Genomic DNA, 71,416 nt, shown 5'->3' with positions numbered 1-71,416 from the left:
CCCTCTCCTGCTGTCTTTAACCAGGGCGCTAGGAGCCTTTCTGTTGCAGTAGGTGGGAGTAAGAGACTCAGGTGACTCTCATCGGGAGAAAGGGTCCCAAAAGCCGCTGGTGTCTTTGGTGACACATATGAACATATGACACTGGACACTAAACCACGTTTAGAGGACGAGAGCCAGGGTGAGGGAGTATGGGTATCAGCAGCTGCATGGCGGGGGCGGGGCACAGGAGGCAAGGGCGGTGTAGTCCCGCCCCATCTTCAGTCAGGCACGACCGCCTCAGGACAGGAATGGCTCCAGGTTCTCCTGCAGGGTTCCAATAGCACACTCCACTCTTCCCCATATACATCCCCTGGCATCCTTCTGCTCTGGTCCCTAAAGTCTGAGTCAAGTCCAGTGCCAGGCACAACTTCTTAAGATGGCCTCTAGTGGGTCCCAAAGCTATTGGCAGAGTCCACCAGAGCCTCCAAGGCTAGGAGGAGGTGGTTGTGAAGCTAGGTAGGCACTTAGATGTTTGGGGGACCTCTGGGAACACTGGCCATTCTAGTTATCCTAACACTGGTTGTCCTAACATTTCTTGCCCACCCCCTGAAGCTGTATGAAACTGAGGGGGCCAAGAGAGAGGGGGAGGCAGAGACCCTGAGACCCTTTCAGCTCAGGAGTCAGGGACTAGGGGATGCAGACTTTCAGAAGCCCGGGGCCCCACAGGATGGTGGGTATCACATGCTTTTGGCTCCCAGGAAACGTTGGGCCCTCTGTTCTAGCTCTTCCTCGTGGCTGTCCCCTCACCCTGTAAGGTATTCAAAGGGACTGGCATCCAGCACCCAAGCTGACTGACACCCAGGCAGACTGACTACCAAGAGGACCAGTTTGTTGGCATTGGGCAAAGGAATGGGGAGTGAAGTCTGTCCTCTGGGCTTGCTTGCCTCCTCACCCCTGAACAGGGAGCCAGGAAACTCAAGGACTTTGTTCCTTATCACTATGGCCATGACCACCCACCAGATAGCTTCATTTACCTTCACCTTCACTTCCTGTGACTCAGTCCTCAGGTGCAGAACTGTCACCTCTCCTGCTGGGCTCCCAAGCTGTTCTCTTGAGCCTGCTAGATTCTTAAAGAGTTCTAGAAAAACATATGCAGTCTAAGGAGTCCAGGAGTTGGATGAATGAACTTGCCTCCTGGCCAATATGCAGGGCTATGGGCAGTGACTGAGGAACATAGGACCAGCAGCAGCTTTAATGGCTATGACACATCTTCACCTAGAGACTTCTTCGGGCCAAGCGCCTTAGCGGTACTTTCATGGGTAATTTCAGGAATATGTATCATCTCCACGGCACATCATAGGGGCACACTGTTCCCATGGCAGCATGACTGGGAAGGAGCTGCCCTTTAATGAGATCTTCCTCTAAAGATGCTATCCCCTACTGTTCCCTTTCTATCTGTGTGCAGTCCTGAGATCCCATGAAGCCCTGCACCATGCCCGGCCTGACTATAGAGCCCCTAGGATCTTGCTCTGTGCCCTCCCTGGCAACAGACCTTGCAGAGCCTTCCTTGATGCCTCTTCTCTCAGGTTTATTCTCTTGGAAAATGAAACCAACCCAGCTCACCCTCATCAGCGTGAAGCTCAAGTTGAGCATACATCCCTTGAACAAGAGGCAGCCTCAGGATCTGGCCTCACCAAAGGGCAAGTTTGCCTTATTGCTGTCTAGAGGTCTGTTTGACTTGGGCATCAGCTCCCTGTTGGGTTCCTCTCAAGAAGGGTTGTTCCGGTCCTGTCCCTACGAGGAGGGGCTTCCAGAATGCTCTTGGTCCTTTGATGAATTTTTAAACTTTAGACAGTGATCCTAACATGTCTCCACATTGAGTCAACTCAGCAGTGAGACCTGAAGGGGTGGCCAGACAGACCCAGGGGAAATGGAGCCAGATCCCAGAGACTTCCACTACTAAGAGTTAACAGATATTTATCAGGCTGTTGCTGTGGACCATTAAATATTCCATTAGGTCCTTGGGACGTTGGCAGGTGGGTTGACTTAGGGCCACCAGCAAACTTGTTCCAATATCCATTTTCTTCCTCAAGGAGAGAGCCCTCAAGCTTAGCCCTGTCCTGAATCGCAGCTTAGATTTTTAACCAACAGACTTAACTAGAATGATCCATGCTCTACCACGGATGCCACACCCACTGGCACGAGAGGCTTTCCCCAGTCCTGCCAGTGTTCTGACTGGCACGGGGAGCAAGGATTTCCCATTGCCCACCACCAGCTATTTTCTTCTAGGGATGGAAGTTACATGCTATAAATATCAAGTTACAGGATATAAATAGCCTCGCCTGTACCATGGAGATGGTTGGGGTAGGGCTGGAGAGGTAGGGTGGGTGATGTGTTCCCAGGGTCGCCTTGTGTCAGACTCTGCCCCTGCACATGTTTCCACTCTATAGACAAAAAAGGAAGGTGGTCCTCGAGAGACTAGCGAGTTGAATCTGAGAGTTCAAACTGTGTGAGGAAGAGAGGGGGTGGGGACAATAAGTGACAATGATTCCTCATACCAGGCATAACTCTGCCACCCTGTGAGGGAAGCCCACAGCGAGCCTCCAAGGTCTGAGTTCTCCCCATTCTACAGAAGAGAAAACTGAGAGACTGGAAGATCAAATAGCCTGGTGAGTGTTGAACCCGAACTGCCTGGCTCCCACGTCTCAGCAGCGGGGCCTCTCCCGCAGATGCCTGATATCTAATGAAGGAGTTCAGACAACTAGAGGGACTGTAGAAAGACCTGGCAGCCCTAGCCTTGAGCCAGCCTGGAGCACAGGCTTGAGGAAGGCAGCCCAGGTCTTGCCATCTATCAGAGAAGTTTCCTTTGGTCTCACCTGCTCTTCAGCCACTTCCAGCAGCGGAAGGATTCCAGGTGTGAGTTTAACCTCTTGACTCTGGTCTTTTCTCCTCCTCTTCGGGCTTTCTTCTATTGGCCATAATCCTTGTGGACAGCTGACCCAATCCATCTGTCTCTATCTTCTCCCTGGGCAGCGGGTGAGCTTCTCTGGAATTCTGTGTTGAACACCTGTTCTCAGCAGTGACTTGTGTTTCCGAGACCTCCCGCCTTCTTTTCTCATGGGGAGATACCAACACAGCCAGGGTGAGGCTGTCGTTGCCCAGGAGCAAGGCCCTCAAGTCATAAGCAGGACAGCTAGGAGCCATGTGTGAGTAGGAGCAGAACAGGGACATGAGGTTGGACATGGAGATGCTCAGATAAGGATGTAGCTCAAAGGCAGAGCACAGGCCTAGTGCACGCAGGGCCCTGGGCTCAGTCTCTAGTGCCAACTCAAAAGAAGAAAGAGTACAGATGCTGTCTGACTTCATGTCTACAAGACTGAGCTCCCTGGGAAAGCTAAGCTTTCTCTGCCGTTCCTTCCAAGGCTTTGTCATGTGGACACCTAGCCATTAGCCTTAGGCAGCGCCTAGGGTCCAGCCCAGGACTCACACTGACCTCTGTCTGCACTTTCCTTGAAGCTCAGCAAGGCCAGAGAGGCTTATCTTACCTTAGTAAGCCTAGTCAGTCTGGCTAAGCGGTGTGTTGACAAGAAGGGAGACAGGCCTGAAACGAGGCGTAGAAATAGATCTGGGGAGATGGTGCAGTGGGCAAAGTTCTTGACAAGCAAGAGCACTTGAGTGGAGACTCTCAGCACCCGCTTACAAAGCCTAGCACAGTAGTGGGCCTGGAATCCCGGCACTTGGAGGTAGAGATGGAAGGACCTCTGGGGCTTGCTGGCCAGGCAGTGTAGCTGGACTGCTGAGTTTCAAGTTCAGAGAGGCCCTGTCCTGTCGGGGGGGAGGGAGAAGGTGGAGAGCTATTGAGGAGGACACCTGATGTTGATCTCTGATCTTTAACATACATGTACAAGCACCTGTACACCCATATGGACACACGCACACACACATGCACACACACGGCACAGTGATGGGAGTGGGAAGAGCTCTAACCTAGGCACTGCCACTCAGTCCTTTCTCAGAAAGACACTCAAGCCAAGTGACCAGCCCATGTGCCTTCTTTGGAGACTGATGGGATTAGTTTGACCTCTGATGGGCCATCTGGGCTACACCTTGCTTCTTCATTGACTCTCCCGGACTACAGTCCCTGTGGGTAGAGCAGGAAGTACATAGAGAGCTAGCAAGACCATTAGTCCTCAAGATCACAGCTCTCTTGCCCCAGTGGCTGAGGGCTGCCTCAATGACCCTGGCATGGCTTTACTGTACAGGCCTCACGGGGAGTTGGATTTCCTGCCTGCAAGGACCCTTGCCAGCTTCTGCTGACTTTACTGATGGAGGAGAAACCCAAGCTCTTGACAATCACTTTGTCCAGACTTGCAAAATTAAAGTTTAAAATTAAAGTTTAAATTAAAAAGGAAAAGCTCTAACTGTGGAGGGAAGGTGCCGTAGGCCCTGGGGGCAGCAGGCATGTGTCTTTGAAGTCTTGGAGCGGGGCTTCTTGGCACTACGCAGGTGGCAGATGGATTTTCATTCACAGAAAATCAAACCTGGGGCCTGGTGTGGGAAAAAGATGAGCAGGGCTGAGGGGAGTCTGTCTCGCAATCGGAAACATCTTCCCTGGTTGGGGACGGTCAGCATTGAGTCTAGGCTGTGGTGCAAGGCAGCCCCAGAGGTGGGGCTCCTGTACTCCAGAATGAGGTTCATTAATTTATTCCTGCACCAGAAATCTCTGCCTAGAAGCTTCCCTTATTGGTGCTTAGTTTCTCCACTCTGATGGGCAAATTGATCTGTCCGTTCTTGGTCTCCTCACGGTCACCTAAGTCAGGGGACCTAATGGCAGTGCATGGATAAGGTACCCCAGCGGCAGGTGCTTGGCCTTGCTTCTCTCACGTTTTTTGGATTTCTTGCTATGGGTGGGCATTTGCAGCAGCCACTGCGGTGTTGTCCTTGGAAAGCCTGGCATGAAGGGCACTTGCCCCTCCCTCACAAGTCAACATTCTTCTAGCTTTGTCTCAGAACCTTAAGGCCACATCTACCCCAGAGCCTAGGGAGCCTCTGGCCTTTCAAAAGCCTGCTTTTGTTCCTGACTTCAGTACTGGTAGCCCCATGGCCCTGGGGTCCTGGAAGCCTCGAGACAGGATTCCCCAGGTATGTGCAGATCAGTTCGTCTGTAAATTCGCTGTCTAGACCTCTGCCAGCACTGGTCCAGAGAGGCCCTTGGGACCACCCTCTCCTCCTTCTCTCTCTTGCTCATATAGCTGTTCTACAACTTTGCTGAAGTGTCTCCCTGACTTACCCTGGCTGACTCAGTCGCTCCGCGATGGAAGCGTTTTCTGCCTGCTGTCTCTGTTGCACTTAGCACAGTATTTTAAAAACAAGTTACTTTTTAATTTTGTGTGAGCACATGCAGTGCCCTTGGAAGCCAGAAGCTAAGGTCGTTTCTCCTGGGGCTGGAGTCACAGACAGCTGTCAGTTGTCCGAACTCATGTCCTCTGGAAAAGCAGTTGATGCTCTTAATTCACCAGTATGAATTTAAGCAACTGTTGGCAGGCTGGTTGGCTCTGACTCTACCCATGACCATCAGGACCTCAGCTGCTATCAGATAGCTCTCCTTCCTTCACGAGATCATTGACAACCTACCCCTTTTACCTTTCTACAGACATTCAGTTAGCTTGAAGGGTCACTCCATAGCCAGACACTGGCAATACTCCCAAGGATGCTAGTGGAATAAAGCCCCAGGAGCCCAGGCTGCCATGGTCTGCCATGGTGGAAGCTGCTCTTGAAGAGAGCCAGAGGTTTCCCCTCCCTGGTAGCTCTGGTGGCTCAGGCCTGTAATTTTCCAGCATTTTTGTAGGTATGAGAGGTTGGAGTTGTGAGTTCAAGACCAGCTTGAATCATTTAGTGAAACCCAGTCTCAAAAAGTTTTTTTTTCAAATGAATTGGTAGCTGGGCGATGGTGGCACATGCCTTTAATCCCAGCACTCGGGAGGCAGAGGCAGGCGGATCTCTGTGAGTTCGAGACCAGTCTGGTCTACAGAGCTAGTTCCAGGACAGGCTCCAAAGCCATAGAGAAACCCTGTCTCGAAAAACCAAAAATATAAAAAATAAAAAAAAATAAGTAAATAAAAAAATCAAATGAATTGGTATTAGCTCAGTGGTAGAGAGCTTGCCTGGCATGTATGAGGGACTAGGGTCAAGCCCAAGTAACTAACACATGCACACACACATACACACACACACACGCATACACACATACACACACGCACCCCAGATCTGTCCCTGTTCTGTCAGTTAGCTGTATAGCATTACAATCACCTACCTCTTCAGGACTAATGACCAGCTGCTGCTCCCCTGGTATGGCACATCAGGCTCTGGGCCTGCAGGGAAGTAGGGGGCCATCGTGGTGGCCTCCAGGTGAGGACAGAAGTGGCTGGTTATGGGGTCTGCTTGGGTTTGCTGCTGACCGAGTGAAGAATATGTGGCGTCCTCTTCCTTTTCTCTGCTGGGTTCTGGATGCTCTCTGAGTAGGCAGAGGAGCCCTGGCAATGGGAGTGTTGCTCAGGAACAGACTATGGGATGCAGGGATGAACAGTGTCCCCCAAATGTATCCTTCTCACAACCTCAGGGCATGGCCTTATTTAGAACTGGACATTTGGCTAGGTTGGGATGAGGTCATCACGGAGTGGGCGTGGTCTAAGGACAATGGCTTTTGTCCTTAATAAGGCCAAGAATAAGATTTCCTGACAAGTATGGGGACACAGAAGTCATGTCTAAGCTGAAAGGAGCCAAGTAGAGCAGGATAAATGGGGCCAGAGAAGGGCAGGGAAATAGTGGTCTGCAAGACTGGCTGACACATGACTCATGGAGAGCCGTGGCTGTTCAAGATTTAACAGGCTCCTGCCCTGGACCTGCAAGGGCGTGCATTTCTGTGCTAGCTGCCATTCATGGGACTTTATTACAGAGACCCATGGGGCCAGGTACTCTAAAGCTGCCTTTTCTCAGCTACAATGTCACCTTCACCTTTCAGGGTGCCTTTCTTTCCTGTCTGCCCCAAGGAAAGGGAGAAGCAAAGGCCTTGAAGTATAAAGCAAAGGAACTGCCTCCCTATAACTTTCTCCCTTTGAGAATTGTCTTCCTGAGCCAGCAGCAGAGCCTTGCACACACACACATAGCCACAGGGAACGTGAGCAGGGCTTAGAAGGTAGATGTTTGTCACACTCATAGGTACTAGAGACATGTGACACGGGACCACAGAAAAAGCAGCAAGTGATGTGCTGGACCAGGGAGAAGGCAGTGTGGGGTAGGCTCAGGCCTCAGCTCCTAAGGTGAATCGCATGGACAGGAAAGCAGGCCAAGGTGGGCAGTTTAGAACTGACTTCTGTGAGTAATCTCAGTAGCTCTTACTCAAAAGTAACTACTAGGGACTGCGATGTGACCCTGGGATACAAAAATGATGCCTCCTCTGACCATGGGCCTGGGCTCTTTGTTGGCCACCTGACCAGCAGAGATCTGTGCTTACTTGGCTTGTGCTTCCTCAAAGAACTGAGCAGAACAGCCTATCCCCACCAGAAATGGTTTTGGGGTGTATACGTGTGTGTTGGGTATGTGTAAGAGTGCACACATGTGTAGATGCCAACGTCAACTCTTCCTCAATGACTTCCAGTCTTATTTTGTTTTTGAGACATGGTCTGTTACTGAACCTGGAGCTCACCAACTCAGAAGATTGGGTACCCAGCAATTTCCAGGAATCCTCCTGCCTCTACCTTCCCAGTACCAGGTTATAGGTATATGCCACCGCTCCTGGGTTTTACCTGTGCGCTGAGGATACAAACTAAGGTCCTTATGTTGGTGCAATAAGCACTTTGCGAATGGGGCCTTCTCCCCAGCCTCACATTATGGCATTGTTTGAAAAAAGAAAAAAAAAACCTAGTATACACCTTTCATCTTACTACGAAGGAGGCAGTAGCAGGGGGAATCTCTGTGAATTTGAGGATAGCCTGGTTTGCTTAGCAAGTTCCAGTCCAGCTAGGGCTACTTGGTGAGATTGTGTCTCATGCACACCTTTCTGAGACTAGGGCTGGGGCTGGGGAACCAGCTCAGTTGATAAAATGCTTGCTGTGTAAGCTTGAGGACCCAAAATTATATACCCAGGATCCATGTAAAAACTATACCTGAGGGTGTGCATTTGTAACCTAGCCCTGAGGAGACAGAGACAGGCAGATAGATCCCTAAGGCTCGCTGGCCAGCCTGTTTAGCTGAAGTGGAGAGTTCTAGGTGCCCAGAAAGACCATGTATCAAAAAAAGAAGATAGCGAGAGATCGAAACACTTGATGTCCACTTCTGACCTCCACATACATATGTATACACACATGTACATTTATTCCCACATACATGTATACACATGAACACATACACTTAAAGAGGTTATAACCTGGGAACATGATTATAATTCCAGCACTCGAAATGCTAAGACAGGAAAATTCCAAGTATGAGACTAGCCTGAGCTAAGTAGTGAGATCCTGTCTTGATAATAATAGTGATCAATAATAATAATAAATTCTAATAGGGCCAGGATGTGGTTTATTGCCTGGCATGCACAAGGCCTTGAGTCAGTTCCTGACACCAAAACAAAAAGAAAAGGAAAAACCAGCCTCGTGAAAAGGAAAACAAAAGGTAGGTACAGCGTTACTGCTCCTCTAAGTTGGTGCTACCAGTCTTGCCTCCCAGTGGCAAGAGCACAGACCCCAGCCCTTCCTAGGGAAGGTGGGGTGCAGGTTGAGCCGGTGGGCTTGATTTGCAGTTCTCTACTCACTGCTGAGCCTGCTTCAAGGAGTACTCGGCAGCGCCCCCTGGTGCAGACACCACAGGGGTCCTCACGCACTGCCTGGTACTGGAGGATGTGACATTGCTCACCATCTGCCCATGGCATGCTGCAAAGGAGGTGTTTGCTCAGAACAGGAAAGATCTAAAGCCTGTGACCTTGAGCAAAGGAATATGGCTTAGAGCGATGTCAGAATTCCTTGCCAGCAGCAGTCTGGCTGATCTAACCACACAGCTGGCTGGGACATGGGGATGGTAAGGGTTTGCTGTCCCTGCTGTGATCATGTGGTGGCCTTGAGTGGACAGAGCAAGACCCAGGCCTGCTTTGCCACCTGGGCTTCAGGACAGAGGCTGAGGTAGGGGATGGAAGGAAGAGGTGGTTGCAGGGAAGGGACCCACTCTGATCCTTGCTCCTCCCAGGCCCTCCCTTCCCTTCTCATCTTCTCATTGTTCCTTCTTTCCCTTCTCAGGGCAAAGACTGTTTACAGGAGACCATTGGCCAAGTGGGACAGTTTTTTTTTGTGTGTATTTCAGGCCTTATAAAAGTGACTGAAGCTGTCTTTCAAAGCAAGCCAGAGCATATGACTCTCCAGTTTGACTATCTCAAGAAGGCGAGGATCATTGGGCTGGGTACTGTCTCTTTCCAGGCAGGAGGGTTGCGGCAAATGCATGAGGGCCAGTCCATTTCTTGGTCTGTGTTGAGCCCAGTGCTCAGGCAAAGGTTCTAGGAAGCCCAGGGCCAACCTGTGCAGCTGGTATAGCAGGGCCTTCCCTGTATGCTTTTCCTTCTGTGTAGCTCAGAGTCTGGGCTTTGGGAGCACGGAGCAAGAGTCTTGCTTTACCAAACAGAAGGAGAGCAGCCCAGAAGACAAGGCAGTGTGTTTGCTTTGCAATCTGTAATCCAGTGGCAACACCATGAAGGATGTGGGTCAGCCCCTAAGGAATGTCGCAGTAGATCACTCTTTGTCCCGTTCATTCCTTTTGGAGACGCTCATCCCACCTGCTCAGACAGCTAGTGCAGGGCTTCTGTGTGCGCCTTTCTTTACTTTTAAGTTATTCTTCGTGGCCTGTTGGGGAATAGTATTTTCAGGAGTGTGACTCTTGTTTATACTGCATTTGATTAACTGTGAATCTGTGATTCTTTGTTTAAAACACTTGATGGTCCTAATAAAGAGCTGAATGGCCAATAGTGAGGCAGAAGCAAGGATAGGCAGGGCTGGCAGGCAGAGAGGATAAAAGAAGAAAGGAGGAAGAAGAGGAGCAGTAAGAGAACAAGCAGAGGAGGACATTGGGGCCAGCCACCTTGCTACACACAGCAAGTCACAGAGAAAGAAGGAAAGAAAGGCATACAGAAATAGAGAAAGATAAAAGCCCAGAAGCAAAAGGTAGTCGGGATAATTAGTTAAGAAAATCTGGCAAGAAACAAGCCAAGCTAAGGCCAGGTTTTCATAACTAAGAATATGCCTCTGTGTGTGATTTATTTGGGAACTGGGTGGCAGACCCCCCAAAAAGTCAAAAGAGTAAAACATCACACAACAATGTCCAGGATAGGGAAGCGTGCTTATGCTCCAGATGACCAGCCAGTCACTATGACTTAAATCCTGTGTGGGCAGGGACTCTGTTTACACCATCCACGTACCCCATGGTGCTTGTCTCCAAGTACAGCAACACCCTTTGTCTGACATCAACACCCACAATTTCAAATGTTAGGAACTTGGTTGGAGACATTATCATTCATTCAGCAAGAGCTCACCGAGCACTTAGCATGAGTGAGACCAGACAGTGACGAGCAAGACAGGTGGGGTCCCGGGGCTCAGGCAGACCCCAGAAGACAGACAAGAGAACGCTCTTCATGTTAACACAGGTCGCCCTAGGCTGAGCATGAAATATCAGTCTGGAAGTGGTGCCAGGCAGAGCATGAAGGACAGGGACAGAGGAACCTGCAGAGGTAGCAAAGTCAGTGTAATTGTATGGGCCACAGAGCTTCTCTGTCCCCATGGCCATTTGTGTGGTGACAACCTGGAGAGGCCTTTGCTCTCCCTGGTCCCTGGATGCCTCCTGGCTGAAGGGCCATGATCTGCCCCCTGGAGAGCTGTTTCCGGAGAATGTTTCTGGTTTCCTGAACAAAATTTAAACAAAGAATAATAAGGAGCAGTAGTGACAGCGTCATGGAGAGAAGGGGAAGAGGAGAAAAGGAAGACTGGAGAGGAATGATGAGGATGAAGCGGGAAGGCAGGAGGAGATGAAGAGCAGAGGAAAATGGAAGGAGGTGGGGAGGAAGGGAAGAGAAGGAAGAAGAGGAGGAGGGAGGAGGAGCAGGGAGGAGCTGTGCCGCTGGCCCAGAGTGGACTACATGCCAGGGATACCAGCAGACTTCCATCTCCATCAGGAACCTTGGGAAAGCTGTGGGGGCCACAACACACCAGGATTCTTCCAGACATATTCTTGAGCAATGCCAAGCTTCCCAGACAAGAATCCTCAACACCAGAGCCTGAACCCAGGACCACACCCACTATATAAGGGCTCTACCACTAAGTCACAACCCCTCTTTCCCTTTTAGTTTGTGTTTTGTATAAGGTCTTACTACATGGCCCAGGCTGACCTTGAACTCTGTGTGTGGGAGTGCGGTGGGGCTGTTTCCCAGCTTTCTTTCCCATCAGGAGGCAGAGAAGTAGAGCCTGCATCTAGATATCTTTTGAGCATCTCTGAGTCAGAGTGCCTGTGCTCTAAGAAGACAGTGTTGGTAACAGCATCCCACCGTGACAGGTCTGTGTCTGGAATAAAGCTTCACGTGTAACATTACATGGAATTGTGTCTGAGGCTTATGGCCTTAATGTTCTCATGGAGAAGGTTGGATCATTTTTTGCATGTTGCTTTTAAATTGTTAAAGACATTAGAGTGAGGGAGGCCTGAAACATCCGATGGCTCCCACCTGAGGAGTGGCAGAGACAAATTAAATGATAATGCTGGACCCGATCTGATCGGTGACTCAGACCCTCTAACTAGAAGACAATGGATGTTTTCCTTTGTATGGGGCTAGATTTTTTTGCACTGCTGTTGGGGAGAAAGAGTAGTAACACCCCTATACACACATACACACACTCATACACACACATATACTCGTGGCATATATAAACATGCAGACACATGTAGATATGTGCACATGCACACAATACACATTGTATACACATGTTGACAATACATATACATGTACATGCAGACATATTTAAGACATACACAGACATATGCACATATGTGGACATAGCATGCAAAATATAGACATACACATACAACCAGACACAATATATGCACATGTCCATGCAGACATGCATGTGTACATATAGATCCACATGCAGACTCAGGAACACATATAATGCACACACACATGCAGTCATGCATACACAGACATACATGCACAAATATACAGTGCATACTCATATGCATATACATATTCAGGCACACACTCAGACATGTATACACATATGCACATACAGATTACACACAGAGAACACAGATGCATGCACAGACATGCACAGCACTTCTGCCCACAACTCTGCATGAGTACAACCATTATGCAAGCAGTCTCCCTGCTCTCTGGGACCTTGAAGGAGCTCTTTTGTCCGAGTGTGGTCTCCCTCAAGATATTCTTTTTGGAAGTGGGTAGATTGTGGTGGTAGCTGGCCCCACCTATGCTTTTTTTTTTAAAAAAAAAATTATTTATTTATTTATTGTGTATACAATATTCTATCTGTGTGTATGCCTGACGGCCAGAAGAGGGCACCAGACCTCATTACAGATGGTTGTGAGCCATCATGTGGTTGCTGGGAATTGAACTCAGGACCTTTGGAAGAGCAGGCAATGCTCTTAACCTCTGAGACATTTCTCCAGCCTCATTTTTTTTTTTAAGATTTAATTTATTAAGTATCCAGTGTTCTACCAGAAGAGTCACCAGATCCCATTATAGACAGCTGTGAACCACCATGTGGTTTCTGGGAATTGAACTCAGGACCTCTGGAAGAGCAGTCAGTGTTCTTAACCTCTGAGCCATCTCTCCAGCCCGCCCCCACCTATGCTTTATGCATGAACCTGAACCATATAGAGTGGCAGCCATAGCCCTTTGGGACCTCAGGTCAACTTTCCCAGGAGGTCAGATTGTGTTTGTTTCATTGGACCTCATGACAGCTTTGGGGCATTTCCTCTGCCCTTTGGGATGCTGGGGAGGTAGCAGTGACTCTTGTGGAAGTGGGTGGAGTTAGGAGTGAGTAGCCTCTGCCCCATCCTAGCTGTGTAGCTTGGTCATTTTCTGATTTCGTTCAGCCTCGTTTTCTTTCCCTGGAGCTATCATAAAGACGAAGCCGCAGTGGAGGGTCAGAGCCGACCTCGGCCTTGGTATTGCGACAGCCCATGACTGTGGTTCCTTGTTACTGTTCCTCGCTAATGCGGAGGAAGTGAGGCGCTCACCTCTGGCACCATGCAAGGGGCAAGGGGCCTGCAGAGGGATGCTTTTCCACTGTGAGCTGCTGCTGGGGCCTCCTGCCTGAATCTCATACACAGGACAGAGCATAGGACTGAAGATACATGTACCTGAGTGTTCCCACGTCACTGCCACTCGTGTCCTGGGCCAGGGCTGATGAGTGGGTATCTCCACAGGGAGCCCAAGAGGTTATGGAAGAATGGATGCCAAACACAATGCTATACTGGATCGTTGGAGAGGAGCACTCCCTACCAGGGCATCTTTGCCTCATCCCAGCAGTAGGAGCTGGTCCAAGACCAGAAAGTGCCGCAGGGGCTCTTTTTTCCCCACCCTGGTAAGGGAATCTTGTTCTAGAGTGGAGGAGAGGAGACCTGGCTGTCTTGGAACTCACTCTGTAGACAGGCTGGCCTAGAATTCATAGAGATCTGCCTGCCTCTGCCTCCTGAGTGCTGGTATTAAAGGGGTTGGTCACTACCACCTGGCTTTTGCAGCCAACGCTCTTAACAGCTGAGCTATCTCTCCAGCCCCTCTGAACTCATCTTAAAAGAATGGATGCACCAAAACTTGGTGTGTGTGACAGGGATAGAGATAGCTCAGTTGTTAAGAGGACTTCCTGCTCTTAGAGAGGACCCAGGCTTAGTTCCTTGCACCCATATGGTGGCTCGCATATGTAGCTCCAGTTCCAGGGGGTCTGATGCCCTCTTCTGGCCTCACAGGGCACAACACTCACATGGTGCTTCTACATGCATTCAGGCAAACACTTACTTAGTTTGTGTGGACTGACTAGTGGGTGACTGTCTGTGTGCTGGTGACTGTCCTCATACCGCTGGGGACTTCCCACAGCACCTGTGCACTCCATCTACTAAGCCTAAGTGAGTGTCCTGGTTATGACATTCAAAATAGTTTTGGAATTGAGTAAGCAGCAGAGAGCTCAGGAGCATGCTCAGTGAGTAGAATTCGGAAAGCAGGGGAACCCCTTGTGGGAAAAGGGGCGAAGTCACTGGCCACACCGGTACATGGGGCAGGGAAGGTACTGGAGTTGGAAGATACCTTTGACACATGGCAGAATCTATGTATCTCATACAGCTTAGCGCTGATCTCTATTTGACCACAAACCAGCTGGCACAGGGCCTGGCTGGGCTGTTCACATGGCCACACCTCCTGGGCGTGGCAGGGCTGTTTACGAGGGTATGCTTGCTAGATGCCACTTGGCATCTCCATCTGGTGCTATATCGTTCCAATACTCAGTTACACCTGTGCACCTGAGACGGCCTTAGTGGCTGTGGACTGTAGACTGCATTTGGGAGGACGCATTCCTTTTTGTTAAGTGCTCCCCTGCCCAGCACTTTCCATGGGTGTCACCTTCCACTGATCTGTCCTCTGGGACCAGGAGTAAAGGGTAGCCACGGAACAGTGTGTGACAGGAGCGAGGCTTCTGTTCCCTCCCACACCTCGAGGGGCGTCTCTGCTGTTCTCATGCAGGAAGATGCTCTGGTCTCTACGTGAGAGCTCCTCTTCTTGCTCGATCTTCTGGCTGCTACCCACAGATGACGGGAGAGAGCACGTTTTCCTTCATGACACTGCCTACCTCTGAAGTGACTCATTTACAAATTCATCCTGCCAGCAGCCGGAGCATCTGTTGCAATTTTTACCTGGGCCCTGGGGGCAAAACTTCCTACCTGGCTGGCTTCAAATGATCACGAAGAAGTACTTTCTCTCTTCCCTGATCCCAGTAACAGGCATGGCTAGAGAAAGAGCGGATGCCCTGTGCTGTACTGAGCCAGGTAGATAGCTGGGCAGCTGGAGTCTCTGAATGCACGTATATACCTGTCCGGATCCAAGCATGGGAGCGGTGGGAGGTGTTGGCTCCCACAGACACGCCCCCTTTCTACATCTGTTCTACCTTACCCCACAATGCCCTGCACTCTTGACTCTCCAGCTATGTATGCCTCCTGACTGTGGGTAAAAGCAAGATCATATTTATTTAAGGAGCGGGGGCGGTGGAGGTGGGGGTGGGGTGGGGGGTGGCTGCCTGACCAGGTGGGATGCCTCATTGATGTGACTGGCTCCCCTGCACTGCCAGGAACAGCTGGCTGCCCAAGGGTGTGAGCTGGTGGCCGGTGACAGCAATATGACAGACAGCTTGTGAGAGGGCTGAGACAGGTCTGGTACATCACATAGCTGTTTCTGCTGCATTTTAAATCTGACCTTCTGTTGCTTTGCGGTTTTGACCACATATGTGTTGGCTCCTCCCAACGCTTCATTTCCAGCAAGCTGGAACACAACCGCATAACCTCCAGAGAATGCACTGCATAAGACCGAGTTGGCTTCTCAGTATCAGAGAGAACGGATTAGAGATAACATTCTTGCCGAGAGATTTGCCTTTTAAAAACTGCTCTGGCTCCCATTTCTCCCGATTGAGGCATTGTCGAGCTTGGGGAAGGAGAAACAAGGGTGCTACCGTGACCACTAGGGGGCGCTGATGCTGTGTTCTGAAAACTACACTGTCTTGGAACATTTTTCAGTTAGCCGCAATGGAGACGACCAGGAATCTGCGGCTATGTGTATACAAATGTACGAAGAACAAGTGGGTCCAAGTCTCACCTCTCTCCTCGTCAAAGATCGCTTTTGTACCAAGTGTAGTCAGCGACTGCCCCCTGTGCCATCCCGGTATGGTGGAGAGCCCAGGGATAGGTGGAGAGATTCTCGGACCAGATGCCCTCTCTTTAACCGAGTACAGACTGCTACAGGGATACTGCCCAAACCCCAAACTGGAAAACTGTTTTATATGATACTGTATTGGAGGAACTTTTTAATAATCCAAATAGAGCTGAAGAGATGGTTCAGTAGTTAAGAGCATACAGTATTCTTGCAGGGGACCTGAGTTCAGTTGCCAGCACCATGTCAGGTAGCTTCCAAGCGTCTGTAATCCCAGCTCCATGGAGCGGATGCCCTGGCCTCCATAGACACCTACCTGTACTCACCTCATGTCCCCACACTCTCGTCTATACACAGACTACTTAAACATAATAAATCTTGAAAATCTTTAAGGAATAAAACATTGACAATATACCTTCCCTTTTATTTTTTTAAAATTTATTATTATTGCATATGCATTGGTGTTTTGCCGGCATGTATCCCTGGCTGTCCTGGAACTCATTTTGTAGACCAAGCTGGCCTCAAACTCACAGAGAAGAGCCAATTTCTTAAGCATGTCTGATACTCCCAGGAGCCTCACTAGCAAGCCAGGTGACAGCTTTGTCCCCATCACAGTCATCACTAACCAGCTGCCATGGTCATCAGACCCACCCTTTGGGAAGTCCACACATGACCACCCACCCACCTATGTCATCCCTTCCTCTGCAGGAGTGAGGTGGGAGCACGCCCTGGCAATCTCGTGTCTTAACTCACTTGGAGCCGCTTTGGTGGACAGCCTTTCTCCTCAGAGCAGTGTGAGGAGCAGCGCACAGCAGATTGCAACTCCAAGGCCAAGGTGTGAGTAGGGCTGGTTCCTCCTGAGGTCTCTTGCCTTAGTTCCTAGGTGCTCTTTTCTGTTTGACTCACAGGGTCATCCCCATTGTGCACGCCTGTGTCCTAATCTTTCCATATGGAAACGCCAGTGGCATTGGTTAGGACTCATTACTTAATCACCTCCTTAGAGACCCTGTCACGAGACACAACTCTGTGAGAGCAGGGATCAGGAGTCATCAGAAGCATTTTATCCTGCAGCACGGTGGTAAGTGCATCCCATGTCCCTCGTCTAAGAAGAAAGCTGTGAGCCTGAACACTGTTCAAAACCTTCTGTGTGGAGCCTCACCACACACCTCTGCCTGGTGTACAACCAAGAAGTCGTCCCTCTGTTTTGGGATCCTATTTTCTTGGGGTCTCTTGCTAGAGGCTACTCCCAGCCTGATGGAAATACCAGGTACCAAGGAACATTAACAAGAGAGTTGACACTTCATTACTATTAGTCTGTGTGCACTGGGAAAGGCCGGTGACAATGCAATGGCTATGCTGCCCTGCCTGGAAACCATGTCTGTATCCAGTGGGCCCTGGAAATAAATTGAGCTGGCAGGAGAACCCAAGACAAAACAAGGGCAGGGATTTCCTGGTTTGCCCAGAGATATGATTGGCATGCAAACTTTTCTCTTTCTAGTATTTTCTATTATTTAAAAAACGATGATGCAGGGCTGGAGAGATGGCTCAGAGGTTAAGAGCACTGCCTGCTCTTCCAGAGGTCCTGAGTTCAATTCCCAGCAACCACATGGTGGCTCACAGCCATCTAGAATGAGATCTGGTGCCCTCTTCTGGCATGCAAGTATACATGGAAGGAATGTTGTATACATAATAAATAAATAAATCTAAAAAAAAAAACTTAAAAAAAACGATGATGCATAAAAATATATACAATAGGGATTGGGGAGATGAATCCATGGGTAACAGCATTTGCCATATGAATATGAGGACCTGAGTTCAAATCCTCAGCACCTATGGAAAAGCCAGGCCTGTAACCCAAGTACTGGGGCATAGAGGCAAGCAGATTTCAGGAGCTTGCTGACTGTGTCTGTGTGTTGTGTGTGGCTATGTGACATGTGTGTGTATGAGACGATGTGACATGTATGACGTGTGCATGTCTGTTAACCAGTGTCTCTTTTTCTCCAGTCCTTCAAAGTTACTGTCCACTAAGGGGACAACGAAAGTCTATAAGAACTTGGTGCTTCAGCAGGTCATCTATAGTGTTCTTACTGCTTGGGAGATGACTTCAGACTCAATGCCCTGAGTGGCCCCTGTGCTAAGCATTGCACATTTTTTTGGTTCTTTTGGTTTTACTCTCTGAGGCATTGCATGGTGGCTCTAACATGAGAACTGGAGGTTAGACTCAAAGCCTGACTGGAGTTGTGTGTAGTAAGAGGCCACTTGTTCATTTCCCAGCCGCCCAGACTCCCAAATCACTCAGAAGCTATATAATTTAAACGCTGCTTGGCTAATAGCTTAAGCGTGTTGCTAGCGAGTTCTTACATCTAGAATTAACCCATTTCCATTATTTTATATTTTACCACAAGGCTCGGGGCCTCCCGACAAGGCTCCAGCTGGCAGCTCACGTCTTTCCCCTCTGGTGGCTACATGGCATCCTGTGACTCCGCCTTCTTTCTCCCAGCATTCAGTTGTTTTCCCACCTAGCTCTATTCTGCTAAGCCGCTGGCCAAAACATTTATTTATTAACCAACAAAATAACACATAGACAGAAGGACTTCTCACACCATTTCCCCTTTTCTGTTTAAATAAAAAGGAAGGTTTTAACTTTAACATAATAAAATCACATATTACAAGACAAGTATCAAGCAGGAATTACAGTTACAATATTTATATCTACTTTATCTTTTATCATAATTAAGAAAAACTGTAACATCTATTCTTCAACTCCATCAAAGACTCCAGAAGGATATAATATTAAATAACTAAACAGGAAGTACATTGTAAGCAACTTCCAAAACTCTAGAATTGACAGAGACATCTCATGGCCTAAACAGTCACCCAAAGTTCTTCTGTACTGTTGGGGCATCCAGTCTTTAGCCTACAGGCCCATAGTATCCAGCAGACTTTTCCATGAAGCAGGAAATTTGAAAGACAGTTCTGCCTATATTGGCAGTTTGTCAATTGACTTTTTTCTGTGTCCTGCAGAATGTCTTACAGACTCTTTCATTAAGCAGGAACCCTGAAGGATCATCTCACCTCTAGGCAAGTTCAGCAGTCATTTCTCTGCAGGTCCTGCATGTCCAGTTCATACAGCATAACATCAGGCAGTCCAGGCAAGAGCAGTTTCTTGCCCAAATGGCTAGCAAACTCCATAAGGAGCCTCTTTGGTGCCCATCTTCCTCTTGAAGGTGATTGGTGCCACCAGGAGCAGATGAGTCTCACTATCATGAAAAATCCTCAGTTTTTAAAACATTTTAAATGCCATATTCCATAGGTCTTTAAAAGGTTTAAAGATTATTAGCTATCTGAAATATATCTCTCTACATCTAAAAAAAAACCTAGTGGGTTAATGTAAGTTATAAGAGTTAATAAGAAGTCTGAGCCAATAGGCCAACCAGTTTATAATTAAGCCTCTGTGTGTTTCTTTGGGACTGAACGGCTGCAGGACTGGGTGGGACAGAAACCTCTGCCAACAGCTGTGTCCTGACTTTCTGAGAGCCTAAACTAGTTTCTGCCGTGCTCTAGTGCTTGGGCTGGAACAGGCTAGTAGCTGGAGGGGTGGCATTTGCTATGGGTGTTAGTACCTGTGGCTGCTGCAAGAAGTCCCCGTGAGCTCGGGGGTGTGTGACCTCAGCAATATTTCTCACATAGGCTGGAGGCAGGACGTCTACAGTGCTGGTCGGTCACTGCCTGCAAACTCACGGGAGTAGCCCCTTGCCTCTCTCAGCATTGAGTGCCTACTAACATTGCTTGACTTCTGGCCGCATCTCTCCAGCCTTCAGGCAGGGCCAGGGTCTTCTCTCACATCACCTTCTCTGCTGTATGTGTCAGTGCCATGTCTGCCCACGTCAGGCTGCATTTGGGAACCTCGGAGTCCAGACCCCACATCTGGACAGCCCTAACATAAGCACCTCTGCAAATGCCTTGCTTTGATGTATAAGGTGATATTCAGTGCTCACTGAGCTCCTGAGGTGCAGTCCTAGAGATTAGGATGCGGGGCTCTTGAGAGCGGGGGTGGAGATTCCACTCATGGAGAATCTACTCTTGGAAGTAAATCATAATTTGACAATAACAGCATTAGCTCTTAGTATGTCTTGATGGTTGGCTATGTTGAGGGGGATCCCAGCTTCCTTTCTGTTGTTATAATAACACATACTCACCAAGAACAACTTGGGGGAGTAAAATGTCTGTTTGGCTTATACTTGCTAGTCTCAGTCACACTGAGTGACACCAAGACAGGACCTGCATGCAGGAACCACAGAGGACATTGCTTATAAGCTCATCCTCCATTTCTTGCTTAACTAGCTATATATATATATATATATATATATATATATATATATATATATATATATATATAATCCAGGACTATCTCTAGGGATGGTGCTGCCCACAGTAGCCTGGGCCCTCCTGTGTGCATTAACAATCAAGACAATCCCTAAGGACATACCCATAGATCAGCATCGTCTGAGCAGTTTCTCAGTTCAGGTTTTTGTCTCAGAAGACTCTAAGCTGTATCAAGTTGACAATTAAGGCTAATCAGGAAGGAGTGTATTAGAGTCCTTTAATGATGGAGGTGGGTCTTGTATTAATCTGTTACTTTCATTGGTTAATTAATAAAGAAAACTGTTTGGCCCTGATAGGACAGAAAATTAGGTAGGCGGAGTAGACAACAGAATGCTGGGAGAAAGAAGCCGAGTCAGGAGTCGCCATGATTCTCCCACTCCAGACAGACGCAGGTTAAGATCTTTCCTGGTAAGCCAGCTCATGGTGCTACACAGAATATTAGAAATGGGTTAGATCAATATGTAAGAGCTAGCCAATAAGAGGCTGGAACTAATGGGCTAGGCAGTGTTCAAAAGAATACAGTTTCCGTGTAATTATTTTGGGGCATAAGCCATGCGGGCGGCCGGGTGCTAGAAACTTAGCCCGCTGCTCTTATTTCAACACTTTAACATAAACCAGCTAGGAATACTGAAGAGAGACTGTGGCTTCGGTTACCCATAGGACACTGGGGAGACATGGAGAGTCCTGTGCCCTGACAGTGTGCTCTTTAGGTATGGTGTTCAGGAACTGACCCTTCCTCAGGACCTCATGGGGTCCCCTGGCTGACGGCCATGCTCCTGGTAAGGTGCTAGATACTCGGGGAGTCCTGTGTGTGTCAGTGAAGGGACATCACACATCAGGGCACAGCCTACACGTGCTCACCACTCCAGTTCAGTCTGGACAGTCTTGGGGTGGCCTCAGCTCATGGCCTCATAAAAGCCACCCTGGTTGTCAGCGATGGTATTAGTGAGACATTAACCCTCAGACCTTCAACATGATGGTCTTTTAGACTCGTGGACAAACCCCAGCATGTCTCTGGCAGTGATGGAGGGGGCCCTGACCCCTGCTCAGAGGCCTCTATCTTCTTAGTGCTCTTCTCAGCTTCCCCCAAGCCTGTTGGTTTATTACCGAACACAGCTGAGATCACGGTCATGATGCACAGCCCAGCAGCCCAGCACACGATTCTTCAGAAGCCACAGGAACAGAGTGAGGGCACCAGAAGGGAGACGAGACAGGGCTTGGTTTGTCCAGTTTCAAGTTCTGGGTTCAGACCCAGTTTCTCTCGGCTACGCTTCCATCGTCCCCCCTACAATGGAACCTCTAGTCCAGCAGACATGCTCTCGTGGCTTTCCTCAGCCATTTGATCGCTGGTTGTATAGTGTGAGGTCCTATGCTGCACTGATAATGTGGGAAGAGTTGTCCTGGTGGTTTCTAAATTTAAGCAGAGTCTCCTCTGAAGGGAATTGAATTGTTCCCTTCCAGAGACAGAGTCTGACGTGTCTTAGACAGTACAGCTGACACTATCTTCATTACACTTGGCCTTGCAAATTAAGGCAAGCTTGAGGCCACAGAGGAAGAGAGGCACACATAAGAGGGACGTGACATTAGATGGCGGTTATTGCTCCAGCCCAGACACTCTCAGGAGAGAGGAAGAGGAAGCATACACTAGACCTGTCACCATATGTCAGAGACAAAGTGCGCATGGCCCTGAGAAGGCAGATGGGCTGTAAAATGGAGATATCTTCTTTGTTGGAAAATGGGCAAAGGGGTTGATGAGGAATTCATAAGAGAAACACACACAGCCAGTAAGCAGGCGGCAATGCTCTGAACAGCAATAGGATGAAAACCGGAACCCGTATTCACTTTGTTGGCAGTCACTTTAAGGGGGAAGTGGGGCTGGGGAGAAGGCTCAATGGATAAGAGGGCTTGCTGTGAAGACAGCTGAACCACCAGAGTGATGCTAAAAAATGGTGAGCTCCATCACCGAGAGACCCTGTCTCAGGGAACAAGACAGATGGATAGAGCGAGGCACATGCTATTTTCCTCTAGTCTCAACGTGCATGTGTGTGTGCATGCTCACCCCCTGCGTACTCATGTTCACACATACACCACCATGTGCATGCTCACCCCCCCACATACTCATGTTCACACATACACCACCATATGCATGCTCACCCCCTACCTACCTATGTACACACACACACTGCCATGTGCATGTGCATGCTCACCCTCTAGGTACTCATGTTCACACACACATACACTGCCATGTGCATGTGCATGCTCATCCCCTACATACCCATGTACACACATACACCACCATGTGCATGCTCACCCCCTACATACTCATGTTCATACATACACTGCCATCTGCATGCTCACTCACTAGGCACTCATGTACACACGCATACACTGCCATGTGCACATACAAACGGGGCAACTTGTGCTGCCAAGGAACCAGGTTTCCACAGTCCTAGGAGGCAAACAGGTGCAGCATACTTGGGGGAATTTCAACCTGTTCGGAGGTGAGATGGGTAGATATGTCCCATCTAGAACATGTCACTCTGCTGCCACAGATTCAGATGGTCAGGTGTTCAGTCTGCCGACACGTATGTTGACTTTGACATTGCTCATTCAGGTGAGCAACCAGGGTTTTTCTCATGCTCTCAAGGAGGATTCTGCTCAATAAAACAACACATCCCTTGCTGGGCGGTGGTGGCGCACGCCTTTAATCCCAGCACTCGGGAGGCAGAGGCAGGCGGATCTCTGGGAGTTCAAGGCCAGCCTGGTCTACAAGAGCTAGTTCCAGAACAGGAACCAAAAAGCTACGGAGAAACCCTGTCTCAAAAAATCCAAAAAAAAAAAAAAAAAAAAAAAAAAAACAAAACAAAACCACATCCCATCCCAGGATGAAGGAGGTGATCTTTCGTACCTCCTGAAGCCCAGCCTCTCTTGACCCTCAGATGCCTTTGGAAACCCTAGAGATTGATTTCCATTCCCGAGAAGTACCCAGCCCAGGGCTGGTTAGCACATGCCTGGGTTGCTTCCTCCCATCTTTGCTGGGATCACAGGAATCAAATTCTGCAGTGGCCACCAAATGTCAAGCCTGATGACGACCCCATGGAGCCAGCTGCACTGGATGGAGCAGGCAGAGCTACTCTCAGTGGCTCAGTCCTGGGCGGGATTGTCTATCAAGCTGCCTGCAAACACCAGGAGGTGGAGTGCCTGAGCTGCCCCCGTGGCTTGTCTGCCAAGCAGCCATCAGATCAGAGATGCCTTAGTCTGGGAGGCTGCCCTAACCCTAGCCCCACTGCTGGGACTGAGGGTGGATCCTTGAGAGAAAGCCTCAGCATGTGAGCCTCACCTTGGACCATCTTCCAGGGAGCATGGACAAAGCTATCTCCTCAAGAGGCTTTCTTTCACCAGCCTGACTTGAAATCCCAGTCTGCCTTCCTGCTCTCCTCTCACGCTCTCCCCGGTCGCTGTTTTTCTTACGCTCATTTCCCAATCTAGTTTCTCTTTCCTCTAAGGGACTTACAGAAGGCAGAACCTCTAGCTTGCTCACCACCTCCAGGGCAGGTCCTGGAACTTGGAGGCACCCGATGCGCCTCCTCATGAATGAACGAAGTCTCCAGGGCCCAGCATGAACAGGGTGCTCACGGTGAACATCACCCAGGGGCTGCACTGAAAGTTGAATACCATGGAGATGTATATACGCCCTGAAGCATTATCGTCAGAATGCCCCACAACCATTCCAAAATTCACACAGAATCTCAAGGGAGCCCAAGTAGCCAAAATGATCACAAAAGGGAAGAAACAAAGACGAAGAACTCACACATCGTGATTTTAAGGCACACTAGCAAGGTGCAGTCAGTGATCAGGGTAGTGAAAGGGGCAAAACCAGACAAAACAAAAATAACAAAGGGCCCAGAAGCAGACCCTGGCACAAATGGTTTGTGACAAAGGCTCCATGACCACTGAATGGGGGACAAGAAGGCTCAACAAATGGTCCCAGAAAAATGGAATGGTCATAGGCGAAAGAGTGAGTGTGTCCCCCAACCTTACATCATCGGCTAAAATTATGGAGACAGACATGACTCCAAACTAAAAAACTCTTAGAAGAGCATGCAGAGCTTGACTTTGGGCTTGGCAGTTATTTCTGGGGCATGACACCAGAGCATAGACAAGAAGAACAAGACTTAATGAATGGATTGCATCAAACGAAGATACAAGCAGGACACCAAAGTGCAGAATCGACAGGATGGAAAGGCGTGTGGGTTGGGTGTCTCGTTGCTGTGGCCAGACGCCTGACAGAGACGCCTGAGGAAGGAAGGATTCACCCTGACTCACAGACTACGGCAGTTAAGTCCACCGTGGTTGAAAGGCACGACTGTGGAAACATGGTCCAGCAACTCACACTGCAGCCATAGTCGGGGAGCAGAGAGAGACAAGTGTCAGTGCTCAGCTCACTTCCTCCACCCACATTTTAAAGTCCAGTCCAGGACTGATGGAGGTGGGTTTTGTATTTATCTGTTGCTTTTATTGGTTAATTAATAAAGAAAACTGCTTGGCCCTGGTAGGACAGAAAATTAGGTAGGCGGAGTAGACAGAACAGAATGCTGGGAGAAAGAAGCCGAGTCAGAGAGTCGCCATGATTCTCCCACTCCAGACAGACGCAGGTTAAGATCTTTCCTGGTAAGCCAGCTCGTGGTGCTACACAGAATATTAGAAATGGGTTAGATCGATATGTAAGAGCTAGCCAATAAGAGGCTAAAACTAATGGGCCAAGCAGTGTTTATAAGAATACAGTTTCCGTGTAATTATTTCGGGTGTAAAGCTAGTCGGGTGGCGGGACGCAGCCCGCCACTCTTACAGCACAGGACCACAGTCCTGGGTGCATTCCTCCACAGTGAAGCCTCTCTGGAAGCACCTGGTAGATCCATTCAGTGGTGTGTCTCCTAGGGCACCCCAAGCTCATTCGTTTGGCAAAGAAGATTAACCACTGAAGGGCAACCTGGAATGGGAAAGAGAAATCAAAAACCTAACATCTGGTGAGGAATTACTATCCTGGGTATACATTTAAAAATACACAAAAAAAACTTCTCACAATTCAGCTAGAAGACTGAATAACTAAATAGAACAATGAACCAAAGGCTTGAATTAGCACACCTCCAAAGATGACATATGGATGGTCAGTAAGCACATAGAAACTCAGCCGCAAACACAAACCTCAGTCAGATACTGTCTCACAGCACTGCGAGAGCACTGTCAAAGAAAGAAAGAAAGCGGACGTGCTGATAGGGCATGAGGAAGCCAGGATTCTGTGTCTGCCATAGAGTGTATGTTGTAAGCAGGGCATTGTTGAGGACAAGGACAGCGAAGTCCACAGCTCATGTGAACACAGGCTTTCTTTCCATGTGGGCTGTTCTTGCAGCCTGGGCTCTGATGCAGCGCCCTCCTTGCTGTTACCTTCCTAACCTGGTCCAGATGTTTCTTCTGACCCTCAAGTCTTGCAGATACTGAGCTCCCTGCACAGAGTCCTGTGGATATTTTAAAATACTATCTGTGCATGTGGTGTATGTGTATGGAGGCTAGGTGTGAACATGCATGAGTGCATTGTGTGGAGGCTCGGTGTGAACATTGTGTGCATTCGGCGGCTAGGTGTGAACATGTATGTGCACCTATAGAGGCTAGGTGTAAAGATGTGTGAGTTCATTGTGGAGGCTAGGTGTGAACATTACGTGCATGGGGTGGCTAGGTATGAATGCGTGTGAGCACATATAGAGGCTAGGTGTGAACATGCGTGAGTGCATGTGTATGGAGACTAGGTGTGAACATGCGTGAGTGTGTGTGTGTGTGTGTGGAGGCTCGGTGTGAATATGTGTGTGTATGTGTGTGGAGGCTAGGTGTGAACATGTGTGTGTACATGTGGAGGCTAGAGACCGACCTCCAAGGTACTTCTCTTTTACTCTCCCCTCATTTTTTGAGACAAAACCTCTCATTGAACCCAGAGCTCAGATTGGCTAGGCTGGCTGGCCAATGATGGAGATCCTTCTGTCTCAGCATCCCAGAGTCACCTGGGGCTTTTTAAAAAGGTGACAGGGAAATGTGTCATAGTGGCCTATGGCAAAGAAGAAGTAAGGAGTAGCCCTAGTTCCTGAGGAACATGACCCTGCTTGTGGCAGCAGCTTCCTTCCACCTGTCCCTTGTCTCCTGTGAGCTCAGAACAACGCATGCGCTCACTCCTCGGGCTTTCTCTGTGGAGCCATTTGCCTGTTGGTAAGGAATGAGAGAATAACACAGGGTCCGGTGCGAACGAGTGGCACAGGGCAAGGAGCCTGTGCTGCCACAGTAGAAAAGTGTATCCCTGCTCTTAGGGAAGCTGCTCTCAGCACACCCTGCTCTCCTAAACCAAAAACGGGGCTTCCAAACACATCTATCATTGCCATGGATCAGTTATTTTAATTATGTGTGTGTGCATGTGTGTGTGCACGCACACATGTGTAAACAAAAACCCAGAAGACTACACACTGTATTAGTAATGCTATTTGCTCCTGGCAAGTGGTATGAGATAATTCCTTTCAGCTTATCTATTTTGGTGTTGTTTGATATTTTCAGAAAGCAAGGATATTTCTATTGTAGCTTAAAAATGGTAAAAAAAAAACCAAACAAACAATGCTCAATATTTGAACAGTTTAGGCAGGTGACTAGGGAGACAGATGGCGGTGGTGGTCAAAGACAAATGCACTGCTTCTCTCTTTTAAGAAGGACTGCTGCTTTCATTTCTTGGCCAACCTAAGTTGTGCTTGTGCTTTGACTGGTGACCCAGGAAGGAAAAGTGGGGTCCTGAAATGGAGCTGTGGAACTCCACCGGTGGCTCCCCAGTGGAGGATCAAGAAGCACTGCAAACAAAGCACAGTGAGTGGGATGGTACTGATGGTTGTAGTGATGCTGGTGAAGATGGTAATGGTGGTGGTGATGGTGAAGATGGTAATGATGGTGGTGATGACGGTGGGATGAGCACAGTGATGATGATGGTGAAGATGGTAATGATGGTAGTGGTGATAATGGCTTGATGAGGACAGTGATGATGGTGAAGATGGTAATGATGGTGGTGGTGAGGGTGAAGATGGTAATGATGGTTGTTGTGAGGGTGGGATGAGCACAGTGAGATGATGGTGATGATGGTGAATATGTCATGATGGTGGTGGTGATAGTGGTTAATATGGTGATGCTGACGGTGGTGTTGAGGATGGTGATGATGATGATGGATGAATGTGATGACTGTGGTAATGGTAATGATGAAGATGATTTGCTGTGGTGGTGATGGTGATGATGATGACAATAATGGCGATGGTAATGATGGTGGTGATAGTAGTAATAATGATGATGGTGATAGGGGTATGGAATGGCGGATGAACATGATGACCGTGGTGGTAATGATGGTGGTGACACTCGCTAAGATTTACTGAGCTCACACTGTTATCATGCAATCACAGCCTCATGAGGTGTGTCCTGTTATCATCCTCATTTTGCAGATAATTGGAGTGGGATGCTGAGGACTCACCGCTGGAGTTCACATGAACATGGGTGGAACCCCAGCCTCAGTTCTGGCCTTAGGAAGGATATCTGTGACTTCCCTTGCCTGGGATCCTTCATAGAATCTATCTGGAGTTTTCAGAAGCCCTGGGGTCGCAGCTTCATCTGTAGAGAGGGAAGAAAGCATTCAGGAAGAGCTAGACAGCGTGTAACATGTGAATACCTTCATAAGAGGAAGCTGGATTTCTGAGCCTGTGTCCAGAGGCTGCCTAGACCACAAAGCACCAGAGATGTTCTCAGTGCCAGGCTGGCAGTGGGAAGAGTCTGGCCTTTAGATAGTTACCAAGCTTATCGTTAGGAGGGTAGGAAGGGGACATATTCTCTCCAGGTGAGCAAGGGACTCTTGGGACCACAGCATTAGAAGTAAAACATTCCCGAGGCTGTCCCATACCACTGCTAGAACTCCCTGGGTGGGGTGGAATTCAAAGCATTTCTGGTTGGGCCCCGCCCACTGTGGTCTGCTGGCTGTACTACCAGTTAAACAACCTGCTCCTCTCCCTCCATCCTCTTCTTCCTCCCTTACTCCTTCCATCCGCTTTGAGGCCCCTCCAGACAAATGCGCTATGCACTCCTGGCTGCCTTCACTGCCCTCCAGCCTAGCAGGCATTATCACCACATTTCTGTTTGAGGGTTGAACGGCCTTGGTGCCTCCCACTCACACACCCACCATCTGGTGAAGGTCACCTTCAAGCTACGTTGCTCTTGGGAGCTTCACACACCAGCTGGCTCTCCAGAGACCAGAAGTTGAAGGCCGGAGTGTGAGCAGGCCTGACTACCTTGCCAAGTGAGGAAGGGTGTGTTCTATGCCTCTCCAGCTCAGACAGTCTCTGTCCTCCTATAGCTTCTGAGTGCATGGCTCAGCATGTCCTCACAGGTATTCGAACATTGGTCTAAGGCATTTTAAACGAAAATGGCCCCCATAGTTCCAGAGGGAAAGGCACTATTAGGAGGTAGGGTCTTGTTGGAGGAAGTGGGTCACTGAGGTGGGCTTTGAGGTTTCAGAAGCCAACCAGGCCCAATGTCTCTCTCCCAGCTGCCTGTCAATCCAGATGTAGAATTCTCTGCTCATTCTCCAGCACCATGTCTGCCTGCATGCTGCCATGCTTCCCACCATGATGACAATGGACTAAAACCTCTGAACCTATAAGCCAGCCTCAATGAAATGTTTTCCTTTATAAGAGTTGCTGTGGGGGCTGGAGAGATGGCTCAGAGGTTAAGAGCATTGCCTGCTCTTCCAAAGGTCCTGAGTTCAATTCCTAGCAACCACATGGTGGCTCACAACCATCTGTAATGGGGTCTGGTGCCCTCTTCTGGCCTGCAGGTATACACACAGACAGAATATTGTATACATAATAAATAAATATATTTAAAAAAAAAAAAGAGTTGCTGTGGTCATGGTGTCTCTTAGCGACCATAAAAACCCCAAGACAGGTCTCCATATCACCTCCTCTCGGGGACCATTTGCTCCAGTTTCCTTCTTTATAAAGACATCTGTTATTTGGGATTAAGGCCCATTAGTCCAGGTTCTCCAGGCGAACAAAATTGATAGAATGGATGTGAGGCATAAAAGGACTTTATTGGAAACAAGTCGAGCTATTGGGGGTTGGGACTTGAACTTCTTTTTCAGGTGTGGGGTACAATTTAACCCATGGTGCAAGGTGGGGCACAATAAGATCTGCTGAGAGACTTGTTGCAGACTCCTGCCCTTAGATGCAAAGTAGAGGCCAGTCATCCTAGGATAGGGATGCTTTCCAAGACCTGGCTACCTTCCTTCTTTAGAGACAAGCCAGGGCTTGGGGATTTCTGATGTTTCTAACTGGCAGCCAAGAACTGAGACTAGTGGCTAGCCTAAAGACCACCTCCTCCTCCTTACACCCCACACCTGAGCATTTTTTTTTTTTTTTTTTTTTTTTTTTTTTTGGTTTTTCAAGACAGGGTTTCTCTGTGGTTTTGGAGCCTGTCCTGGAACTAGCTCTTGTAGACCAGGCTGGTCTCGAACTCACAGAGATCCGCCTGCCTCTGCCTCCCGAGTGCTGGGATTAAAGGCGTGCGCCACCACCACCCGGCCACCTGAGCATTTGAACTCAGCTTCTCCCCCCCTCCCCCCTTCTGCATTCATAGCTTTTCTTTAAATACCTGTGCTGGGAAGGACCAGGGTCCCTGAACCTCTACAGCCATGGGAGTCTCACATCTCCAGATGTGCACACTGGGTCTCCGTGAGCCTGATGGGCTTTTCCCAGCTCTTGTCCAAGAAGGACTTCCAGACACAGCACATCTGGCACACAGTGTTCATTAATGTTTTCCTATCTTTTTATTTATTTCAAGACAGGGTCTCTCTGTGTAGCTCTGGCTGTTCTGGAACTCACTCTGTAGACCAGGCTGGCCTCGAACACAGAGATCTGCCTACCTCTGCCTCCCAAGTGCTGGGACTAAAGGTGCACCTGACTCATTTTCCTAAGTTCGTTCTTTCTTTCTTCTTTCTTTCTTTCTTTCTTTCTTTCTTTCTTTCTTTCTTTCTTTCTTTCTTTCTTTCTTTCTTTCTTTCTTTCTTTCTTTCAAGATTTATTTATTTATCATGTATACAACATTATGCCTACGTGCCAGAAGAGGGCGCCAGATCTCATTACAGAAGGTTGTGAGTCACCATGTGGTTGCTGGGAATTGAACTCACAACCTCTGGAAGAGCAGCCAGTGCTCTTAACCACTGAGCCATCTCTCCAGCCCCAGCCGGTGTTTCTTATGGTGTCTGTGGGCAGATCTACCGGGAGTGTGGGTGGCACCATCCCTGTGGGCTGGGATGCCGGGGCTGGAAAGGGGAAAGGGGAGGGCAAGCTATGAACCTAAATTCCCTGTTCTCTGCTTTTGTTTCTGAGCTGTGACAGCGTCTCCAGGCACCGAGCTTCCTAAGAGGCCTGGAGGTGCTTTCTAACCTTGTGCGGCCGTGCTCTCCTTACAGAACCTGTGTTGCCCACTCTTCAGATGACTCCCACAGCCTGTTCCCGGAGGGCAGAATAACGATGTCTAGTACCAGCAGTCTCCCGTGAGAATACTGGCCCAGCGTTGACTTGCATGTGTCTCCTGCTGGGCACAGCCCAGTGAGGGAGAAACTCATCTGCTGTAGCAAGGCCGAGTGAGAGTTCTGTATTACTTGGAATCAGGGACAAGGGGACACCCACTGTTCTGCAGGCCCACGGGGATAGAGAAAAATCAGAACAAGTTTTTTTTTTTTAGATTTATTTATTTATTATGTACACAGTGTTCAGCCTCCATGTATGCCTGCAGGCCAGAAGAGGGCACCAGATCTTATTACAGATGGTTGTGAGCCACCATGTGGTTGCTGGGAATTGAACTCAGGACCTCTGGAAGAGCAGTTCATGCTCTTAACCTCTGAGCCATCTCTCCAGCCCCAAATCAGAACAAGTTTAAAAGCCATTGGGAGATAACATGGCATTACAGGGCTTCTCTCAAAGGTGGAAATCAGAAGGCTAGACATACTTCTGAGAGGGTGGCAGGCAAGTAGTTCTAAGGACAGCCACTGTGTTAGCACCAAATACTGTCCAGGGAGCTCCCACTCCCCAGTCCCAAAATTCCAGGTCTAATAGCAACTGGCAAACACTTGACCATGGAGTACCCAAAACAAAGTTATTCCCCTCCTGGGTAAGATAACTCTTGCTGTTGGTCACTAGCATGGAAATTCTAGGGCCACCCCTAGCGGGCAGGAAGCAACCCTGCCCCTGGCACCTGTATGCATTCACCCTGGAGGACCCTCTACACCCTTCTCAGCTTTCCTGCAGTCAGGCTGACTCAACAACCTTTACTCCACAAATCAGAGACTGGAAGACTGTTGACAGGAAGAGGACAGTGGACTGCCTTGGCTTGACAGGAGCTCGGGGTATATACTGCACATTGACACAGTGAATACATTTTTTTTTTTTTTTTTTTTTTTTTTTTTTGCTTAGTTCTTCCAACCAGCATGCGTCAGGATAAGTACGTGTCAGCTCTCTTTACATGGGGCTGCTGGGGACATCAGTCAGACCGTCACTGTTGTGGAACAGTGCTGAGGTGGGTGTGATGCTGAGAGCAAGAAAATGGCGCTCAGGTAAGTTTCCTGTTGCTGTGAGAGAATAGCTGACAACAGCAACTTGGGGAAGGAAGGGCTTCCCCGACTCAGGTGCAGCCTTCAGGTGTCGGGGAAGGGCGGCGACGGAAGTGAGGTGCAGCCTTCACTGTCAGGGGAAGGTAAGGTGAAGGAAGGGAGGAGCAGCCTTCACTGTCAGGGGAAGGTAAGGTGATGAAGGGAGGAGCAGCCTTCATGGAGGGGGAAGGCACAGCAATGGAAGAGGCTGTGAGCTTATCTCCTCATAGAGGAAAAAGAATGCTAGCACTCAGCTGGCTTCCTGTTTCCCCCTTTTATTCAGTCTGAGTCCCTAGCCTATTGATGGAGCAACCAGAGTGAAGATGAATCTTCCTCAGTTAAGCCTTTCTGGAATAGGTGGTTCTTCTCAAAGACTGGAGAACTGACCTCACCCAGGCACTGCCAAATACTTCAATAAATGCTAAAATTCAGGTATGTCTTAGAAGTACCTAAGGGGAAATCCAGAGTATTCTTTGGGTATCAGACTCAGATCTATTTCTGGACCCTTGTCTGTCAATATAATCTCTGCAGTCTGCTGCCTGCTGGAGACTCCCCCAACCCCAAGAGTAAGCAAGAAGTCAGATGGGTTGGGAGCAGACATGTGTAGAGTTGAGTCTCTGTTGCAATCTTGTGGTGACCTATGGCTGCTATCTATTGTGTAGTTCATTATCACAAAGAGAACCTGAAGCTGCAGTAAGAAAGCAGCTGTAGCTATAGGTTGTCCAAGTCTAGGAGGGTGGGAAGAAAAGCAGGCAGATGTGGGCCAGCCTTTTTACACTTTACCAACATGCTGGTCATTTAAATGTCAGGGAAATCCCCATGTGAGGACCCAGGGATCTGAAGAACTTGGTAAATGAAATCAATGAAGTCAATAATGAGCCCCTATGGACTCAGTCCTCTCAAACGGCTTGAGAGAAGTTGGTGGAAGTATTTTGTGAATCTCCTACCTTGCCGTTCATGAATTAAACGGTAGTTCATGCAACGACCAGTAAAATCGGGGAGTTTTAGCCTCCAAAACACAAGTTTAAAGTGAGCTTCCCTGTTGGAGTCAACATACACTGGTTCCTTTGCATAAAGGCTGGGTGTCCAGGTAGAGAAGTGTACAGCACCACCCTGACCACTGCGGCTGCTCAGTGTCAACCTTGTCTCGGATGCAGTGGGAACCTATGGGTATGTGTCTGTGTTACCATGCACTGGGCCACCTTCAGTAAAGCATCAAGGTCCCCAGTGCTGAAAGCTGCCAACTGGAAGGCAATCAAGGCTGTGGTAAGCATGATGGGACTACCCTGGAAGTAATACGCATTCTTTCAGCACAGGGAGGAAAGATGGCTTTTTGCACACAGTCAATCACTCCACCCTAAACCCTGTCACCAATAGCTTGCAAGAGAGCAGGTGATGGCCTTCTGATGACCCAGCTTCATTCTACCTACCAGTAGGGATGGGGGCAGTGGCAGGTTCCTTTTGGCTCCATTTAGCTCCTACTACATAGGAAACACCTTCAAAGGGCACTTCCTAAAAACTATGTCAAAACTCCATCAAACTGAAAAACCCTTTTCTCGTGAATCCTAACACCCTACACCAAGGTGTCATTCTCCTCCTCAGAAAGAAAAACTCAGAAATGCAACAGCTGGTTTTGAACCTTTAATAAAAGTAAAAAAAAAAAAATGCAAAAAGAACACAATGCTGCAAACTTAGCATGGACGTAAACCTCGCTGGGTGTTCAGATCGGGGACAGTGGATGTGGTTGGTACTAATTACCAGTTTTATAAATTCAATCACTTTGGTTCAGTGTACCTGCTATAAACTATTGGCAAAAACATCCTTCGGATACACATTTTTTGGCTACATTATTTCTAATAGATTTATTTCCAGTTGAAGAGAAAAAGAATCATGTATGATCAAGTACATCACCAAGTTCACTCGCTTTCCTTCTAGTAGCTTCTGGTTTTCCTAAGACACTGAAGTATTTGCTGAGGAACGCCTTGGAAGGACCATTTGTTTTTATTTCCAGGAAATTTTAAGGATTGCTTCAAAGTCCAGAACAACCCATTTTCTCTTAACCAAAGTAGTTTCAGAAAATCAGTTTACTCCCGACATTTTCCTCAAAACAAACTAAGCAAAACCCCAATGAGCATCAGCACGTGAGGGAACCCAAACCTGGAAGTCCACACAGGCACCAAGTGTCCTGCCTGGGGACCAACTTCTGCGTCATCAAGTCAGTTCCACGGAATTTAAAACAAACCAAAAACATTTACATTGTAGAATACAAAAAAAGGTAAATTTGTAAGTAAAAATGACTAAACTCACAAAACTGGAGTATGTCTGAGGACTGGGGCGCAGTGGAGGGTGTGACTGAGGGAGCGTCACGCTGACACGAGTATTGCTGAGCTCGCCTCCACGCACCTCTGAAATGACCCGAGAACCCTTCTCTGGAACAGCTCACGCGGTAAAAAAAAAAAAATAAATATTTAAGAGAATACAAGGCTCAGATTGGTTTTCATACACATTGCACTTGAAGTCGAAGACCCAATACTTGCAAATTAGGTCCCACATGGTCTATGCCATTCAACGCATACAGGACACCGCGTGTTTAATGCAGTGACGTGCACACTCAACCTTTTACAAGGCAATCACAGATTGCAAGGTCCATAGGGCTGTGGAAAGTCCTCTCCACTTTGGAGTGACAGAAACAATTTCGGCTCGTTACGACTGAAACAGCACAGACAGCTACTCACTCTTAGATGGTCCCAACTGTGGACAAAACTTCATTTAAATTGAGGAGAAAAGTCCAGCATTGCGGTGCAGAATCATGACTTTGCGCTGCCCTTGGCTCTCAGGAAGATTGTCTACAAACCCCTGGCAGTGAAAAGCATAGTTCCCACACTGCTGAGACCCACATGTGAGCGCCTGCCTGAGCGTGACCTGGAGATGTGGCGGCACTGGCACCTCCTGGGAGCATGACCTTCCTCCAACTCACTGCTGCTCTTCTCCCTGCTCCCTTTTACACAACCCTATTTTAACTCTGGATAAATACTCTTACTACACATACTTCATGTCTGTTAAGCACCATCAGCCTCTCTCCTTTGGGCACTGACACAAAACTGCAGGTTGGTAGTTCATTTTGATTCAAGGCTTTGAAATATGGCAACTTGCTTTGAATGATGAATGAAATCTAATACTCAGGAAACTGGCCCCCCACCCCACTCTCACATACAGCCTGGGATGGAATGTTCCAGTGCAGACAGCTGTGAGGGTGGGTGAGCAAGGTAAGACTTAGGTGAGTGGTCCTTGCCTCCATTTGCTAGTCTAGACCATGTGAACACTTCTTCAGGAGTCATTTATCATCATCAGCCCAGTCTAAATGGGACATTGAGGAAAAAGAGTCTTCATCACACCCAGGACCAGTGTCTCCGCATCCTGCTTCCACTCTGAACCATGCCCTGAAGCTCAGTCACTGTGAGGCTTTTCCGGAACACCCTATGTGGAAAAGAAGAAGAAAAGTCAGTGGTGGAATGTTTAAATGGTTGGGACTTATACAATCTCCTTGTCTGGGGATGAGGCAGCTCAGGTTGAGTGCCATGACCGCCTTTCAGGCTGCTAAGGCTGCAGACTTAGCTTTTCACCTATGAAGTTCCGACAATCCAAACCTCAGAAAGTGGTGCTGCTCACCCGTTATGCAGAGTCAGACAATGACAAGTTAAGTGACTAAGCCACCAGCCACAGGAAACACTATCAAAGCACCACCACCCACGCCAAGGTAGGACAGGTGCACCTCAGAGCTGACTCGGTGCAATTAGGGCCCTACTTTAAATCGGATTTAATGTGTAAAAGGTAGGTGGCTTCTGCTGGAGCCTTGATCAGACCCAAGGCCTCTGCTACACCTGCCCTGGCAGCAGCTCAAGCCTGGGAATCATTGTCATTGCCAGGCCTGCAGGACTGACTACGTGTAGGACGGTGTCTCATCGGCAGAGCTGATTGGACAGAGGAAACACAAGCTGCCAATGCAGGAGAGACAAACCTCAATTCACACACCCATCCTCTGGAAGCCCAGAGACCTCCTACTCTGTTCAGTGTTCCCACATTCAACAGCCATACGTAATAAGATCCTGGGATCAACGAGTGATAGCAGAAATGGGGATCAGAGTGAAGCCACCCCAGAGTATGGCATGCCTTCTGCCGGGCGGTGGCGGCACAGGCCTTTAATCTCAGTACTCAGGAGGCAGAGGTGGGTGAATCTCTATGAGTTCAAGGCTTGCCTGGTCTACAAGGTGCATTCCAGGACAGCCAGGAATGTCACACAGAGAAACCCTCTCTTGAAAAATCTAAATAAATAAATGAATAAGGCTGTAAGCAAACTTGCTTTATTTTTGCTGTTGTTTTCTTTCTCCATTTTTGAGTGTAGCTTAGGCTGGTCTGGAACTCACAGTGACCCACGTTTCTGCCTCTCAATGGCTGGAATTAAAAGTATGCACCACACCTGGTCCAGGTCAGATTCTTAATAGACAGTTGGAAAAAAAGTTAAACCACCAAATTATACTACCTATTTACTGATTCTAGGAACTAAAGACAATTTTAGAATGTACAGTCCTCAGGAGACTAAGCCTGCATTAACGTAAAAGACGAAAGACTCAAGAAGCTACCAATGGGCTGAGACTCCCTGGCACCTGGCTGCTCACTAAGGCTAGCTACGCAGTGCATCCTAAATGGAAGACTGCATCTGGGACCCTGGCTTGTTTACATCAGCTTTACATCCATTTGCTACATGTTAAAGGGCCATATAGTTCATCAGTGAGTAGCATGGCTCAAATTGCATATACTTGTGCAAACAACAAGTTCCATATTTACAACACATTAATCATAGCTTCTACTTCACAGCTTGAGGGTTCCACTAAGTAACGAGACATGACCAGTAGTCAGTGACTCAACTGTGTCAGGAGACAGCAGGAAAGACTAACTGAATCCAACAGCAGGGCAGTAAGCTCCACAGTTAGTGTCCCTGTGGGAGAGGGGACAAGGAGCCGGCATACACTGAACTGCTGTCTGCAATCTGAAACTTGACTTTCTGGGGAAAGGCTTTATAAACGCAAACAGCAACGGATGCAGATTCTGTAAATGATGGCAAGAATTTTCTCTAAACATGCAGGCTAATGACAAGCTTGCTGTATTTTCAGACACCCAAGACAAAGGGCACATACGAAGAACAACAAAAGCTCCACACAAAGAAACTGCTCTAAGTCTATAAGCTGACTTTCTGTGCATGGCTCTCCTTGTGAGTGCCCAGGATTTCATGTTCAAGGGAACTACAGGCAACAAAGAGGACTAATGAATAGCAGGAGGGCAGCAGAGGTTCCTAGGACAGTTCCTCTAGTGTCAGCCATTTCTAGGTGTCTAGACTGTGGCATGCTCCTTCCCAGGCATGCTGATTCCCGAAGAGGATGGGAGAGCCTTGGCCTCTATACATATTACCCTCTCAGAGGTCACAACTCCAAACACCTTTCAGACTGACACTAGTCAACCTGCTTGAGGTCAGCTCAGCTCAAAAGCCCAGGTATTCTCTGCCAGACTGAGGACAAATCTCAAAACACGAGCTACTAGGAAGCCTTTCTCCCTCTGGTAACTACCTGGGCACACTGCGGGGAGCGAGCATGAGAGAAGGGTCGTCATGTTTTCATGTGATATGGATCTCGTTTTTTGGGGGTTAGTTTGTTTTAAGACAAGGTCTCTGTAAGTAACCCACACTAGGCTCAACTCAAGACCCACCGGCCTCAGCCTCCTGGTGTTGGGGATATGTGCGTCCTACCACGCCTGGCTTCTGACAAGGTTACTAACGCTGAGGAGAGCTTTCTACCTCTCCACCACAGACAAGAGACAGTTTGTTTCTGACTGGCTGTGATCTGGAGAAGATTAGAGGGACAGAAGAGAAAGACACCTCTAGTCCAAGCCCTCAGAAATGACTGGAATTTTTGTGAGATATCCAAGTGGCCTTCAACTTCAGCTTCTCCTGAGCGGGTGTCAGGTGGGTTTAAAAATAGCACAAAACACTGAGATAAGCACTCAGAGAAAGCCCTGGAGCTCAACCCTGTGTGCGATGGCTCTCTCTAGTCACCCTCCTGTAAAGTTCACTACACTTAAGCCCATGTGTCAAAGTCCTCTTGAACTAAAATGTTCACATTATTTTTAAAATTAAAGTGTTCAAGTGGTAATTGTTGCCTGGTGAAGAGATCTGCTACAAGACTGTGCACTCAGCTCTTCAGTTGCCTCAGAAGTGACCCTGGATGTAAAGAGGTGACACTGTTTTCTCTCCCAGGGAGAAGAGAGTTAGTACCCCAACAAGACGGCCCCTTTACACGGTGGTCAAGCCATACTCTAGAGCTCTCTGGACCATTCTTTCCCAGTGCCTGGGCTCAGGTACCTTTTGGTAGGGAGTGCATGCTGGTTTGTCTACAGACAAGGAACTCCAGCATCGCCTGCACCCACTGACTTTGCCAAGAGATGCTAGAGCGCAGTTGACAGTGCTGCCTAGGGGTGTATGCACTTAGAGAACCATAGGCCGCAGCTGCAGGACACAGGGCCACCTTGAAGCTCTGGTTGCTTTCCAGCATGAACAAGTACAAAAAATCTGGACATCCTAACTTAGGGAAGACCCAGCTAGGTATCATTTTCTATTTACCATAGACTATCCTCATCAACTGTTGCTAAGGAATCTGAATGAGACAAATATCAACACCAAATATACCTGCCACGCTAACAAGCCTCAAGTGTCCTGAGAACACTGAGCACTGTACTCACCATAGCTAACTGCCGTCCTATGTTTCCCACTGTGACGCCACCTGAGAAAAATATACACGGGAGCCAGGAGCGAATATAGAGGAAATCTGGGGATGTGTACCTGGGGAGAAAACAAAACAGTCTTAGCTACCCAGGCAGCCTGGGGTCCAGGACTCCCGTGATGTGGGTGTAGGAGACATTTGTGAGCTACAGTTAACATCAAATGCCAGTGTCTGAAAGACATGTTTTACGGCCACCAGACTTTCTTCTCACCAAGTTATGAATAATAAGTTTTTTGTTTTTCCGAGACAGGGTTTCTCTGTGTAATCGTTTTGGCTGTCCTGGAACTCACTTTGTAGACCAGGAAAGCCTCAAACTCACAGAGATCCATCTGCCTCTGCTAGGATTACCAAGTGATAGGATTAAAGGCATGTGTCACCCCCACCTGGCTTGGATAGTTTTTAATATGTGCCAAGAAAAACCATTTTGAGATTTTCAAGTTATTTTGCAAAAAAAGCTAAATAACATACAAAACATCTACACTTAACAGATAGGTGTTGTTACCAAAGCAAAGCAACATTTTAACACACTTACTGGTAGACACCATTATACACAAGAAGCTGAGTGATCAGCGTAGCTAGGAAGGCGATGGTGATCCCGAGCCCAAGGCCACTTCGGGAGCGGTCAAATGTCCACCACAGGCCCAAAGACAGGGCTGCTAACGTCAAGGACAGCTGGACATTATTGGCAAAATCCAATTTCTAGAGATCCAAAAATTAAGGAAAAGTTTCCTAATTTATCATAAGAAAACACTAAACCCCAGAATAACTCACAGGCCACATTGTACAGTAACGTGCTGCTGGTAATGATGGCGTATAAACAAAGCTGAACCCCCACCTCCAGGATGACATAAACAAACCTAAGACACCCACCCCCAGGGAGTACCGCATCCAGAGCACTGGCTTTTCATAATAACTTCTGAGAGTCACAAGCAATGAAGCTCTGCTAAGATATCGTCTCTATCTCCTCACCCCTTCTTTTCAGTGAGTGGAGACAAGCAGGCACTACCCCATGTTGTCTCTGGACCAGCCCAAGTTGAAGGGCAGGGGCAAGTCAGTCAGTTTATTCAGCGCCTGCCAATCAGCACTATCAGAGTTAGGAAATCATCTGAGTAAGGAAAGAGCCCCTGACGGCTGTGCACAACGTAGTATCTTTTACTCCAAGTTACTCTAAAAACATAGTATTTGAAGCATTTACCATCAAATCAATCATTTTCACAGAAAATGTATAATGCACAAAAACACAGCACACTGCATGAAGGAAGTGTGTCAGCTTTGAGCACTAGAAGCCCAGGGGCTACCTGAGCTGCCCTGGACTTCTATAACAGAGAACAGGAGCAAGGCTCTCACTAATTCTCTATTGCAGGAACAAGCATGTCAGTGGGGCAAAAGCTAAGAGGGAGGATGGATCAAGTCCACTGCGAGCTACAGTGACTGAGGGGCAAAGTACATCCACTTCTGGTGCTAGCCCCCGTGTCCTAAGATGAGTAAAAGGCCCTAGAAACTGAAGTCCAGAATTCCTCTAAAGTTCAGGGATGAGGGAATGAACATCAACACCCGGTCACAGTAACTGAGGATACGGCACTGGCGTGGTTGATGCCAACGAACACCGCTATACAGCGCATGACGCTGGCCCACTCTCTCTTGAACTTGTGAGGTTCTCCAAGGTGACTGTCAATACAGGGGTACAGTAGGCCGACAACAGCTATGTGAAGAAAAACAAAAACAGGATTAGAATACACTGGCTAAAATTAGCACTTATGTGGTCATTATTAACAGGATCCAAACCACTTCTTTTCTTAGGCCATTTGTCACCTGTAGCACAAAGTTCTTACTATTTTGAAAATACCCTGTAAAAAAAGGCTGTGGCACGGCCACTTCACACTGCTTCCTCTTGCCTAGGCCTGGCCCCAGTGGGACAAGTGGCATACCGTGGGGAGGGCAGGGCCCTAGGAAGAGAGAGCTCTGTTGCCAGTCCCAGGCTGCCCTAGGATGGCTGGCCTGCTCATGTTTGTCTCCTCATGTGTGAAATGAGGGTTATGTAAGTGAAGCGGAGGGCAGAGAAGGAAGAAGTTTTGTGGTTCTGAGTTAGTAATTGTCACAAACACAGACTCAGACTCCTAAACACTCGGACAGTGGCAAACTGGATATTCCAAAAGAGACCAGGAGAGTAAAAAACAGGAAAGGGGTGTCTGCAGTACAAGTGGGAGAGCCCCCATGGGACACAAGGTACGTGTGAGTTGCAGCTAAGTTCAAGATCTCAGGCTGCAGTCATTCGGCTTTGACAGCAGTGAGAAAGATGCAGGTTCAGCCACGTATTCAGAGGAGGAGAGAAACCATCTCAAGTATTCCTCAAAGCTTTCATTACAAACTTTATGTTCCATACACACCAAGAAGAGAATTTCAAATCTACATCTTATGCCCCAAAGAACTTTTAAGTGCTGGGGTAACAGTTCAGTGGCAAATGATTTGGCTAACATGTATGAGGCCACACCCAGTCCCAAATAAACAAGACGTTCAACTATTACAGCCATAAACCTAGAGTGCGTTGAAAACAAAGATGCCAACTTTGTCCCAAAGGCTACACCAACCTCCCTGGCACAAGCACGCAGCTGTCACAAGGCTGACCCCATAATGCTGCAGGTGAGCCTCAGAGCAACCTTGGGAATCAAGTACCCTGCACATTACATCCAACCCATGACTCAGCTACAGCCCAGCAGCGAAGCCCAGCACATAAAGCTTAGGCAGGCAGTCCATAAAAGCTGGCTTCAAAGCACACAGGAGCTGCTCCTGCTGTCCTGCGGTCACAGGCGCAGGTGTGTCTCTCCAGTCCAGAAGAAAGGAGTTTTATACTGCCCACCCACACAGGCCAAAGACAAGCAAGGCGGGACACAGACACCTGACAGATGTCTTTGGAATAAATGCTGTGCATTGAGGGATATGCAGGGATCTGTTGGGCTGTGACCAGTCAACTTTTTTTGTTTTTGTAAAACCAGCAAAATGATCAAAGAAAGAAAGAGAGAGAGAGACAGACAGACAGACGGGCAGTCTCACGGTAACAAGTTTCGTTGGGCCTGAGAGGTGACACCATAGGTGTGCTTAGGCCCAAAGGTTCCTCCTTTATTACTGTCCCAAGTCTACTGGAGTTCCAGAGGGCTTGGCTGCCAGCCACAAGGCACTCACTATCAGCAGAAGGAAGTATGGAGAAGTCTGTCCCCTGGCAACAGCCTCTTGAGCGCACGTGATGGTTTGTTTTCAGTTATTCAGCGGGGTAGCACGTTTGCTCAGGCAGCCAATGGCTGCGTGGTGCTGCCCTCACCAGTTCTCCAGGCGGCCAATCCTGGCTTCTGACTCCGCGAGGCAGCTGCGACTCCTCCACTTAAACTGCCAATTATCTCCTGACCTCATCTCCATCACTAGTCCCTCCAACTTCCGCCTGTCTCTCGCCCGCGTCTGGGGCTCCCAACCCTCTCGTCTCCCTTTTCTTGCACTCAGGGTGACAACAGCTGACGTGTCGTCGTCCCCCCACCCCCCGACTCCAAGAACAAGGAAGGGCACTCACCGGCTGCCGTGCCACAGCACGGGGGCACCCACCAGGCAGAGGAGAAGATGGTGGAGATCACCTCGTCGGGGAAGAGCGTGACATTCCGCTGGATCTGCAGCAGGTTGAGCACCAGGGCCAGGACCACACCGAACGAGAAAAGCACGAGGCTCCGTTGCACCAGGTCGTGGTGCCAGCTGCCGGGCCGCGCGCCGCATCCTGCCGTTCCCGCTCGCTGGACCCGGGGCGAGGGCTCTGTGGCTCCGGGGCCCTGCGGACAGCGAGCTGCCGCAATCATGCCTCGCGGGAGGCTGTACGGCCTCGCAGCGCCGGCGCTTGGGCAGCTCCAGACGTGGTCGTGCAGCCTGGGCATCGGCGGCCAGGCGCACCGTGGGAGGAGCACGCCACGACACCACGCGTAGCGCGCCCGGACGGCCCAGGAGCGGCAGCGGCCCCGCGCGGGTTCCGCTTATAAGGCGGGCCGCCGGTGGTGTCACGTGACCACGCTCAGCCTATCGACCACCCGCGCGCCCCGCTGGGGGGCGTGTCTTCCAGCGGCTCCGCCCTGCCCGCGCGCCTGTCCGCTCGGGGTCTGGTGAGGCGGCGGGAGCCAATAGGAGGAGGGCGGCCCATATGACGTGCGCACACGCCACTGGGGGGTGTGGCTGGTGCCCGGCACGCGCGCTTCAAGGGAGTGCGCGCTGCACGGGCCGGCACCAGGGCGGACAGGACGCGGGTCATATGGTCCAGCGCTGCCCTGCCCTTCCCTGCCCTGCAGTGCGCTGCCCGACCTCGTTTGCTGAAAGAATGCGGACTCCGCGGGTCCTCGCCTTCCCCATGTTCCGTGCGCAAACCCCTCTTAGTGCTCTAAAGACCCGGGATCCCTAGGGCCGAGCACCTCGTTGGCCAGGTGACAGGTGGTCTGTAGGTGCACAACCCAGTCCGGAGCGCCCCCTAGCCCAGACCCCACCGGCTAAAGCCACAGGGCTTGTGACCAGGCCTGAAAGGGCACCGTGTGACCTTAGGTAGGACGTGTGGTGGCAAGAGAGTAAAACAAAGCCAACCTCCCTAGCAGGCTGTTTCTCAAAGTTCCTGCGGGAGGTCAGTTTCCCAGCGTGACGCAGCACCGGTGTGGGTGGCTTGGCCGCCTTCCTCGCTCACAACCCGTCCATTCCCGTCTAAGCCATATTGGCCGTTCTATGTCTTGTTCAGAAGAACTCGAAGCAGTTTTGACTAAGGAATGTTGCAATTTGGGTCTTGGCTTTTTTGCCCTCTGGCCAGTGCAAGCTTGTGAAGGTTGCACGGGCACGCGCGTACATACACACAGTGGGGGTGGGAGGCATCAGTACTGTTCGGGAGCCCTCTCAACAGCAAAAAGCCGGAGGGGCTGCCTAGCTTCAGTGGATAGAAGTTGTTAGTGACTGTGAGTCTCTACCGTGGGATGTGGCAGGTGCCGCCTCTACCAGCCATTATCGGCTGTAGTCCTTAGATGTTGAGAAAGCTGCACCTGTGTAAATACGTACACCTTTGCCCCTAAGGAACAGACACATCACTCACAGAAAACTTGGCCCTAAGAAACAGTCACGTCAGTCACTTGCAGGAAGCTGGCATGATGAGACAGGGTGCAGCTCAGACCCTTCACCCACACCCCAGTAATCTGTCTTGTGGGTCCTGAGTTGTATTCCAGTCCCCTTTTCTCAGTCCATTTTGCTTGTCCTTACGGATTTCTCCAAGGGTTCTTTCCCCGCCTCCCTCCAAGGATTCTTTCTGTTGTTATAGTCCCTATGGGCAAGCCTGGAACATTTCTGGGTTGCTTGCCTCTGGAGTGAAGACTTCAAACAGTTGTCTTCAAACAGTTGCTCTGTTACCAGCTATTAGCTTGGTTGCCTCGCCTGCTTACCCAAGTCAGTACTCACCCAGCCTAACCTGCTGCTTGGCATCTCATCTGCACTGGGACAAAACAAGCTGTGGTCCTAAACCATGATGTCTGTTGTGGCACACAGACCAAAGTGCCCTGTGGACCATGAAGGATGCCCACCCTGTGCTCTGGTTCCTTGGGTCCCATGGAGACTGCCACAGGCTCTATGGGCTAATGAGCAATTTGCCCTCACAGTCAGTGAATGACGCTTCCATAAGGTGATGGTAGAGGAGAGTTTGAACTAAGGCTCTTGGAGATGCAACCTGATTGCCAAAAGTGATAGCCAGTTATTCTAAGGCCTGCTAGTTTCTCTGTGCATACTGGAAATGGATGATCAGGGGCCCCCTCTCTGGTCTTGAGGGTGAGTGGAGTTGCTAGGGAGATGCTTTTGAAACAGAGATCCTGGGTGCGCCACTGTACCATGTTACCATATTAACATGTACTTCATGTTAATCATTACAGACGTACTGATTGCAGAGCTCCTAGCTACTGGGGACTCGCCTAGAGACCACGCAGGCATGGTGAGCCGGCCACTCCCTTTGTATCCCTGCATTCTTTCTGGGATAATAGCAGTAATCACTCCGACTTGTATTCTTAAAATGGAGTAGATAAGGAGATATATCGGCTACTTTAACGCAAGCTTATCCCATGTTCCATGTTGGCTATTCAGAAAATATAATCATGTCTGGAGCTGAGGTAACAACCCAGTCAGTAAAGCGCTTGCTTTACAAGAATATGAACCAGACTATGACCCCCCCCCCAAACCCACATAAAGGGCCACACGTGCAGGAGCACATGTGGGTAATCTCAGTGCTAGAGACATAGAGGACCCTTGGACCTTGGTGTCTCAGTGGTGTAGCCAAAAAGTGAGCTCTGAGTTCAGAGAGAAACCATGTCTTAAAAAAGGTGGTGAACAACTGAGGATGACTTCCGAATCCATCTGTGGTCTTCACGCACATCAACTTTCAGCCCACCACCGAGCAAAAACTGCTGTTAGGATTTCATACTAGGCCTGGTGGGGGTGGCGCACACCTTTAATCCCAGCACTTGGGAGGCAGAGGTAGGCGGAACTCTGTGAGTTCGAGGCCAGCCTGGTCTACAAGAACTAGTTCCAGGACAGCCAGGACTGTTACACAGAGAAACCCTGTCTCAAACAAACAAGCAAAAAAGATTTCAGACCATGTATTTCCACATATTTTTTTCCTATGCAGAAGTATTTCCACATATTTTTTTCCTATGCAGAAGTATATGTGGCTTTTTCGGTTTTTATTTTTCAAAGATTTATTGTTTTTAATGTGTGCATGTGAATGTATGTATGTATGTGTTCCACATGCATGCAGGTGCTCACAGAGACCTGAAGAGAGTTTAGAATCGCCTGGAACTAGGATTATAGATGGTTGTGAGCCACCATGTGGATGCTGGGAACCAAACCTGGATCCTCCAGGAGAACAGCAAGTGTTCCTAACCACCAAGTCATCTCTCCAGCCCCCTTTTTCATTCCTAAACGTTTATTGTATGTGGGTGTGTGTGTGTGGGGGGGGTGCCTGGAGGTCAGAGGACAACCTGTGGGAGTTGCCTTTCTCCTTTTGTGTGGGTCCCAGAAATTAGAGTGCAGGCCTTTACCCCCTGAGCCATTTTGCCAGTCCCTGTACCACCTTCTGAGTCCTATGGAGTCATTCACACACAGCAGAACCTGTGATCAAGTGACCGTGAGCTTCTTCAAAGCATGACTTTGGTACCGTGGTTGAAACTTCACTGACATAATGCACAGCTTCCTCACTCCAGGCCCTCACTGATTTCCTGTACTCAGAAGATGCATAGGCTGCCCCAGGTTCACTGCTACCTCTTCAGCCTTCCCTAGCCTCAGATCTCCACAAAGCTGCTGTCTGCCTCTATGGGCTTCCTGTTCCAATCACTCTTGTGAACATGATATTCACTGTGTGGTCTTTGGTGGTTCTCTTTCAGCATAATGTTTTCAAGATTGATCTGTATCATAGCACAGTACTGCGCTGTCTCTTTATGGCTGGCTAATATTCCATTGTGCAGTTACACTTCACTTTGACCTTTCCCTGGTTGGCTACTTTTGGCGGTTATGAATGATACTGCAGTAAAGACACGTGCATAGCTCTGTGTGTGTACTTTCAGTTCTCTTGGTGAAATTACAGGGTCTTACAGGAAACTCTGTTTTCCAAGGCAGCCACACCACTCTGCAGTCTCATCAGAACATCTTGAGGGGCCAGCCTGGGTGAGAATCCCAGGGGAGCTGTAAGGGAAGGTGACAGTGATCTCACAAGTATGTACCTCTCTCGAAGGGTTTGATTGTGAAGAGGTGGGGGTAGGAAATGGAGCTGGAGGGAAGAGAGAGCAAGTCCAGTAACTGTGAGACGTAAGCTGGTTGACTCTAGTCACTGAGTCCACTGGGGACAGACAATGGATGGGGGCAAGTCTTCCCTCAAGGGAGTCAATGATTTTTAAAGGGGAAGGGGCTCTTGTGTAGCTATGCCCTCAAATGGGAAACTCTGCCTTGTGTGTGTTGATGGGGGACAGGATCAGAAAGCTCAAGAGGCTTAGGAATTCATGAGAGCCCTCATGGAGGTTATCTGAGCTATAAACAATCGCTGGGGAGAGGAGACAGGGACACCTGCAAAGCTTGTAGGCAGGGAGCTCCAGAGAGCTCCAAATATGCAGATTCTGTGAGAGCACAATCATGCTGGAGTAGGCTGTAAAAGACAGCAATAACAACAAAAGGCTGTGTATTTGTGTGTGTGTGTGTGTGTGTGTGTGTGTGCACATGCATTCCACAGTGTACGTGTGGAAGTCGGGACAACTTTTGGGAGTGGGTTCACTACTTCTACAATGTGGGTCCCATGGACTAGACTCAAATTTTCAGTCTTGGGGTCAGGCAAGCACCTTTACCCACTGAGCCATCTTTCCAGCCTGCAGTGAGCCCTTTGGTGATGGCTTTGTGTCGCCCACACGCCTATAATTAACCCCATGGACTCATCGATTCTCTAACCTAGACTCGGTGGAATAGCACCTTTGGTCTCTAGCGACTGCCCTACCTGGAGTGATGGACAGTATTCATACACTACACAGGGAGGAAGGGCGATGGTGGGGAAGAGCAGATTGGGATTGGGGGTTGGGAAGGTGGGTGTGGGGAGCTGCTCTCTTAGGGTTGAAGAATTGGTGAGATCTGTGATAGCAGTGCCACTGACTTGCAAGGTGTGGTGACTCTGTGTGTGACTCCCTAGATCAGCATAAGGGCTTCTGGGGTTTTTGCTGGCAGAGAAAAGGCAGAAAAATGGGACCAGGGAGGCAGGATTGGGGCCTGGTGATTGATGGGGTCATGCCCCCAAGTTCTGGAAGGTGGAGGGAGAAGCAGAAGGCAGTTCAGAAGAAGCCCCCAAACTGGGAGGACAGGTGCTCAGAGAGGAGAGTAACCCACATGGAACTAAATACAAGCCCCAGGCATGCAGGGATCTCTGTCCACTTCCTTGGTCTTACTTGCCTCTGCCTTTGATTCTGGAACTGGCACCACTTGATCCCGTAGAGTAGAAACGCTGGGATAGCACAGCTGGGGCAGAGGAGGCCGGCTTTACAGACAGCCAGGCTGAAACCAGCAAAAATGACATGGGGTTGCTTAACACCTCACTGCCTCCTTCCGGCTTTCTGCAAGGATTAGCTGGTATAAGGCTTAAGGCAGGGGACTTATGGAAGGGTCTGTTTGGGGAACTTGGCTGTGGCCTCCTGATTTCTTGGAAGTTGGATAACAGCTTAGTTTCGGTTTGGTGACATGGGACTTTAGCACAGGCGGGTGAGGTTGTTTTGCTCTGCCCTCTGGCAGCTGGGCCTGTACAGCAGCCCTTGGAAAACCAGGAAGCTAAAAGACACCTCTGGTCCTGAGTAGGCAGCTGGTGAATGGCCCAGCCAGGTGGGGGTAGAAGCTGAGGATGAGGGCATCGTGGGGAGATGCTGGAGATATGGGCAAAGTCCAGAATGGCTTGATGACCAGGTGCTGACCTGCTGGACAGCACGTCAAGGCCTGGATGACTAAGGCTTCTGTAGACCAACGTGGCTGACAAAGGCTCACAACAGGTTTGGAAAATGGAGGTGGCCAGTGTAACAAGGATAAAGATAGGGACTGGGGGTGGTAGGTGGGGTGCTGGGTAGGTAGTGTGTCCTCTAACCTATGTCTTCTCTGGACCCTCAGAATATGCCATTGTTTGGAAATAAGAGTCACTGCAGATGCAAAAAGTTAAAAGATGAGGTCACTGGGAGCAGGACAGACCCTGATCAATGTAAGGCCTCCCTTATTAGAGGAGAAGAGGAGCCAGGCCAATATAGACACCAGCAGCAGCCTCCCCCAGCTTTAGAGGGGTCATGGACTCCATACTCTCCAAATTCTAGCCAGGGCTGAGTTTCTGTTGGGGTAGGGCTGGGACAGCAAGGAAGTATGGAGAAAGGCTTGGGGTTGCAGCCCATGCTATAGACACACTGGTGCTTTCTGTTGGTCCCCAGACCCCCAAGGAAAGGCTGAATTGTCTGTCCTAATCTCAGGCTCCCAGAGGAGCCCAGATGGGAAGAGAGCAGATCATCTCTGTAGAGCGATGAATGCAGTGCTCTCCCAGTGGGGTTGGCCTTGGCTGACCCCTGCCCTTCCTTACCCCATAGCACCTTCCTCCCTCAACACCTCCTGGTCCTCCGCCCTCCCCATCTCCTCTTTCTCGTCTTCCCCCTCCCCAGCTCTCCCCCCCCCACTCCCTACTTCTCCCTCCCACCTCTCCTCCTCTTTCCTTTCTCCATCCCCACTCCACTTCCTCTTCCCTGTCTCTCTCACACTCCTTTCCTTCCATGCCCATTGCTCAGTTAGGGACACAGAGGTAGCCAGATGTCAGGAGCTCGCACACTCCAGGTGTGAATCCCCTGTGGCTGCCGTGATAAGTGAGCTGGAGCACATTAACTCATAGCAATATGAGTTTATCGTCCCAGAGGTCTGGAGTGTGAAAGGGGATGCATCCCCTCTGGTAGGATCTGTTTCTGCCCTTCCTGACTCCTGGAGACCACCTGCTTCCCTTGGCTCAAGGCCTCCTCCTCTCCCGCTGACTATTGATTGTGTCTCTGACTTTCCTCCTGCCACCCTCACGTCCTAGGACATTTCATTTACATCAAAACTATCTAGAGAAGCCAGCCATGTGTGTGTATGTTCTTTAAGTCCCATTTTCAACATGAGGCATCAGGAGGTGGAACCTTTGGGAGGTGATGAGGTGAATCAGAAGACACCATCATCACCTCATCTCAAGGACTTTGACATAGCCACATCTAGAGTCCCTTTTCCACCAGGCCATGCTTCACAGGCTGAGTGTCAGGACCCAACTCCAGGGCTGTATGTCCGCCAGATCCCACCTGAAGACAGATTCCAGCACATTGGCTCCCGTTGAAGCCCAAGCCAAGAGCTCTGGAAATTCAAGCCAGGCCTGTCATCCCCCTTCCAAGACTGGAGAAATACCAAGTTTTTGGCTATCCTGGGCAACACAGTCTTAAGGGGAAAAAAGAGATGGAATATAGTGAATGGTAGCAGAGCCCCAGCTTGGCATGCACAAGGCTCTGAGTTTAACCCTAACCACTTAAAAAAGGGAGAGAGGGAAAGGAATGGGTCCTTCAGATACTTAGATAGGAGGCTCCAGCCCGCATGTGAACAGAGGAGCCAGGGAAGCCAAGCTAGGCAGAAGGTGTCTTCTAGTGTATGAGACTCCAAGGACTCCTGAACAAAGAGATGGAGCTGGAAAACAAGCTGGTATGGAGCCTGGCTGTTATGCAGGGAGTATGGCAGTATTATTGGGGATGGTGTCCCCAAATCATCCTCATCCACCCACTTCTACTGATGGTGGTTTAGCTAGTGCCCTTCCTTGCTGTGGTCAGATGATGTCCAGGCCTGTGTCTGGACCACAGGGAATAAACTGGCATGTGTGCAGTTACAAGCATACCAAGCAACCATCTGTACCCCGGGCAACCCATCCCCCCCTTCTTTCTCTCTGAGGCGATTACACTCTCCTCCTCAGGCTCTGTCCGTCTCTGTCTCTTTGAATAAACTAGGATGCACCCTAATCAATACCATGGGCTCAAGGTCATGTTTAAGCTCCACATTGCTTAAGTACTTAGCCCTGAGATTAACAGCAAACTTCCTATTCTACAGTCACTTCCCATGCCCTTGGGGAGCCACGAAGGCTTTGTGATGATGTGGACTATAAGTGAGAACCACAAAAGTGGCAGGTGATATTTTAAGTAAGCCATAAGGTTTCTGCTGTTCATGGCAGTACCAGTTCAGGCTTGGGCTGTGGTTCTTCTCCCTGCATGGCCTGAGGTCATCACAGTCCCTGATTGTGAGGCATTGTCTGGTTGAGGAGAGGGACCCAGGTTGCATATTTGCTGACTATTAGCACGTATGGGTCTCTTCTGGAAGCATGTTGAACCCTGAGCGTGGCTGCTATTAGGAGGGGCAGTGCAAACTGAGAACCTTTCTTCCTCGCTGAAGCCTGGGAGACTCTTCAGCATGGAGTCAACCTGGTTGGGGATAGAGAGGTATATGTGGGCAGCATGAAGGAGCTTGTCTGGTAGCATGAGGTGGTCTTGCTCTGGAGCTGTGTGGAATATGGGAGTGGTTTCATACCTCCCACCATTCCCCAAGGCTAAGGTCATGGCAAGCTGTTATACCCCACAGGGACGAGATACCAGACCTGGAGAGTCTGATCGCCAGTAGGCTCTCCAGGTACATGGCCATAGGGGTAAACACAGGTGCTTGTTTCCACTTGGTTGAGAGACAGGGTGTGGCGAGAACACACCATTCTCAGAACCAGACCTTCAGAGTGTACTCAGGGCTTCACAGAGAACAATGACTATAAGAACTCTGAAGGACTCTGGAGAGTGTGGCTCCATCTAGTCTGTCAGTTTCCTAGTAGGGCAGAGGAGTCTTACAATAACACAGACAGTCATTGTGCATGGCAGTCCCGTGTCTTGGAAGGAGAGCAGAAAGACCACATCCTGTTCTTCAGCCAGGCTCACAGTGGGACAGAGGGTCAGGAGATGGAACCCTGAGGGGCGGGGGCAGTGATGAATGCTAGTCTGGAGATGGAGCCCTAAGGGGCAGGGGCAACGATGAATGTTAGCCATACAGAATGCAGTGCAAGATAGAAGATGGGTCACTGTGGAACTGAGGTCTGAGCCTTCTAAAGGAGGCAGAAAGAATGGAGGTAGCCTGCCCTAGTATGGGTGGGCAGTGATGCTCTCAAGGTCAGAGTCAATCTGGCAAGAGAGGGCAAGGCTGGGAACAGAAGGGCTGAGGAAGGGTGTGGGGAGTGTGCTGCTATATGGGCATCTTTGAGGCTGTGGGCCACTAGGGTAATGGTGGGAAGGTGGGCAGACACCTGTGTATTCATTGTGCATGCCTCCACACCACACAGCACCAGAGAACAGTGCCTGAAATTCTCAACTCAGATCCCAGTATGTTGTGACTTGCAGTGTTCTCTCTGTACATACAAAACTCTTTGCTCTTCTAGAACTATAACAACACTTAAGATTTTCTTACAATCATCCCTCAGTGTGTATCAAAGTGATGCATATTTGGGTCGAATTGTTTGATGTAGTGGCATTTCATTTGTATTTTAATAAATAAGACTTGCCCGAGGATCAGAAAAGTAAAACAGCCATACTGGGCAACCTTACAGACCAGGCAGCAGTGGCCACACTAGCTTGCCATAGAAACCAGGAGGTAGTTGTGCACGCCCTTAATCCCAGAACTAGAAAGGATTATAAAACGGGAGGAGGCAGTTCTTAGGCACAGTCTCATTCTCAGGTTTCCTGGAAACAGGATCACCATTTTCAGACTAAAGTCGTGGTAAGAGCCAGTGGCTGGTGGCTTCCCTTTTCTGATCTTCAGTTTGAACCCCAATATCTGTCATTGAGCTTTTATTAATCATGCAACAGTTTAATTTTTAAAACTACTTTGTAAATTGATTGGGGATTTATAAATAATTGTTCAGTGAATACCAGAGTGAAGTTAGGGCAGAATTTCTAACAATTTCTGAAATGACCCTAGACATTTTTGAACTATATATTTATAAGGAGAGTTCTTAGTACTGAATTTTAGAAAATAAAAACATTGATCATTGGGGAGATGGCTCAGTGGGTAAAGTGCTTGTTGTGTAAAAGTAAGGACCTAAGTTTGAAACCTCAATGCTCCCTAAGAGCCAGACAGGTCTCATGGTGGACTTATAACTTTAATGCTAGGAGGCAGAGACAAGGGATCCCCGGAGCAAGCTATGTTAGTGGAATTGTTCTGCTCAGGGTTTAAGTGGGAGACCCTGTTTCACTATGTAAGATGGAAAGTGGCTGAGGAAGAAGCCTGACATTAATGTCTGACCTCCAGATACATTTGTGGATAGGTGAATCACATGCACCCATACATATGTATGTGTGCACACACATACACACTACACACAAACACACACAAGCCTCACTCACCTCTGAAAACCACCAGAGATAGTCTCCATCCTGTGCTCCAAATATTTGGCCATGAGGCAATTCCTTATGTAAACATAGACAAGCATATCCATCTCATTAGTATGCAAATTTGCTTCTGTCTTTAAGAGATAATAAATTAGATGTATACCAAGGAATTGTTTGAAAAGAAATGCCTCTGTGATCAATAAATGTTTGATTGCTATACCTGTTTTATAGAATATTTGCCTTGGCATCTTACTTTTCTATTATGAAGACATCATGACAAAGATAACTTACAGAAAAAAATAGTTTATCAGAGGCTTACAGTTTCAGAGGTCATGAGCCCATGGACCATCAGAACATAGCAGTATGGAGGCAGACACGGTGTTGGTGTAGTAGCTGAGAGCTCACATCTGATCCACAAGCGAAAAACAGAGAGAAAGAGAGAGAGAGAGAGAGAGAGAGAGAAAGAGAGAGAGAGAGAGAAAGAGAGAGAGAGAGAGAACTGGAAATGGTGTGGACTTTTGAAACCTCAAAACCCATCCCAGTGACACACCTCCTCTAACAAGGCCACACCCCCTAAACCTTCCCAAACAATTCCAGTAATTGGGGACCAAGTACTCAAATATGAGCATATGGGGACCATTCTTGTTCAAGTCACCAGACTGAACTGGGGTAAAGTTTTTCAGGTGAAAAGGATATGAGTAGAACTCTTTTTTTTTAATTTATTATGTATACAGTATTGTGTCTGCCTGCAGGCCAGAAGAGGGTGCCAGATCTCATTACAGATGGTTGTGAGCCACCATGTGGTTGCTGGGAACTGAACTCAGGACCTTTGGAAGAGTAGGCAGTGCTCTTATCCACTGAGCCATCTCTCCAGCCCCCATGAGTAGAACTCTTAAGCAACCCTCAGCAGAACACCATGGCTAAGGAATGGAGGGTGGCCTTCATTGGGACCCTGTTCTTTTAAAGCTTCCTTTCTGGTATCCACTGGCCTTACCCCAGCACCCTCCCGCATTCACTCCCTCGTGCCTTTCATTTCTGTACACTGATGGCCAGCGTCTGCTTACAGTTGAATGGCTCGCGTGGCCAGCATTTTCTTTGGTTCTTGCTCTCCAGTACCTGTGGCTGGCCCTGTTGACTTCTCTTGAGTTAAGTGGCCACAGAACCCTCCTCACCCAGGCTGGTCATGTTCCCATACTCTTGCCTTCACTCTTCTTGTCTACCCCAACTGGCCATATCCCTGAACCCCGCTACAGGAAGCAAATGCCATTTGGCCAGAGGGAAGTGCTGGCAGAAAAGGGAGAGGATGGGTGTGAGCTCCCTGCTCACTCAGCTCTGAGGGTGCCCTCAAGATGCCCAGGCTTGCCCAGCCTTGTTTCTTCCCCCTATGCTTTCTTAAGCTGCCTGCCTGTCTGTTTCACTATCTGCTGGTTTCCTCAGTTCTGGCTGTGTTTTCCAGGCAGCCTCTCCACTAAAGAGTCTTTCTTTAAACGATCCAGGAGAATTTTATGTCTTGGGAGGGTCCAGCAAAACAAGCACCTCTTTTTGTTCCCCTCCCAGCAAGAAAAAGATCTAACGCTTGGGTGAGCCTGTCCCCTTTTGTTCAGGTGCTCTGAAACTTTGGAAACAGGCTTCTGAGGATTCAGGAAGCTGCAGGGGTGCAGGACAGCTGAAGGGGTGGTATGCTACCACAACAGCTGTAGCTTTCTGGGTTTTGGACCTAGGGCAGCGAGACACCTGACCATATTAGGACAGTCTGAGACCCAAGACTTTGGCTTGATAGGCACAATAGGTCTGCAAGGCCCTGTGTCCCAGAGGCACAGGGAGAGGGTCCTTCGAGCCTCACCTGCCTCTGGGGTTTCTAGAAGAGCCACTGCTCCTGGCCTTTATTTGACCTATTGCCAGCTTTTCTGTTGCCATGCCTTCCTTTGTGTTTACACATAGTGTCCTTTCTGTTCAACTTTCTCCTCTCAAAAAGACACTCACATTGGATCAAGTATCCAGCTACCTCATTTCAACTCCTTGTATCTTCAAAGACCCGAGCTTCTCATAAAGTCACCATGCAGATATCAGGATATTTGTCAGGTTTTAGCCACTGTGACAAAATGCCAGAGAGAAACCTGGCAAGAGGCTGCCTAAAGAAGGAAGACCTAATTTTGGTCCATAGTTTAGGAGGATCCAGGCTGTCATGTTGGGGAAGGGACAGCAGCAGTAGAGGGACCCAGGACACATCATATCCACAGTGAATGCCAGTGCTCATCTGGCTTTCTCCTTTCCCCATTTTAATTCAGCTTGGACTCCCCAGCCCATCTCTAGGGACTTAGGACAGACCTTCCCTCTCCATTTAAATCTCTGTGGCAATGTTGTCACAGGCATGCCCAGAGGTGTGTCTCCTAGTGATTACAAAGCCAACCATGTTGACGACAGCTGCTAACAATCACAAGCAGGAAAGGGTTGCTTTGCCTGTTGATTTCAGTCCACATTCAACTAGCTCCATAGCTTTGTGCCTGTGGCGTGGTAGGGAGTAAAGCCTCTGGCCTCATGGCATCCAGGAAGGGATGCAGAGAAGGGACTGGGAATGAGATACAGCCCCTAAGGACCCATTCTCTTTAACTAAGTGCTACCACCCAATGAAGTGAAGCCCTTCAATGAAGTGATTCACACAGATCTAGTTGCATTCCTGAAGCCCTGCTCTTGTACACAGTACATCAGGGACCAAGCCTTCAGCTTGTGAGCTTGTGTGACATTTCAGATCTGAATCATCACACATGGGATTGGACTTCAACATACCCTTATGGGGGACACCAGTTAGTCCATGCCAATCTGGCTTAAAGAAGATGGAGATCACAGGGATAACCAGGTGTAACCTCCAGGACATGGGAGTTTTAAGCAAAACAACTCCAGCTTTGGGTATAAAACTGTATTTTCTAACTTCTATAGAGAGAAAACATATTTGTCCATTATGAGAGTTTAAGCCACACTGGCAGTGTCATTGTCCCTAACATAGAGCACATGATTGACAATCCCAAGTGAGGAGCTAGAGTTGGCTCATCAGTTAAGGGCACCTGCTGCCCTTGCCCAGGACCATGGTCCAGGCCCAAGCACCTGCATCAGGCAGCTCACAAACACCTGTGACTCCAGTTCCAGGGGGATCTGAATTCTTTTCTTGCACATGTACCAGACTTGCACATAGTACACATTTATACATGTAGAAAATCATTTACATAAAATAAAAAAACATTTTTTTCCTTTTTTTTTTTCTTTTTGGGATAGGTCTCACTATATAGCATTAGCTGTCCTGGAACTCACTATGTAGACCAGGCTGTATTCAAACTCACAGAGATCCACCTGCCTCTGCCTCCTGAGTGTTGGAATTAAAAGTGTATATCACTATGCCCAGCTAACGAACACATTTTTAAAGGGAGGGGGGAAAGATTGGCTTAAGCCAGGTGTAGTGTCATACACTTTTGATCTCAGCACTGGGGAGGAGGAAGCAGAAGAGAGTCAGGAGAGCAGAGTTACAAATCCAACTGGAGGCCAGCCTGGGCGACTGGGACACCTTCTCAAAAAGGAGGAGAAAGAAGGGGAGAAGGAGATTGCATTACAGGAGTTTTGGGTTTTAGTTCTGCAAAAGAATCAGATCATTGCCCCCTCCGCCTGATCACCGCCATCATGGACACGAGTCGCATGCAGCCCATCAAGCTCGCTAGGGTAACCGAAGTGCTGGGCAGGACCGGTTCGCAGGGACAGTGCACGCAGGTGCATGTGGAGTTTATGGATGACACCAGCTGCTCCATCATCTGAAACGTCAAAGGTCCCGTTCGAGAGGGAGATGTGCTCACCCTATTGGAGTCAGAAAGAGAGGCTCGGAGGTTGCGCTGACTGACCTTCCTGCTGGGTCCTGAGTATCCACCACTTGGCCCATGATGACCTGAGACTATTAAATAAAACATTTGTATTGTTTAAAAAAAAAAGAATCATATCATTGTAGGTAGTCAGAAAATGGAGGAATCGAGACAAGCACATGAACATCGCCTCTGGTCCTAAATTGAGGGCATGATTATGGTCGGCATCTTTGTAACTATTCCACTGAGTAGCATTTCTGCTGTGTTTTTCTGCATGCCTCATTATTCATGCAAATTCGTATCCAAAATAAGGTCAGACTTTGGCTAGTTCAGACTAGTATCAAACTTCTATCAATCCTCCTGCCTTAGCCTCTGGAATGCTGGGATTACAGGTGTGGTGACTTTGGTACTTTGAACTCCCCAGGAAAATAATAATAATACAGATATCCTTCCAGAACATTTAACTGGCCCTGTGGGTTGTGTGTGCCACAGAGTTCCCAGTCTTTCTTCCTTGGACATTCATTGACTCTCTCATACAATCTAGCGTCATAAACATAGCTGAGATACCCTGTACTAGTGAGGTTTTGTGTGGATCTGCTATTTTTTCTTTAGTCTGATTTCAGCACTGATTTCAGATAAAGACTCTTAATTACACAGTCAGTGGAGTGTGGGGAAACCCTTTACTCCTTATCAGTCTCTATCTCTCAATCAGAGCCCCACATGTGGACAAGGCATAACTAATTACTAGTCTTTGCCACCATCTTCCCTAGCTGCTGGGAGACAGGTGGTTCTTATTCTGCTTTTCATTCACAGTGATTTCCTGCGTTCTCTAATTTATTTCAAATGTTTTTATATTTATTTTATTTCATCTGTATGAGGGTTTTGCCCACATATATATATATATATAATTTGTACTGCATGCATGCCTGGTGTCCTTGGAGGCCAGAAGATGGCATCAGACCCCCCTGGAGCTGGGCTTGGGGATGGTTGTGAGCCACCGTGTTGATGCTGGCTCCTCTGCAAGACCAATGAATATTCTTAACCATAGAGCCATTCCTCCCGCCCCATCTAATTTGTATTTCTAGCAAGAACTGATGGAAAACCATGGAAGCTAGGGCTGGGGGGGGGTAGCTCAGCAGGAGGGCGTGGCTTGCTTAGCACATGGGGGCCCTGGTCCATCCCTAGCATCAGAAACAATGAAACCACTTATGCTGTGCTTCAACCTTTTTGCAGTTTTCAGTATCTAGTAGCAGTTTTCAAACACGCCAGTGCTGCCAATAAACAAGGTCAGAACACTTCATTAATGTCACATTTACTTTGCTTTTGCTATGTCTTTTTTTTTTTTTTTTTTTTTTTTTTTTTTTTTGGTTTTTCGAGACAGGGTTTTCTCTGTGGCTTTGGAACCTGTCCTGGAACTAGCTCTGTAGACCAGGCTGGTCTCGAACTCACAGAGATCCGCCTGCCTCTGCCTCCCAAGTGCTGGGATTAAAGGCGTGCGCCACCACCGCCCGGCTTGCTATGTCTTAAATTTTGCTGAATAACAATTTAATTTATGTGATGAATTTCGGTTTTGCAGTAAATAGAATCTTGGGAGTTATAATTTGGGCTGATTTCCTGCTTAGATAAGGAAGTGGGTGTAATGTTTCTAGTGCAAAGAGTCTGAAAAGAGGCTGGCCTCCCTGCACCTTACTCAAGGCCTTCATTATTCTCTGACCAGAGGGCAGAGGCGAGGCCCATTAGTAGTCTGGGGGCGTGGCTGCCACGTGGCAGCACAAGGCGCACAGAACCCACCCACCACGAATTGAAAGTGGATAGGCTCAGGGAACCTGGGGGCTGGCCAGTTGTCTGCTCACCTGGGCGACACCCAGCAAGGCTGGAAAAATTAGTTACACGTGGAACAATGAACCCTTTAGCCCAAGCTCACTGCCACTCATCTGCTGGCAGCCCTTTGCTTCGGGGTGTTGAGGGATGAAGTGCTCCCTGATTGGCTGAGTCTTCCCAGCTCACCACTGTAGACAAATAAAGCGTTCCAGAGAAGACACACTGAAACTGCATGGGACAGACTGGAAGGACCTCTGAGGAGAGGAGACAGATCTTGCTTTTCTTCTCAGTTACCTGCGCTTTTAATGGAAGAAAGAGAAGCCTGATGTCAAAGGTGCTATTCTGTGTCTTGTTGCTGTGGCAAAACACCCAACAAAAGCAGATTATGGGAAGGAGGGCTTGCTTTGCTTCACAGTTGGAGGGTGCAGTCCAGCCTAGGAGGGGAGGCATGGCAGCCTGTGGGGGGGGGGTCACCCATAGTCAGGAAGCAGAACACTAGAGCTCAGCATACTTTTCCCTTTTGTTCAGTCCAGGACCCCAAGGACCCCAGGCACAGGATTGCCCACATTTAAGGTGGCTCCTCTTTTTTTTTTTTTTTTTTTTTTTTTTTTTTTTTTTTTTTTTTTTTTTTGAGACAGGGTTTCTCTGTAGCTTTGGTGCCTGTCCTGGAACTAGCTCTTGTAGACCAGGCTGGTCTCGAACTCACAGAGATCCGCCTGCCTCTGCCTCCCGAGTGCTGGGATTAAAGGCGTGTGCCACCACCACCGCCCGGCCTAGGGTGGCTCTTCTTACCTCAGGGAACCCCATCTAGAAACTCCCTCACAGACATGCCTGGAAATTTCTCTTGGGTGATTCTAAGTTCTGTCAAGTGGAAGATATTAAGCATCACCACTTCTCTCTGAAGTACTTTGTGGGGAGCAACCAGGAACCAGGACTGTGTTGACTACACCATGAAGCCGTCTTGCACTGGATCCACCCCAGGATTAGATGATTTGTAAAGACCCCCAAAAGGCAGTCTCTTCCAAACTAGAGTCTAGGTTTGTGGGCTTCTGAGTGGGGTATCCATCCAGTAAACCCCTGCCAAGCTCCATACCTGAATCCTGGGGCTAAGGCAGCCCTGCAGTCTGCATTTTAACAGCCCTCTGCTGGTGACTCTGATGCAGGATCTAGACTGATCCAAATCCAGGCTCCTGGCTTAGGAAAGCCCAAGGTGAATATTCCCCTGTCAAACATCCATTTCTGTGCGTGGGGTTTGCTGACGTCCTTTCTCGCAGCGTCACTTGGCATCTGTTCTCATTGGCACTGGCTTTGCCCCCAAGGAAACAGTAGCTGTCTCCTGGGTGAAGATCAGGGTTGCCCTGCTCAGCAGTGAACTGTTAGTTACAACATCAAGGAGAAGTCATTTTGTATGGACACGACTTATTATCAGCGATATGTATTGAGATAGCAACAAGTGTGTAACGGACAGCTCTGAAATGTTGCCTGGCTCCACAGAGTCCAGTGCTGAGGATTTAACAACCAAACACTAGAAAAATACTTGTGTTCCCAACAGGGGACAGAGGAGTGCTTCGGTGTGCAGAACATGGATGCCTGTCCCCAGCTGCTGTCCTGGGCCTGCTGGTCAGTGTCCCTGGAGGTTCCAAGGCTGCCAAAGCTCAGAACTACCAAGAGCTCTTCAAACCCATGATTTTAGTAGCTCCCAGGGGTTTGTCTGTGCTGTGACCTCTGAGAGGCTTTACCTTCTGTTTGGCTAGAGGCGTTTATTAAAGATGCCAAGTTTTGGGGGCTGGGGAGATGGCTCAGTGGTTAAGAGCACTGGCTGTTCTTCTAGAGGACCTGAGTTTGGCTCTCAGCACCCACATGGTGGCTTACAACCATCTCTAGTTCAGCCCCAGGGGCTCCAACACCCTCTCTGATTCCAAGGTCAATAGGCATAAATGTGGCACACTGACATATACACAGGCAAAACACTCATACACATAATAGAAACAATAAAAAGACAAGTGTCTGGTTGGGCTGTGGCTCCACAATTTACCTAGCATGTAAGAGGTCCTGGCTTCTATCTCTACCACCACAAGAAAGGCAAAATAAAAACAAAACAGAAAAATCTCATACTCCTTTACCTTTTTATTTAAAAAAATATGAATTTAATTTTTATTTTTATGAATGTTTTCCCCGCAGGTATGTATGTGCCTGGTGCCTAGGGAAGACAAGGCCAGAGGTATTGGATCTGCTGGAAGTGGAGTTATATATGGTTGTGAGCCACCATGTGGGTGGTGGGAATCAAACCCAGGACGTCTGCACGAATGGCCAGTGCTCTTCACCACCAAGCCTCCGAGCCATCTCTCTAGCCCCTTCTTAAACCTTTTTTAAGATACCAAAAGCCCAACTGATATATACATATGTATGTGTATACACACACACACACACACACACGGCTCATTACTGCCCTCAAGAAGAGCACTCAGTTACACAGTTGCATGTGGGGTGCATGCCTGTGATCTCAGAATTTGGGAGATGGAGGCAGGTGGATCAGGAGTTTAAGATCATCCTTAGCAGCTGTCTGGCACCCTGGCCAGCTTGGACTGCATGAGACCCCCAGTCAACCAAAACAAGGAAGTGGAGTCACAGTGATCTCTTGTAAATGACTTGTTCACTTTGTAGCAGGTACTTTTGTAAGGCAGAGGAACCCTTCCTTCCTCCCCCAAAGGAACGGAGTTCAAGAAAGCAGAGCTGCTCACACATGCCGGGAGAGTCCAAGGTCTCTTAAAGGGAGACAACACTGGCCAGAGCTCTGTAAGTTAAATGAAGCCTGAGATTTTGGAACCAGCAGAAGGAGACGTTTCTAAGTTGTAAGAAGGAGACAGTTCTGAGAGCAAAGATCATCTTCAGAGAGACTTTCTCAACCAAGAAAGTCTTGCAAGATCAGTGAGCAGTGGAGGAGGAAGCGAGAAGGTAAGAAGTGCGTGCTGGGGGCTGGAGAGATGGCTCAGAGGTTAAGAGCACTGACTGCACTTCCAGAGGTCCTGAGTTCAATTCCCAGAAACCACATGGTGGCTTGCAACCATCAGTAATGAGATCTGGTGCCCTCGTCTGGCCTGCAGTCATACATAGAGGCTGAATACTGTGTATATAATAAGTAAATAAATCTTTAAAAAAAAAAAAAAAGAAGTGTGTGCTGTATTCAACTCTATCACCCCATGTCGGGGTGAGGTAATTTTTCAGGGAAAAGGGAGCAGGTTAATGCCCCTAATTTAACAAACTCATCAGAAATGGGATGGAGGTAGAGAGGACTGCCCACCCCTGGAGACCAGCTAGACTAGTCTCGGACTTCAGTGCCCTCCTTTCTTTGGAGAAAGAGCCCAGAAGGCAGCTGTCTTCATCAGAGATGTGAACTGAATTCATGTTTCAACTAAGAGGCTGTCCATGGAAGTCATGTGCAGCCCCGTGTGCTCTGCCGGGATGCTTGTACTTTCTCTATCCACAGAATACATGCTTCTGGAGTGTTCCCTGTACTGCAGAACATGCCTGGCCCATTTACTGCATCATGAATGACTTTCCTGGGCTTGCTCAGTACTCTGTTGTCTCTGATGGTCTACCTTTTCCTTTGCCAGTTGGCATCTGCTGATTTGTGACATAACTTCTAGAATCCAAACAATATTCTCAGTTCCTTGCTGGCCATTTAAAGACCCGAGTACCATGGTTTTAAGAACAGAATTTGGGGGGCTATGGCGATGGCTCAGTTGGTAGAGTGTTTGCTTTGCAAGCATGAGGACCTGAGTGTAGATTCCAGGTACCCATGTAAAAAGTCAGGCATGGTGAGGTGTGTCTGGAGGTGAAATCAGGACCCCTGATGCCTACTGGCCAGAAAGCTCAGCTTGAACAGTGAACTCAGCGAGGGGTCCTATCTCAACAAAATAATGTGGAGAGTGAGTGAGAAAGATGCTCGAAGTTGGCCTCTGGCTTCCACACCTGCGTGCATACCTGTACACCTCCGCGAATACATACATATATAAACATGAAACCACAAACTGAACATACGCATCACAGAAAGGGTAGAGATTTTTGGCTGCAAGAGGGTGAGATGATCCCTGACCCCATAAACACTATTCTGTTTCTGATACTCCATCCAATTGCACATGGATTTCAAAGCTCGTTTCAGAAACACATTGCTTTCAGGGATGGGCTTCACGGGTGCGCTGTGGGGGTGCTGACACCTTCTGGTTTCCCCCATGGGGACTGTCATAGCTGTTGTGAGAGTTGCCAGATGGGCCACAGCCTCCAGGGCATCAGGAGCAAAGTACTGCAGGAGGGCCTGAGATGGTTAGGAGCAAGAGCTTACATTGCCGCCTGTCTCTTTAGAACATCTGTGACTGTTTCAGTAGGAAAACTATAGCAGCGTGTGGGGTTGAAGCCTATGGCACTGAACAGGTCAGCAAGGCTAAGTGGATTTTCTATTGTAGCTGCAAAGTTCCAGCTTAGGCAAAGCAATACCATGGTAACTGAATAGGTGGTGCGGTCACGGAAGCAGACGCTAACAGAAGGGAAGGGGCTGAGAATGGCTATGGAGATTTTGTTTTCAGTGTTTGCCAAGTCTTGGGATGTGGTGGTGGGGACTACATAGTGACATGTGTGCACCACGATGACTGCCTTCCGTGACACTCAAGTGCACACTTAACAGATGCTTTAACCACATGAAAAATCTTAAATCACACATTTTACTTTAACACTAGAAAAACGTTTTTTAAAAACTGAAAAGAAGCCGGGCAGTGGTGGCGCACACCTTTATTCCCAGGTCTTGGGAGGCAGAGGCAGGCGGCCAGCCTGGTCTACAAGAGCTAGTTCCAGGACAGGCTCCAAGGCTACAGAGAAACCCTGTCTCAAAAAAAAAAAAAAAAACTATGAAAAGATATAAATCTTTAGTATGGATCTGGTTTATCACCGCTGAAACACATATTAAAGATTCATTGGCCTTATTGTCACAGGGTGGCCCTTTAAGAGGTGATGGGGCCTCTGAGTGCACATTGGGACCCATTCACCTGTGTCATTAATGGATGGGTAGTGGGTTACCTCAGGGCAATCTGCTAGCACAGGCACAGCCCCTGTGCCTAGAGGCTTCCCTGCTTCTTTCCTAGATGCTCTGCCAGCCTCTGGAATCTCTCTGCATGAAGGCTCTCATCAGATTGGTGTCTCAGCCTTGGCCCAGACTCCTGAGCCAAAATAAACCCCGCTTCTGGACTACTTTCCTAGTTGGTGGTGTTGCATTGTTAACAGTGAAAAATGTATTAGGAAATAGCTCAAAAGCCGATTGGAAAGCAGACAACTAAAGGTTAAATGCAATATGATCCTAAAGATCAACTCCAGAGAAGGCAGGGAAGGAAGAACAGGAACAAGTGCCAGCAGCTGAGCTGTTGTTAGCTCCAGCTAGTGGGGTACCTGAGCCTCCCAGGAGGAGGGGGATAAAGGTGCAGGAGCCAATGGTAGTCGAGTCACAGGAGACATATTGGGTTAATTTATTTATGTGTGTGTGGTGGGGGTAAACCAGAGCCTTGAGCGTCCTTCATAGGATCTCTAGCACTGAGCTATCTCCCCAACCAGGAGAGACACAAAGTATAAAGACAGATAGACTACAGAGGAAGCCAGGGCTGGAGTAGTCCTGGAAGGCTGGGGAGGTGCTATTAATACAAGCGTGGAGAGGCCACAGGGGATGGGGGTGACATTTCAGAACAATGAAAATCCGTTTATCGGAGAGATAACATAACTGCCCAGGGACCTTGCAAAGAGCTTAGATATTGAGAAAGAGTTGGCATGTACAGGTGGACACATCCCCAAGTATAACATACTCAGCTTGTCGCTCCAAGCCTGTGCTAGTGTGGAAAGCCAGGCCCACTCCCCACCGGCTACAGGCACTCCATGTTGATTTGCCCAGAAATCAGGAGAAAAGCCTTTTCCCATGCAGGTCTCCTCCGCCCTAATCTCAGTGTCAGCACTGTGGGCGTGCCAGGGGACTGGTCTGTGAGTCAGTGTCCTGACAGGACCACTCAGGGGTCGCCTGAAAGTCACCAACTTCATTGAACTCTAGTTTCTGTAAACATCAGGAGGCGGTCACAAAAGAAAAGTATTCTGCTGGGGTTTCAGAGCATCTCTAACTCGGAGTCAGATCCTCCTCTTAATTCTTTTTAGTTTGCAAAGTTTAAAGATTTTTGCATAAGCTCCTGAAAGAAAAAAAGATAAATTATTGTTGACTACAATATTGAAGAACTCCCATCTGACGAAAATAAATGGAGGAAATGCAAGGGGTGAAGCCAGATATATTTGTGTGTGTTTGCACATGTTTATATGCGTATGTACGTGCAGGTTCACATGCATGTATGTTTGTGTGCGCGCACATGTGTATGAAGGCCAGAGCAGGTTATCTTCCTTTATCATTAACCACCTTACTTTCTGAGACGGCCTGCCGCTAACCCTGCAGCTTTCCTATGTGGCTAAGCAGGCTGATAATGAATTTCAGGGACCAGCCTCTTTCTGCCTCCCCAGCAGAGATTACAGAGGCTGGGCTGCGTCTGGTTTTGACATTGGTGGTAAAGAATCTGAACTTGGGCCCCTGCCTGCACAGGAGGCACTTTACCAATGGAGTCATCTCCCTGGCTCTTTGGAAGCACTTTTATGCTTTTGAGTTTTTAGTGGGAAACACCACATTCTTGGCTTTGTGTTTAACATCTGTGGTAGCTTGATTCCCCTGAGCCACCTCTCCTCTGGTATGGGATATCCTTCTGTATATGTGTTGCTTTTAATGGTTAACGAATAAAGAAACTGCTTTGGCCTGTGATAGGGCAGAATAGAGCTGGGGTGGGGGGAACTAAACTGGATCCTGGGCGGAGTCAGGGAGAAGCCATGTAGCCCTGCTGGAACCTTGCCAGTAAGCCACAGCCCCGTGGCAATACACAGATTAATAGAAATGGGTTAACCAAAGATACAAGAGCTAGCTAGCATATGCTTAAGTGATTGACCAAGTAGTGATTTAAATAATATAGTTTCTGTGGATTATTTCAAGTCAGGGTGGTTGGAAATGAACGAGCAGCCTCTCCCAACTACACTCCTCCACCCTTCCCCCCCTTGTCTACTCAAAGTTGGACCCATATGGACCAGATATAGGCCCCAAAAATGCCAGCTCCCATGTAATGGCATGTGACATTGGACATGTAACATGCCCAGTGCCTTAATGTTTTGCTTGGTTCCCAGAAATGGCTGTTCTCTATCCCCAGGGGTCCCAGGGCTCATTCAGGAAGTATGTGATAGCAGCATTATTTGTTATAGCCAGAACCTGGAAACAACCTAGATGCTCCCTTGACTGAAGAATGGATAAAGAAAATGTTATGTTTACACAATGGAGTACTACACAGCAGTAAGAAAAATGACATATTGAAATTTACAGGCAAATGGATATCTATTTGAGTGAGGTAACCCAGAATCAGAAAGACAAATATCATCTGTACCCACTCATAAGTGGCTCTTAGACATAAAACAAAGAAAAACCAGCGTACAATTCACAATTGCAGAGAACCCAGACAACAGAGAGAACCCTATGAGAGACATGCATGATCTAATCTACATGGGAAGTGGAAAAAGACAAGATCTCCTGAGTAAATTGGGAGCATGGGGATCATGGGAGAGGATAGGAGGGGAGGGGAGTAGAGGGGAGAGGAGCAAAGAAAAATATATAGCTCAATATAACAACTTAAAAAATTAAAAAATAGTTGAAGTCAGGGCTGGAAAAAGAAAGGTAGCATGTGAAGCCAGTCTGTAGGAGTCCCTGTGCCTACCCCACTGCCGGTGCTCATACCTGTCTACTAGCCCTGGAGACAGAAACTAACAGCTAGCACAGCGCAGCAGGAACACTGATCTACCTCACACAGAGGCCATGTGGGAAGCTGCTTTTTGCTGCACCTGCAGGCTTTGTCTGCCTTGTCTTCCCTGTCCTGATTGCATGACCCAAGACTTCTGTGTCAGGGACATTTGTATGGTTGAGTTACTGATTTGTGCTTCAATGTCCCTTCTGAAGTGGGGACGGGATGTGGCTGCCACCATTGTCCCTTGGCATGGCCCTGGAGCATAGGTAGAGGAAGCTCTAGGTTAAAGATCCTGTGGTCTGACCTTAGCCAACTGGGATGTCGTAGTGGAGAGATGTAATGCTGCAAGCCAGAACGACCCTGGATGCTTCAGTCCTCCATTTGGTTTTAACCTCTGTACGTGACCCACGCCCTCATAGACATCTAGGAAAACACACTGTGGAACTGAGCAGACCTCTGGCCTCTACCTGCCCTAAAGCTAAGAGCATTGGTCTGAGTCTCAAGACAGTTCTTCATATAGTGTGGTCCAGAGGAACAGAAGAGGTAGGGAAGCCCGTGAGCAAGAGAATATTGGAAGCGAGGGCAGGCTTTTCTGCCTCTACTGTTGTGCACCCTCCGCTGCTCCCGCCCTTAGCATTGTTAATGCATTGCTTACTGTCTTTCCTCGTTCTGTGACTATAAAGGTTTATGTCTCTTCCATGATGGAACTTGTCACTCACGGCAACCTGAGCCCATGATCCCGGGCCATGGTCACTCAGAGTTCACTCAAAAATAGCTCTTCCTTATTTTCTTTAAGGCAGAATCATTAAACAATAGCTGGGTGGTGGTAGCACACACCTTTAAAATCCCAGAACATGGGAGGCAGAGACAGGTGGATCTCTGTGAGTTCTACATGAGAAACCCTGTTTTGAAAAAAAACAGAAAAACAAACAAAAATATTTTTTTAATGTGTGTTCTGGTTAGGTTTTTGGGGTTTTTTTGTTTTTTTTTTTTCTTTTTCTTTTTGTTTTGTTTTTGGTCAACTTGATACAGTCTAGAATCATCTGAGAAGTAGGAGCCTCAATTGAGAAAATGCTTCTATAAGATCAGCCTGTGAGCAAGCCTCTAGGACATTTCCTTAATTAGTGATTGATGTGGAAGTGCCCAGCTCACTGTGGGAAGTGCCATCCCTGGGCTAGAGGTCCTGGGTGCTTTAAGAAAGCAGGCTGTGCAATCCATGGGGAGCAAGCCAAGTAAGCAGTACTCTTGGAGGACCTTAGCTTTAGCTCCTGCCATTTCTGCCTTGAATTCCTGCCCTGACTTCTCTGGATGATGGACTAAGAGCTGTAAGCTGAAAAAAATGCTTTCCTACCCAAGTTGCTTTTGGTCATGGTGTTTATCACAGCAGTAGAAATCTAACTAAGGCAATGTGTACGCACATGTATGCTGGAGTATATGTATATGGATACCACATGTGTGCAGAGCCCATGAGGCAGAAGACAGCGTTTGCTCCCTTGGAATTAGAGTTACGGATGGTTATAAGTCATATAATATGGGTGCTGGGTTATCAGGGAGTGGTCATTCTTTGTCCAAAGGGAGATCCAAGATACAGGAAGTCAGCATGTGGAGACAGTCTGTGGGGACCTTGGAGTCCTCTGGAAGAGCATCCTGTACTCTTCTCCACTGAACCACCTTCCCAGCACTCTAAGCCATTATTTTCATGTCAGTGCAGACACCCACTTTCTCCTCTCCAATTTCTGTTTCAAGACAAGGTGCCAAGTCTGCAAGTGGAACCCCTGTGAGTCAGTGCTCCCCTGGGCTGCAGCCTTGTGCCTGCAGGCAGCCACCATGCAGGCACGGGGTAGCCAGCTCCCTGGGCTACCCACAGCAAGGCTTTAAAAAGACCCTCCACATCAAAGAGACAGTCACCTGGGTGATTCCTTTTGTCTTCTCTTGGGTACACATGAACTCAATTTTAATAACCATATCCACTTGAAATATACTTTATACCGCCCTCTAACCTCATCTCCTGCCTTGGCTTTCTTTAGATACAAGCTGATTGGAGAGAGGGTTAAGCATCCCTACCAATGTTGGCCCAATGAATTAGAAAATTGAGAAAGCCATGGGTTTGTGGGTTCAGGAATCACATACTCTGTGTGTGTATGTGTGTGTGTGTGTGTGTGTGTGTGTGTGTGTGTGTGTGTGTGTGTGTGTGAGCCCGGTCCTGAGTTTGAGGATCTCTCATGAAGGAATCTTAGCAGGGAACACTTAAATATCCCAGATTTTACATGTTTATGAGAGACATGTACAGTTTGCCTTGCGCTACATTCATGTGTATAACGTGGGGTCATAATCCCACAGTGCTTGTGGAGGTCAGAGGACAGTTGGTCTTCTTTGAAACAAGGGCTCATTGTTTTAACGCTGTGCCTGCCAGACTAGCTAGTCTGTGTGTTTCTGGGATTCTCTTATCTCTCCCTCCCTTCTCCCCGTAAGACCACTGAGATTATAGCTGCTTACACTCTAAGTCTAGTTTATGTGGGTTCTGAGGATTCTCAGGCCCTCACACTTGCACGCTAAGTTGTTTACCCACTAAGGTATTTTCCCAGATCTGTGTCCATGCATTTAAAGTCATATTTCTGGAAACGAGGCTCCTGAGAGTTGTGTTATTGTCGAAGGCTGATCTCAACTGACCAGCTGTCCTCTGTGAAGTGATGGCTGTCCCTCTGGTGACTCCCGTTTCTTTCCCTCCTTCCCGCTTCCCTCCTTCACTATTTCCCTCCCTTCCACTGACTCACAATCATTTACAGCCTTGTACCTCCCACCCCCACACCACCACCGCTGGACCAAATCCTTCGAAAGCAGCCATGACTAATCTTCATTGCCAGCTTGACTCAGTTTGCTATCACCTAGGAAACGCACCTCTGAGTGTACCTGTGAGGCTGTTGCTAGAGGGATGTAACTGAGGAGGGACGACCTACCCTGAATGTGAGTGACTCCATGTGGGGGGCTGGAGACCCAGACAGAATAGAAAGAGGGAAAGAAGAAAGGATCTGAGCAAGAGTACTCACATCTGCTCCCTGGGGCAACATTCTCAGCACGATGGGCTGCCTTTTCCTGAACTCCAAGCCAATACAACCCCTCCCTCCCTCCCTCCCTCCCATAAGCTGCCTTTTGTCAGGCATCTGGGTACAAGTATAAGGAAAACATCCAATACAGCAGGGGTCATGCCCAGGGTCATCTTTGTGATTCTCATGATAGTCAGCATAAAGGGGCATTCTGACTTTGTCAGGGAAGCTTGGAGTGACATGGCTCCAAGTCATGGCTAGGTGGGACCAACTAAGCCATCAGAACAGGGTCAGTGCCCCTCCTGGGCTTTTACCACAGACCTTCAGGCCCAAGTCCACAGGCATGTGATGTCTTTGTTGACTCCTTGCCACCAGCCTTCTTGGCAGAGACATCTGTGATTTGGGGTGGTGCCAGGGGCAGTGCATGTGCTCTGGGGTGACATTTGATAGTGGTGCCTGGCAGGGTTACAGCACAGGGGCTGATGACCTTTCAGTGACACTAATACCCTTCTTAACCCCAACTGAGGGTTAAGTTTTGCTTCTGAACCCTTTGTTGTTGCAGAATGTTTGTACAGAACCAGCTTCTCTGGTCTGGGGTCTGCTAAACTTGACCTTTTCTCTTTGGGAGAGGAACAAAATGATTTTCTCAAAGTTTCTGGTATGTATTTTCTTTTCCACCTACAGTCTACACGAGGACTGAATATATTAATTTGTTTGAAGAAATAGCCAAGGCCAGGGCCTATCATTCAAATTGAATGCAAACCTCAGCGATGTAACCTAGTTTGAGACCAGCCTGAGCTACTGAGACCCTGTCTCAAAAACATAAAAATAACAAAAAGGAAAAATAAAGATTCAGATATTTTAAACAAGCATAGCCATTCATTAGGTGTGTGTGTGTGTGTGTGTGTGTGTGTGTGTGTACATGTGTGTGCGCGTGCCTGCCTGAATGAGTTCATATGCACCACATGTGTTCAAGGAGTCCATGGAGACAAGAAGAGGGTGTCAGATCCCCTGGGACTGGAATTACAGGTAGTTATAAGCCATTTGATGTGGGTACTGGGCACCAAGCACTGGTGCTATGCAAGAGCAGCAAGTGCTCTTAGCTGCTGATCTGTCTCTCCAGCCCAATAGATGTGTGAGGTTTTTGTTTTTGAGACAGTCTTAGTATATAACCCTGGCTGGCCTGGAACCTACTACCAGGCTGATGTTGAACTTACAGAGATCCACCTGCCTCTGCCTACCAAGTACTGGGATTAAGAATATGTGCCACCACATCCCGTTGGCATTAAGATTTTATAAAGTAAATCAGGGAACCCCTTTTTCTAATGTACTACTTACTGCCTAGATGCCTTTTATTCAAATGATCCAATGCCTTCGTGTTTCCAGCCCCACTTCCTACTCAGTCTCTTAAGTTGCCAAAGGGAATTCCTGTTCCGAACCCAGAACTGGATCCGTCCTTCAGTGAAGGTCCTTTCTGTCCCCAGTTCCTCTGCTCATTTCCAGGAAGCCAGGCATATCCTAGAAAGGCCCTTCACCCCACCCAGTCATACTAGATCCTCTCAATACCTGTGTCCACCCTTCTCAGTCCCCCGGGTCTTTAGAGAATAAGACATCCCTGCAGAAAGACTTATGGGGCCCAGAAGGGAATTACATTATAACAACAAAAACAATGAAAAATGGAAGGGAAAGTCAACAAGATGTGTTGGCCTCTGTCTCCCCCAGTCGCAGTCCCCTGTGAGGATGGAGACCACATTTTACCCTCACTCTGAGATGTTCAGTACCTAGGGCCTCAAGATACCTGAGCTCAAATCTGAGTGACCAGGAGGCCCACAGGAGGGCCCCTCTCCTACACCACCCCTGGGGAAGTGCATCCCCTCCTATGCAGGCTCCTTGGTAAAGGGCTGCCCAGGTCAGAGCCACAGCCCACAGTAGTCCCAGCTTCAGTTTCCCAGGTTCAACTGCGGTCTGGAGATTTTAAGTGCAAATGTCCAGAAAAAATGTAACTTAAAGTTTCAGTTTATGAGTAGTGATACAAAAATCTCTGTCCTGT

The 71,416-nt window shown here is 48.5% G+C and overlaps 1 protein-coding gene and 1 pseudogene across 2 annotated transcripts; one reads left to right on the top strand and one right to left on the bottom strand.

Moving 5' to 3' along the window:
* Positions 1 to 33,664: 33,664 nt before the first annotated feature.
* Positions 33,665 to 42,857, bottom strand: Insig1 (insulin induced gene 1). Of its 2 annotated transcripts, XM_057776771.1 has the most exons (5): positions 42,411 to 42,855; positions 40,429 to 40,553; positions 39,384 to 39,550; positions 38,811 to 38,910; positions 33,665 to 35,498 (listed from the first exon to the last, which is right to left on the bottom strand). In XM_057776771.1, the coding sequence occupies exons 1-5, from the start codon at positions 42,760 to 42,762 to the stop codon at positions 35,469 to 35,471; spliced, it is 774 nt and encodes a 257-aa protein (XP_057632754.1). In that variant the 5' UTR covers positions 42,763 to 42,855; the 3' UTR covers positions 33,665 to 35,468. The 2 variants fall into 2 exon arrangements, with proteins under 2 accessions (XP_057632754.1, XP_057632764.1); XM_057776781.1 differs by lacking the exons at positions 33,665 to 35,498; positions 39,384 to 39,550; positions 40,429 to 40,553 and having other exon boundaries at positions 38,828 to 38,910; positions 42,411 to 42,857.
* Positions 42,858 to 56,478: 13,621 nt separating this feature from the next.
* Positions 56,479 to 56,736, top strand: LOC130889272 (40S ribosomal protein S28-like; annotated as a pseudogene).
* Positions 56,737 to 71,416: the final 14,680 nt, after the last annotated feature.

This window comes from Chionomys nivalis, chromosome 1, assembly GCF_950005125.1.
Source record: "Chionomys nivalis chromosome 1, mChiNiv1.1, whole genome shotgun sequence".
Taxonomy (NCBI): Eukaryota; Metazoa; Chordata; class Mammalia; order Rodentia; family Cricetidae; genus Chionomys; species Chionomys nivalis.
Note: the sequence above shows the minus strand (reverse complement) of the source record. Positions and strands in the feature narration are given on the sequence as shown.

Excerpts from the sequence above, each read along its gene's own strand:
- Insig1 (XM_057776771.1), bottom strand. The coding sequence starts at position 42,762 with ATGCCCAGGCTGCACGACCACGTCTGGAGCTGCCCAAGCGCCGGCGCT. Across the intron at positions 40,554-42,410 it reads GTGCTGTGGCACGGCAGCCG|CTGTTGTCGGCCTACTGTAC; the intron begins GTGAGTGCCCTT and ends TTCTTCACATAG. Across the intron at positions 38,911-39,383 it reads GTGTATAATGGTGTCTACCA|GTACACATCCCCAGATTTCC; the intron begins GTAAGTGTGTTA and ends TTTTCTCCCCAG.